General features: G+C 46.8%; 5 protein-coding genes across 7 annotated transcripts in view; 3 read left to right on the top strand and 2 right to left on the bottom strand.

The window, feature by feature from the left end:
- Window positions 1–17,658, top strand: part of LOC135264700 (phosphatidylinositol 4,5-bisphosphate 5-phosphatase A-like) — a 24,988-nt gene extending 7,330 nt beyond the window's left edge. The window contains exons 1-13 of one of the 2 annotated variants that reach the window (XM_064353481.1): window positions 1–326; window positions 7,248–8,162; window positions 9,252–9,359; window positions 9,870–9,978; window positions 13,034–13,150; window positions 13,877–14,052; window positions 14,405–14,516; window positions 14,711–14,820; window positions 15,126–15,336; window positions 16,187–16,324; window positions 16,442–16,525; window positions 16,777–16,881; window positions 17,220–17,658. The exon at window positions 1–326 is cut by the window's left edge and continues 3,174 nt beyond it. In XM_064353481.1, coding sequence (XP_064209551.1) covers window positions 7,252–8,162; window positions 9,252–9,359; window positions 9,870–9,978; window positions 13,034–13,150; window positions 13,877–14,052; window positions 14,405–14,516; window positions 14,711–14,820; window positions 15,126–15,336; window positions 16,187–16,324; window positions 16,442–16,525; window positions 16,777–16,881; window positions 17,220–17,621 — 2,583 coding nt within the window. In that variant the 5' untranslated portion in view covers window positions 1–326; window positions 7,248–7,251 and the 3' untranslated portion in view covers window positions 17,622–17,658. The remainder of the gene's footprint in view (window positions 327–7,247; window positions 8,163–9,251; window positions 9,360–9,869; window positions 9,979–13,033; window positions 13,151–13,876; window positions 14,053–14,404; window positions 14,517–14,710; window positions 14,821–15,125; window positions 15,337–16,186; window positions 16,325–16,441; window positions 16,526–16,776; window positions 16,882–17,219) is intronic. The other variant, XM_064353482.1, reaches the window with a different exon arrangement.
- A 15,054-nt stretch (window positions 17,659–32,712) lies between these two features.
- On the top strand, window positions 32,713–41,638 carry LOC135264684 (S-adenosylmethionine synthase). The gene is made up of 9 exons (XM_064353458.1): window positions 32,713–32,996; window positions 34,693–34,770; window positions 35,236–35,358; window positions 35,537–35,649; window positions 36,228–36,371; window positions 36,726–36,944; window positions 37,157–37,339; window positions 37,985–38,118; window positions 39,139–41,638. The coding sequence occupies exons 1-9, from the start codon at window positions 32,906–32,908 to the stop codon at window positions 39,239–39,241; spliced, it is 1,188 nt and encodes a 395-aa protein (XP_064209528.1). The 5' UTR covers window positions 32,713–32,905; the 3' UTR covers window positions 39,242–41,638.
- A 7,762-nt stretch (window positions 41,639–49,400) lies between these two features.
- On the bottom strand, window positions 49,401–52,904 carry LOC135264691 (UPF0561 protein C2orf68 homolog). Its single transcript, XM_064353466.1, is given in 5 exon segments — window positions 49,401–51,113; window positions 51,269–51,383; window positions 51,385–51,412; window positions 51,960–52,075; window positions 52,507–52,904. Coding segments are annotated over 5 exon segments (492 nt in total). The 5' UTR covers window positions 52,617–52,904; the 3' UTR covers window positions 49,401–50,990.
- A 278-nt stretch (window positions 52,905–53,182) lies between these two features.
- LOC135264686 (ubiquitin carboxyl-terminal hydrolase 39-like) lies at window positions 53,183–57,625 on the top strand. Of its 2 annotated transcripts, XR_010332777.1 has the most exons (9): window positions 53,196–53,526; window positions 53,957–54,035; window positions 54,153–54,247; window positions 54,651–54,787; window positions 55,317–55,469; window positions 56,310–56,535; window positions 56,840–56,914; window positions 57,317–57,369; window positions 57,415–57,624. XR_010332777.1 is itself a non-coding variant. In XM_064353461.1 (8 exons), the coding sequence occupies exons 1-8, from the start codon at window positions 53,475–53,477 to the stop codon at window positions 57,498–57,500; spliced, it is 903 nt and encodes a 300-aa protein (XP_064209531.1). In that variant the 5' UTR covers window positions 53,183–53,474; the 3' UTR covers window positions 57,501–57,625. The 2 variants fall into 2 exon arrangements, 1 of the variants encoding a protein (XP_064209531.1); XM_064353461.1 differs by lacking the exon at window positions 57,317–57,369 and having other exon boundaries at window positions 53,183–53,526; window positions 57,415–57,625.
- A 1,031-nt stretch (window positions 57,626–58,656) lies between these two features.
- On the bottom strand, window positions 58,657–65,632 carry LOC135264690 (prosaposin-like). The gene is made up of 9 exons (XM_064353465.1): window positions 65,395–65,632; window positions 64,222–64,283; window positions 62,832–62,966; window positions 61,886–61,966; window positions 61,251–61,434; window positions 60,556–60,698; window positions 60,103–60,183; window positions 59,611–59,721; window positions 58,657–59,468 (listed from the first exon to the last, which is right to left on the bottom strand). Exons 1-9 carry the CDS (start codon window positions 65,444–65,446, stop codon window positions 59,433–59,435), a joined length of 885 nt encoding a protein of 294 aa, XP_064209535.1. The 5' UTR covers window positions 65,447–65,632; the 3' UTR covers window positions 58,657–59,432.
- Between the last annotated feature and the right edge of the window lie 3,920 nt (window positions 65,633–69,552).

Genomic DNA, 69,552 nt, shown 5'->3' with positions numbered 1-69,552 from the left:
GCAGAAGATCCGCATCCACACTGCCGGGTTGAAGCACGCCGGAATGCCGATAGTTGTCTGTCAGTAGCAATATAATTTTAAGTCAGGTGCTACACAGATATTATTTATCAGGGACGACGCTTAAAAAAAAAAATAACAACAACGACGACGACAACAATTTCCTCTAAAGACTCTGGATTACACGTTGCGACGAAATCTTCAGGAGATTTTTTTCCCCCTTGTCATTTGGTTTACAGACTGTATTTAAAACCAGGGGCGCAAACCATTTAAGGTTTGCGTTGGGTCGTGTCGCTGCCGAATCACCAAATCAACTTGTGGGGAAACGGGTAAGCAATTTGGCTCCTTCCTTAGCATCGTGTCAACCCTCGAGTGCCAGCTCAAAGCCAATATTTGTTTTTTTTAAAAAAAGACTTCGCTATTTATTCGCGTGTGTGCATTCGGCAGATTGTATTCTAAGATCTAATTCTACTCCATTCAAAGATGTGTTATGCCATGCACGAATTACATGTAGGCTACTGTAGCGATTATATCTGTGCTCTGTCGCTGTTCGAACACCATCGTTTTGCGAACCCTTTGGGCAGCCGCGAGAAGACGCGTGTTCATTACATTATCTGCTCTCAATCGGAATATTTAGGTTCGACAGTTCTGGTTTTTGCCCATCTGCTGTCCATTATCGTCCATTAAGCACGTGCCAGAAGACACTTAATTGAACAGAGATCGAATTACTGAATACATTCCGTTATAACGTCAAATTGTGTCAGTTAACCGCGTCAAGTGTGTAAGAATGTCTTGCTTACCGCTTAGAATAATAATGCATGTTTTTGTAGCCTGTTAGTGTGTAGACTATAGAAGCTGTATTTGCCATAATGTATGACATAATGGCTAACCTACTGTAATCTTATCGTCCTAAAAAGGATGCTTTAGTATTAAACTAAGCGGTGGTCGGCTATATGCACTTGTTTTACTGGAAACGTCGTGTACTGTTTCGCTATTCAATTAATCATCAATAAAGTGAAACAAACCCATTGAAGCTCCAGAACCAAAAACGCCATAAAACAACCATCTTGCTAGCTCCAACTGCATTATCAAATCTATTGCTGGCGGTTTTAATCCAAATTGTTCTGACTCGTAACTCGTAACACCCCCCATTGTTCATATGTAAAATATTATTACATGGTCAATTGTTATAAGAGCTACCAATCTGGTTTTGGCATTGGGTTTAGTCTATGGAGTGTAGTGAATGAAGCCTGTCATTCAAGAAGTGGTTGTGAGTTTCAAGTATTGTGATAGGTGGCTGACCTGTGTAAGGAACTGGGCTTGTAACCTGAAGGTCATAGGTTAAATTCCCAGGTAGGACACTGCCACTGTGCCCTTGAGCAAGGTACTTAACCTGCATTGCTTCAGTATACATCCAGCAGTATAAATGGATGCAATGTAAATGCTATGTAAAAAGTTGTGTAAGTCACTCTGGATAAGAGCGTCTGCTAAATGCCTGTAATGTAATGTACTACATTAGGAAAGAAAATGAATTCATTGAGTAATGCACAAGGCATGCAGCAATGTTTTTTAAAAAAATACTTTAAGCTGTTGGACGGTTCAGGGTGACATGAAGCTTCATATTGTTCCTGTGGCGTCTAACAGATCCAAGGGTCTGGTCTTAACCCCCTCTCACTTGAAGAAGAATATTGATCTTGAAACGAAAATTGTAAACTGTGCCCGACGCCACCAGCTTATCCCCGTTGTGGATATAAGACCAGTGGCTGCAGCACAGCCGGGGTGTGCTGACCATAAATGGGAAGGTCCGATGTTTTCCCATCGTCTTTCCAAAACAACAACGCGGCCAGGCTTCAGTTTGTTGCCACCGCTTCCAGTTCCCTGCAAGTGTTGGTTTAAGAAACCACCAAATTTAATTATCAAGCTTGCTGATTTACTACGAGACAGGTGATTCTTACAAAAAAGGAACAAACAAAAAAACAGCAATGGCAGCTCTAGTTTTGGCAGGTGTGTGTGTTGTTGTCAATGTTAACAAATGTTTTTTTTTTTTTATGTCATTGAAAAGACCAATGCCTGAGAGCTCATAGAGCTCTACTTTCCTGTCTCTTGGTAGGAAACATGGCAGCCCAACGCCCCACGCAAGGCCCAAATAAACAGTTAAATGTTCGAATAAATAGGCCTGTGTACAACTTATGCGCACTGTGTGCAAACTGTATCTTATCACAGTGGTTTCTGGTGTGTATGTTGTCCTAAATGGGTCAAAATTGTGGTTGTGCATCCCTCTGGCTTTTTTCTGTTGTTGATTGAGTCAGCGTACTGGATCCAGACTGAAGTGTTCAGTGGGGCGTCTCGAAGGTTTTGATGTCGTCTGATGCCAGGAGCGTCCTGTCAGTCAGTGTCGAGGCAGCGAAGCGTCTGTCGGGCGGGGGGGGGGTGTTACGGACGGAGAGGAAGAGGAGGAGGAGGAGGAAGCCAGACTCACAGACAGCGACACACGGCCATGCCTGGATCTCACGCCAAGGAATGCGTATAAAAAGAAGACCTTTCAGTTTCCCTTTCTTTCTTTCTTTCTTTCCCTTTTTTTTTCTTCACATTGTCGTCGATAGCAGAAGTAGGTCACAGTCTGAGTAAGGGCTGCAGGTTTGAAGCCAGTGAACATGTGAGCGCTGGTGTAACAGTAGGGATCAGTCCATCTCATTATTGTTTTGGTGTGAATCACTCGGACTGGGGGTGGGGGGGGCGCCATGCTGTTGTGTAGCCCTGCTCCTGCCTGTGGGAGGGGTGCTCCCTGCTCGAGGGAGATGTGCTTTCTGCCCCCAGCTTTGTCCATGGGCCAGCTGGGGGGGCAGACCCTCTCTCAGGGGGCCAGTGTAGCACAGAATCGAAGGTCGTTAGAGGTCGCGCTACGCTCTTCACAAAGAGCGGGGCTGGGTCCAAATCGGCGCGCTTGCTGTTTAGCAACGCGTGGAGGACGCCGGATGAGAACGTTGTTAAGTAGGTGAAATTTTCTCTAAACGTAGTGTGCTACAAATCCCACGATTATGTACTGTACTTATTTCCTGAGTAATATTCGGGAGCGTACCTTTCGGTAAGTATACGATTATTTTAGTCCCAAATGTATGACATGGGCAGCTTAGCTTTAAAAAACGAGGTGCAGCTTCACATGATGTGAACAACAACAACATGTGAGCTTGGCCGTGCAAGGGCGATACACCTTTTGACACTTCCACCATACGGTTGGAAAATAGCCTAGTATTTATGATATTTTTTGCATACTACTTTGAATGTGCATAATGCAACTACTTGTCTTCGGCACGCAGAGTAAGTTTGACCTGCAGGTTATTTGCATTTATAATAGAACACTGTCGTATTCATTATGGAAGACTCAGCGTCTCACAGACGCTGTCGTTGACTCAGATCGGTGGTTAATGGGTAAACTGCGCCTGTTTCCTGCTGAACAGTTCCCTGTGTGAATTTGGGGCCTGGCTGGCGGCCCACCCCGGGGGTTGTTTCCAAGTTTAAATATCGCACTGGAAAGAGTAGAAACAGCAGCTCTAATTAACGAGCGGCGATGGAGCGATCTTATCACAGGGCCTACGGAACAGCTGTTCTCCTTTTTAATTCCTCTTAAAAATTCAGTGACCGTGCAGAAGAGACCTCAGTCCAAAAAAAAGGACAATGATTTATGCATGCATTTAGCCTCACCCAACACCCACCCTCACCCTCACCTATGTAATCAGTTGGAGCCTCTGAGAGCCATGATAACTTCCCCATCGTCCATGATTTCTCACTTTCTTCACTTTTTGTGTAAAACATCCTCTTCCTGGGGAAGTGGTAGGAAAACCACAAGAGAGAAGTGGCGTCTGCCAGCCTGGGGGAGAAAAACCCTGTCATTGCCCCTCTGGAGCTGGGCCATGCCACCCTGCAGCATGTGCCAGCCTGGGGGAGAAGCCCTGTTATTGCCCCTCTGGAGCTGGGCCATGCCACCCTGCAGCGTGTGCCAGCCTGGGGGAGAAGCCCTGTTATTGCCCCACTGGAGCAGGGCCATGCCACCCTGCTGTGTCTGGGAGCTGGCATGACGCGCTGACAGGGCAATAAGGAACTCCTCGCTGGTCCAAGCGTCCCTGTTAGGAGCATGTGACAGTGAGCTCGGAGAAACAGTGCTAGCTGTCTGTGTTTGCCTGTGTGCAGTGCAAGAGCTTACCTGGAATTCATGTGTGCGTTATGATGTCCCAATGGTTAGTAGGCGTGTCGTGAGAGCTTGTAAGTGTTGTGTGGGGCATGCAGTGTAGTCGTGCTGTGTGGATGCATTGCAGTGTGTGTGGTGTCGTGGGTGTGCATGTGCGGCATGTGAGCTTTCTGTGTGGGCTGCGTATGTGTTGTGGTGCATGCGTGTGCGTGTGTGTTGTGCATGCGTGTGTGTGTGCATGCTTTGCGTGTGTGTGATGTGTGCTGCTGTGCGTGTGTGTGTGCAATTGAATGATCATTTCGTGTGAGCCACCGTGGATCGAAAGCAAAGCCGTGACATTTCCCCCTAATCTTGCTTTACATTATTTATGAATGGGAACTGCAACACGCTGAATTTAATCCAACACTAATTTGTCTCAGAGCATAGAGCGTTTTATTTGCAGAACGATTCCCTTTCCAGAATATGAACATAAAGCATTCATAAATCACCCGGCTTATTTCTCGGTGCTGTGCAGCAGTGTGTGTCGTTAAGCGATGTGCATAGATTAGCATATTCACAGGAAATCAGCATCGCACGCCTGTCATTAGCGAATAAGCAGTGCTTCCTTTACGCTTCCTCCAGTGGAGCGAGCTTCTACAGAAGGCCCGGTTCGCGTAGGGTTAGGCCAATTCACCACTGCCTCTGCCGTTGGGCATTGATCCAGGGTCCTTAGCTGGTCTTGAGTTCATAAGCAGCTATGCCAGTTTATTTCTTTTTTTTCATTTACGTTTTTTCATTTAGGTTCTCTCATTCTCTGGCCATTGCTTTCCCACCACCCCCTCTTTCTCCACGACCCCCCCCCCCCCACCCCTCGAGGCGCACCCCAGTGAGAGGTCGACCCCTCTCAGAGATATTTCCGGCTGTTTCTGACGGCAAGTCATCGGTCACGTGACACATTGACGTCACTGGTAGCGGTGCGGGGAGGTTGGGGAGGGGGGCATGGCGGGAGGATGGGGGGGGGGGGTGCATTACAGCCAGCATCACATTATCACATCAGCTCATGGTGGGAGAGGCAGAGCAGAAATGGAGAAAGAGGGAGAGAGATAGAGGGAGAGGCAAAGCCAGAATGGAGAAAGAGAAAGGAGGGAGAGGGGAAGAAAAGGAGAAAGAAAGAGGAAGAGAGACAGAGAGACAGAGGGGAAGAGAGAGAGCTGAAGGCGACAGCAGCTTTGCTTCGCTGATTTTTATCTCGGACCTATTTCTGTATACCCCCCCCCCCGCCCCAGCCCGTTTACATACGATTAGATTTGCTGTGCAACCCCCCTCCCCCTACCACCAGTTCCTCCACATAACCACAGCTCCTTGCTTCGGCAGTGCTGTTTAGAGTGCTCTGCATAACAGTAATTATGGATGCATTCGCCCACATCCACCCCAGTCCCTCCCACCCCCTGCCTCACCTGTCCCTCCCACCCCAATGCATACCACCCCAGTCCCTGCCACACCTGTCCCTACCACCCCAGTACCTGCCATCCCCATGCATACCACCCCTGTCTCTGCTACCCGTATTGAGCTATTGAGTCATGAAACAAATATATTGGATAACTAACACGTTAGTGAGCCATATTACGTGGCGAGTCGTTTCTGCGTATATTATTGGCTTACTGTATTGATAGTGCATTACTAGTGCAGCATTTATACAGTATGTATCCTGTGCTGTCAGAGGTCATGCTAATTGCAACTGTGCGCTGAAAGATTGTGGCTCACTGGCTGTGCGTAGTTCAAAATAATGCAGTGAAAAAACGGAAAGGAAAACCTTATTTGAATTGTAGTATTTTTGTGGACTGCTGCACTTTCAGGTCAATATTAATGACATACTGTAACTGAGATTGATCATCTGTCTAGTGGAGAGGTACATAATTAGCAGTAATGTGCATTTCCTGCGCAGCTTCGGGTAGACTAGCATGAGACAGTGACCGTTGCTTTGTATTTTATAACCGCGATTACTCTGAGAATACTCACCTTTCAGCACTTATTGGCTGACAGGGGAGTGACTCCCACAGTAGGTCCAGATCACCCTGGTGGTTCCGGTAGTGTTACATGCTAATGCAGGCAATGCACAGAAGCACGTGACAGAAATAAGGCTAAATGTAGTCATATGTATAAAGGTGACCTTTACTGGGGAGAAGATTATTTGCACATTTATACGTGTAACTACAAAACGCATTATTTTTGTCATGTTCTTCTGTGCATGGCGAGCCAACGCTAATGCTACCCATCGCATTGCATTAAATTTTTCAGTGGATTTTAACGATTGTAGAGACAGCCGGTGATCCTGGCTACTGCGCACACAGAGCGTAGCCTCAGATGAATAACGCGCCGCGTAAAAAAAAAATCGTTGTGACCGTGTCCGGAGCATTAAAGGTGCCCTTTGTCTCCGGGCCGTGTCCGTAACTGACGGCGGTATCTGTCAGCGGTGCGTGTCTCTCGTCGTTCGTCACTTGCTATGGGTAGTGTCACGGGACTCGGACTTGGTGAGTCATCTCCTAGGAAACGCTCGCTGCCGGAGGTTTTCACGTGCCAGCTGAAGTGCTTCCTACGACTCTCTCACTCTGTCTCTCACTCTCTCCCTTCCGCCCTCTAGCTCCCTCTTGCGCTCTTTTCCACCTGTTGTAATCAGATCCTGATGAGTTTATTCCCCTGGGTAGCTGATGTCTTCATTCATGTGGATTGGCTGTGTCTTTCCGTTAGCTTGTGCATCAGAAGCAGAACTGTGACGATGAAAGCCGTTAGCTGCGTCCCGCGCGCATTCCGTTGGCCGGAGCCGGAGCGCGAGCAGAAGCAGTTTGCGATAAGCGAGACAGTTCTCTCTTCTCACCTCTTATCTTGCAGCCATTGTCAGCCTGTCTGTTTCCCGTCACCAGTCGGGAGCGTACAGCCAAGGCCCGCCGCTCGTGACGCGCTGAATGATTTGCTGCTGTTTCGTTTTTTTTTTTTGTTTTTTTTTGTGCTGATTTGTTGTGTTCAGTGTGGCGGTGATTTAGCGGGACCATGGACCTGACGGTGCTGTTCTCTGTCGTTGCCTCAGGGAGATGGATCCCGAGCAGCGGAGCCAGAAAGACCCGGACCCAGCGGGGGCAATCAGAGCAGTTTCAGCGCCAGGCCCTTCTTCTGCACCCTCAAAATCAGCCAATCCAGCTGCCCCAGCATCTGCCCCGCAATCCACTCCGGCATCTGCCCAGCCAACTGGCTCAGCAACCACAGCAGCAACCGCTCCAGTAACTGCCACGGCAAACATTCCAGCAACCGCCCCAACAACCGGCCCAACAACTGCCCGTGCAGCTACCCCAGCAACAGCCCCAGCAACCACTCCAGCTACTGCCCCAGTAACTGCCCCAGCAACCACTCCAGCAACTGCCCCAGTAACCGCCCCAGCACCCACTCCAGCAACTGCCCGTGCAACTACCCCTGCAACCGCTCCAGCTACTGCCCCAGTAACTGCCCCAGTAACTGCCCCAGTAACCACCCCAGTAACTGCCCCAGTAACTGCCCCAGTAACTGCCCCAGTAACTGCCCCAGTAACCACCCCAGTAACTGCCCCAGTAACTGCCCCAGTAACCGCCAACAGGGCGCGGAAGCTCGAGAGGGCCCCCAGAGCACAGTCATCGACTGCGGGCTCTGAGCCCAAACCCACAGAGGCGACCCAGCCCCCTGCAGCCCCTTCCAACACCCCCCACCCCAGGCCACCGAGGTACGGGCCCACCCCCTCTGCAGCGAAGCCCCCAGAGCCCACCCCAGCAAAGGGACCACCGGGGCTATCGCCCAGTCCGAATGTCCGACCCCACCCGCTAGGGTCCCGGAGCCCCATCTCAACGAGGGCTGCCTCTGTGCCCCATCCTCCCCCCACCAGCCCCGTCCCGCCCCACCTCAGCCCCCAACCACAGAGGGCCTTCTCAGTGGCAGGTACAGCAGACACCCAGCCCCAGCCTGTGGAGGACTTCAGGTACGCTTAACCTCAAACTTACTCTCAATCTCACGTTGAATCCCAGTCACACTTATAGTGGCATACATGGTGATTTAGGGTTAATAAGTAGTGAGATACGGGAAAGATTTGAACTCCGATCTCAAATGGTGGCATGGAAATAGTTGGAAATTTCCCCCTTGGTTAAAGCATCTGCTTTATTTTCTTGAGCTAATACAGTTTGGCTAGTTGGACATTTTCTAAAAACAAAATAGAGTTTTCTAAAAACTGTGCAGTATTAGCTGGTGCATCTGAAGCAGAGGGAAGTAGGTAGAGGAGAAACAGGAAGTCGGGCTTCATCAGTGGCAAGTTTTTCTGAGTAACTGCTAGACTTCATCTTTTCTGTTCCTTCTTACAGCAGGGGATTCTTCTCTGTCACAGGATCCAAAACTAAAAACCTTGATCAAAAAGAATGTAATATATGAATTGTTTCGTTTTTTTTTTCTTTGTTTTCCGGGAATCCCCTGAAATAGTAACACGTCAGGAATACGATACACTGTACATTCCACTGTGGTCGTGTTTCGAATTCTCAAAGCTTAGCTGCCTGCTGTTTTAAAACCTCAGACGTTTTGTGTGTGGCGTGTGTGTGTGTGTGTGTGGCGTGTGTGTGTGTGTGTGTGGTGTGTGTGTGTGGCGTGTGTGGCGTGTGTGTGTGTGTGTGTGTGGTGTGTGTGTGTGGTGGTGTGTGTGTGTGTGTGTGTGTGTGTTGTGTGTGTGTGTGTGTGTGTGTGTGTGTGTGTGTGTGTGTGTGTGGTGTGTGTGTATGTGTGTGTGTATCTGTGTGTGTGTGTGGCGTGTGTGTGTGTGTGTGTGTGTGTGTGTGTGTGTGTGTGTGTGTGTGTGTGTGGCGTGTGTGTGTGTGTGTGTGTGTGAGTGTGGCGTGTGTGTGTGTGTGTGTGTGTGTGTGTGTGTGTGTGTGTGTGTTGGCGTGTGTGTGTGTGTGTGTGTTTGGGTGTGTGTGTGTGTGTGTGTGTGTGTGTGTGTGTGTGTGGCGTGTGTGTGTGTGTGTGTGTGTGTGTGTGTGTGTGGTCCCCTGCGAATCACGCTCTGTCTCCTCTTTCTCCCTGATAGGGTGCACATAATCACATGGAACGTTGGGTCGGCTGTGCCTCCCGATGACATCATTTCCCTTTTGGGGCTGAACGTGAGCGATGGGAACACGGACATGTACATCATCGGGTGAGCGGGCGAAAAACTGCCACCGTGTGGCGCTATTTTCCGTCGTCTGCACCGCAGATTTCCCTCACCTGCCATTTTTTAAAACTTTTCTCCCTCTTTCCTGCTCTCTTGCTCCCTCTCTTTTGCCCCTCCCTTCCCTTCATCTCGTCTCTTCCCTTCCCCCTCTCCCTTCATCCTGTCACTCCAGGTTTGTAATGGTTGAGCTTATTGATGAACCCCCCCCACCACACCTCTTGTTTTTTCTTTCCTCTGCCCCCTCCCACACCCCTATTATCCTATTTCTCTCTCTTCTCTCCTTTCTTCCGTCCCCTTCCCTATTAAATTTCTCTCCCTACCTGTGGATCTCTGTGTAGTGAATGACCACCCTTTGAAGAGTAGGTTATTATTTGGAATGTTGTTTCTAAGCCGGTGTGTTCTAGAACTCCACCGCTGTCAGTCGCCAGCGGTGACTGTGACATCAGCGTCAGAATGTTCAGTTAAGAACCGCTAACCCGTGGCTCCCTGTCTCAGGCTGCAGGAAGTGAACTCCATGATCAACAAGCGTCTGAAGGACGTGCTGTTCACGGACCAGTGGAGCGAGCTGTGCATGGACACCCTCAGTCCCTTTGGATACGTGCTGGTCAGTAAAGGGTTAACCCCCACCCCCTCACCCCCCCTTGCAGGCTCTTTGTGGATGACGACAGGCTGTTTTGACGAGGGTCTCTAATGATAGGCACGGTCCTGTCAGCTTCGGCCTTGAGCCCGCTCTCCATTCTGGAGGTCTGAACATTCCGTCCCCATTCAGAGCCTTCACTCATTCATTCATTCAGTCATTCAGTCATTCAGTCATTCAGTCATTCAGTCATTCACTCATTCACTCATTCACTTATTCACTCATTCATTCATTCATTCATTCACTCATTCACTCATTCACTCATTCATCCGCCGTTCTGCTCTGGTGCTGGTCCACATTTCTGAAGGGGTTCAGCCTCTCGGTTATAAATTTGTTGCACACACAGACACGCATAAAAACATTTACACACACAAACACACACTCGTCTTGCAGTTACACACAAATACACACACACACACACGCATACTGAAAGCTCTATAAGCCAACTACATGACTCTTTCCTCTGTGTTCTCTTTCCCCTTAGCGTAAAATTTAAAGCATTATTACATACGAGTTTTGCTCAAACGTTTGATTTCTGAATTTGGTTACCATGGTGATGGATTACTTTAGAATGTGATGTCCTGTAAAGAACAAAGTCGCTTTCTTGTCATATACCTGAGGGAATTTTTTTGCATGTATTCACGGTATATTTGACAAGAAAGGGCACCGTCACACTGGAATTTGCACTGCTGCGTTACTTGAACAGGGAAATTAGCCTCTTTTTTAGAGATGCAAAATAAATCTCCTTATGAGGATGAAACGATAAAACACTGCGTTGTTAAGTAACCGTGCATGGGTGGCTTGCATGGGTGGGTTGCGGATGAGAGATGGGGGGGTCAGCAGTGACCCCCTCCCCCCTTAGGGACCCAGAGTGATCTCACTCACTCCACACTGTGGGGTCAGTGGTGGCCCTGCTGGAGCCCCCACAGCCAGCGGAGGGCTCTCCAGGACACCCTGCCTCGCTGTGGGTCCCCAGAGGCCCCTGGGACGGGCGTGCAGCCAGAGAGGGGCCCGCCAAAAAATCATCAGTCGCCTTGGTAACAGTCGATCTCCACCTTTCCCATGCCCCCCCCTGAACCCGCGTCTCACTGGAGGTTGCGTTGAGAAGGGGAGGGGCGGGGGATTTAATTTCCCTGGCCCCTGTTTTAATTAGTTTTATACACTGAATCACATTGATGTTCCCCATAGCGTTGTAACCCACATTTAAAATTTTAAAATCCACTCTGACCTCGCTGGCCAGCAAGTACCAGTGAAATGTTTTTTTTTTTTTTTCCGCTTTTCAGATGTATGAGATTCAGTCACGCTCCCTTATAGGACTGCTGCTTGTGCTTTTCTTTTGTAAAAATTTAATGTGTCAGCTGTAGCACACCCATATCAGCCCAAAAATCCACCCCCGAAGCGCTCCCTCCTCCCCTGTCCCGTGTCGCTGCAGATATATGTATATAGCCCCAGGGCGTCTGACGGGCCCGCTCCCCTCCCGAATCGATCTCGGCGCCTTTAGACTCCGCCCCACCGCACTCTGTTACCGCGGGGATCGCGGCTAACGCTGCTTCCTCCGCGCGGCGGTTTTTTTTACGGCCCAGCGGAATCGGTTACGCAACCAAGGCGTCCGATTGGCCGAGGCAGGGCGGGGAACGCGGGAGTGAGGGAGTTGGGTTAATGTGGCGCGGAGTCCGGCCTGCGCCTGGGGGCATGGGGGGGGTGGGTTGGGGGGGGCGGCAGGGTGGCTTGTGAAGGCTTGGTCAGGGTCTTTGGTGGTGGGTAAGGGGGAGGGACAAACGTGGGGGGGGCTGTTGGACCCTTTGGTCTTGCGTAAGATGTGGCCAAGTGCCTCGGGCATGTTTACATCAGTGGAGGTCATGTGACGTTGCACGTTGTTCCATGTTTACCCCCCCCCCACGCCTAACACCCCCCCTCCAGCACAATGTCACACATGATCTTTTCTTAGCTACAGTTTCTCATGTTTAGAGACAAAGAGAGAGAGAGATTCAGAGATAGGGAGAGAGAGGAAAGAAGAGAAGGAAATAGGGGCGACTAATACTGGAGAGCTGTAATGTGAGATGGTGTGAGTGAGAGAGAGAGAGTGAGAGAGAGAGAGAAAGAGAGAGATTAGGGAGAGAGAGGAAAGAAGAGAAGGAAATAGGGGCGACTAATACTGGAGAGCGGTAATGTGAGATGGTGTGAGTGAGAGAGAGAGAGAGAGTGAGAGAGAGATCCGTTGTCATTATCCCTGGGTCACAGTGTTTCCAGGTATCAGCTTCCATTCGAAAAAAAGGTGTTTGTGGAACCACACGGGATCACACGGACGCAGCCTGATGATGAGGGGTAGGGTCGCTGAAGGGCCGGTTGACTTTTCAAACGTCCCGCCGGCGTTCTCTTCAGAAGGCAGGCGGCCGCCGGGGCAGGCCGCGGATCTTAAACGCGCGACTTCACTGTCCGCCATTCTGTGGGCCCTGTGCTCTTTGCCTCTGTAGCCTGTGCACATGGCACCATGAAAATCCCAGGTGGGAGACGTGCACCTGCGTAACCGACAGAACCTGAGAAGATGTAAATTGGTGCACGGATGGCAGAGTGTGTACCCGTTTAAAAGCCATTTGGCTTCCCCATAAAAAAAGCGTAATTTGTTTATCTTATAGTTGTTATTCAATGTGTATGTCCCATAGGAACTGGATGAAAATATTGCAAATAATTTTTTTAAAGTGCGTCGGTGTTTGCTTATGATCCAAGATTATAATACTCAGTAGAGCACATATTGAAGGCTGACTCATAAATGCCAGCACGTTTGAGCAAATATGTTTTAATATTTTAATATTCTCATGCAAGCGACCAAGGTGCCTTGTAGTCATGATATTATGCAGTGCTTTTATCTAGCACTCCTGACCTTTGTGTATTCGTTTTAATTAATCTCTCTCGCTCTCTTACTCTCTCTCTCTCTCACTCTCTCTCCCTCTCTCGCTCGCTCCCCCCCGTCTACCCCTCTTTCTTCCTCTTTTCTTTTCTTTCCTCCTTCAATCTCCTCCAGGTTACGTCCCAGCGGATGCAGGGGGTGCTCCTGCTGGTGTTCGCCAAATACTACCACCTGCCTTTCCTGAGAGGGGTGCAGACGGAGAGCACCCGCACAGGCCTGGGGGGCTACTGGGTGAGGGACACCCCCCCCCCGTCACCACAGCGAAGTCCCCAATGACCACACAGATTTAGCACTGTATCAGAACATTAATCGCGCTGCCTGGTTTAGTATGGAGAACGTGGGGAGTGATGATGTCACAATGCAGGCGACAGCAGGCAGCACGCTGAGGCTGTGCCTTAGAATGGTCCACTGGTATCCCTGCGACTGTTTAGGGTGTCAGCCATTTTGTAGCGAATGGCGAACGCCCTAGTTAGTCCACCATTTGAGGCACTGCCTATCCCAGCATGCTCTGAGCCAGGCCCTAGAGGCCTTCCCATGTATTCTGTTGTTTTATACCATCTGAGCTCTGAGTTAAATATGTTTTAGATATTTTAATATTGGTATTTATTGAATAGTGACCTTAATATCGTATCTGCTATTAATACTTCATGGATGGTGATGGTATGTGTAATTAATTGCTTAGACGAGCTGAATTACTTGTTTAATTTACTGGGTCGCATCGAAAAATGATTTACTCTTTGTCCTTTCTTCCCACTTTGTGCCTTTTCTCTACCTCCACCCCCTCTCCGTCTGTCCCTTCATCCCTCCCTCTCTCTCTCTCTGTCTCTCTCTCCCTGTCCTTACTGTCCCTGTTTATCGCTCTTTCTCCCCTTCCCTCGCTCCGTGCCTGTTATATCTGTCCGTCTCTCCCCTTGCCGTTTCTCTTCGCCGCGTCGCCGTCTCCGCTCCGTCTCCCAGGGCAACAAGGGCGGGGTCAGCGCCCGCATGACGGTGTTCGGCCACTCGGTGTGCTTCCTGAACTGCCACCTGCCCGCCCACATGGAGAACTCGGAGCAGCGCATGGACGACTTCGACAGCATCCTGCAGCAGCAGCAGTTCGAGGGCCAGGCGGCTTCGGGGGTGCTGGACCACGAGTGAGTCGCCACGGGAACAATTCCCATCCCATAATTCCCTTCCTTGGCCTCCACAAAGAGTTCCCAACGCTGTTCAACCCCTGTTTCTACTCACCCCAGCATCGTTATCTGCAGTGATGCGTGGCGGTTATGAGAGTAATTGGTATAAGTGCTGCAACAGGACTGCGTGAAATTCTTTGGACGTTTGCTGTATTTTGATGCTGGGTGTTTTCAATATAGAAAAAGAGTAAAACAGTTAAGCAGACCATCAGTTAATACAGTAATATTAACTATAATATGACTGCTAGTATAATTGTCATAGTTGTAATCGCAGTTATTGTTGTTAAGTTCAGCCCTGTCCTTCTGTCCATAGTGTGGTTTTCTGGTTTGGGGACTTGAATTTTCGTATCGAGGACTATGAGATGCACGTTGTGAAGGGAGCCATTGACAATAACAGACTCTCTCTGCTTTGGGAGAAAGACCAGGTGAGAGACGCACAACCCTCAGATTTCATTTCTAGTGCATCTGGCAGTGAAATTTCCCAGTGCACCAGTAGATGTCACTCTAATACCACGAAAACAGCTGTGAATTCATACCGTTCAATGCTGCTTTAATAACGTTATAATTATGGTGTTGTTATCAATCTGAATGTAAATATCGCTCTCTTTGTGTTGTGTAGCTCAACATGGCGAAGGACAGCGAGCATGTTTTGGAAGGGTTTCATGAGGGTCCCCTCAAATTTCCTCCTACTTACAAATTTGATGTTGGGACGCACACGTACGACACTAGGTATGGACCTTAGCTCTTTTTCCCTTATAAACACAGGTTGGGAGAGCTCTCCAATCACTAAAGTGAAATTGGGAAAAAATGAAGAAGAAAAGTATTCATATTTTCAAGCTTAGAACAAATGGTGTCTGAAGTCCTGATCCAGGCCACTGTTTCTGACTGCTCTGGAACAGAACAATTAGCTGCATTTGGTGCTCCGACCGTCACCCAGCACCACTGCGCTTTGTCTCCCCCTAGTGGTCAGAAACGTAAGCTCGCCAGGACAGACTGACCCTCACCCAGCACCAATGTGCTTTGTCTCCCCCTAGTGGCAAGAAACGGAAGCCCGCCTGGACGGACCGCATCCTGTGGCGGCTGAGGGCGGCGGCCCCGCCGGGGCCCCCGAACAGCGGCGGGCCGAGGCGCAGCCCCACGGCGGGGCTCACCAGCGGCACCAGGGTGACGCAGCACTTCTACCGCAGCCACATGGAGTACACCGTCAGCGACCACAAGCCCGTCTCCTCCCTCTTCACCTTGCAGGTGAGCTCCGCCTCCAGCCTCCGTCTCCGCCTCCGTCTCCGCTTACCCTGCTCCCTTTGTCACTCGGGATGTCCCCTTCCTTAGTGGGGGGAGCGGGGGGGGGGCTGTAAAACTTTACCTGTGATCCCAGAGGACCGTAGCCTGTTCGGTTTCGGTTTCTGACTTTTAAAAATCGGCCACTACTTCAGACCCAAGAAACCAGGTGAGGTGAGGTGAGGTGAGCACCTGCCAAATTGATTGAAATGGTAAATGGACTGCATTTATATAGCGCTTTTATCCAAAGTGCTTTACAATTGATGCCTCTCATTCGCCAGAGCAGTTAGGGGTTAGGTGTCTTGCTCAAGGACACTTCGACACACCCAGGGTGGGGTTTGAACCGGCAACCCTCCGACTGCCAGACAATCGGTCTTACCTCCTGAGCTATGTCGCCCCACATGATTGATCATGTGCTGAGTGACGTAACCATGGATACTGCCACACCCAGGAGGTTTCCCGAGGGCAAGGGTGAATATTGCCCTCGGGAAACTGAAGATATCGTCCGCTTTTCTACCGGTTATATTAGGCGTGATTACTTTAGATGTTTCCTTGGATTCAAAATAAAACATTTTGAACTGATATTGATGCCGATATATTGTGATAATTGCCCAATATATTTTTATTTTTAATTTTTTTATTTATATAGCACTTGTCATACAGGTCTGTAGCACAAAGTGCTTTACAGAAATAAGAAGACAAAATATAACCATAACTAAAAATAAAACATAATTTATGGTAGATTATACGGTAAATATTGTGTTGGGTTTTTTCGCTGCGTATAGTAGCTGCACTGAATCCTCTTTCTGTGTGGTAGTTCCCATATAAGGTGGATATTCCCTTGGTGACTCTTACTGTGGAAGATGAGTGGAACCAAGTGTCAGACGCCAAGGCCAAGTTCAAGATGGCTGCCAACTACTCCCGCAGCTCCTGGGACTGGATTGGACTGTACAAGGTATCAGCTGTTCCCCTATCTGCGCAGAAACTAATTATAGTTATAGAATTTGCATTCATAAATAGAAATACTGTAAAATAAAAATGGTTCTGTCCATTTCTGTCTGTCTCCTTCCAGGTCGGATTCAAGCACCACAAGGATTATGCAGCCTATGTGTGGGCCAAGCAGGAAGAGTCAGATTACTTAACACAGGAATATCAGGTAGGAGTAGTGCATATATGTGCACTCACACTGCTTACACACACACACAGACACACTATACGCACACGCACACACACACACACACACACACACACACAGACTATACGCACTCGCACACACACACACACACGCACACACTCACACACACACACACAGACTACACACACACACACACTCGCGCACACACACACACACATGCACACACACACACACAAGCTGACGGGGCTTCCCTGCCTGTGCTCTTTCTGCAGGTGACATTTGACGAGGAGGATTTGCCCAAGGGCTCTGGAGACTACATCTTGGGTTACTATAGCAACAACATGAGCTCCATCGTGGGAGTGACGGAACCCTTCCAGGTCGCGACCTTTTCCGAGGCCTCCTACCTTAAATCACCTCAGGACACCTCACTGGAGTCAGTGGGGCTGTCCGGTGTCTGTCTTGTCTTTCAGTTAAACCTCCTCCCCTCTCTCTCTCCCCCCTCCCCCTCTTCCCCCCCCCTTCCCCCCCTCCCTTCCCTCTCTTACACCCCTCACCTCTCTCCCCCCCCTCTTCCCTCTCCTCTTCTCCCTCTCCTCCCCCCCCCTCCCCCACTCCCCTCTCTCCCCCCTCCCTCCTCCCCCTCCTCCCCCTCTCTCTCCCCCCTCCCCCTCCCTCCCCCTCCTCCCCCTCCTCCCCCTCTCTCTCCTTCCCGCAGATCCAGCTGCCCACGTCCAGCCCGGAGGCCAGCCCGTCGGACAGCTCCTATTCCAGCGCGGAGGAGGACGGCGCCGGGGGGGCCCTCCTGCGCCCCACGTCCCGCAGCCCGAGCCCCGGCGGGTCCCAAACCCGCCGCCGCAGCCGCAGCCGGAGCCCCGCCCTGGCCAAGCTGCAGGGCCTGCGCCTCACGTCCCGCAGCCCCTCCCCCCGCCCCCCCGCCAGGAAGAAGAAGGAGCGGCGGGGCGACACGCCCGACGGCCTCCTGTCGCCCGCCGCCTCCAGCCCCCCCGCCTCCTCGTCCGCCATGGGCGCCCTCGTCACCGCCATCTCCGGCGAGCAGCTGTCCGCCCTGGCCGCCGATCCCGCCGCGGAGAGCGGGGGGACGGGGTCGTCGTCGTAGCGCACGACCCGCCACCCCCACTCCCCCCCCGTAACCCCCCCCAAAAGACCTCTCTCTTGGCAGTCCCCCTGTAGAGAGGTTTGTGTGCCATTTCAAACCCGCCCGTAAGAGAGAAAACAAAAAAAACACTGACGGTTCTGTGTGTGTTTCGTTGATTTTGTGTACCGTGTAAGCCCTCAGGTGATGACGTCATCATCAGGACTGGAACGAGGCCTCTTGTGTGATCCTGTCCTTCTCACGACACGAAAAAAAAGGGACCAGATCTTGTTTTCCCACACCTCCTCTCACAAAGTGTTTTCTCTCACTCGTTCCCCTCTTTTCTACCACACTTTTATCTTCTTCTTCCTCCTCTTTTAGTCTCCGTCGGTGTGACCCCGTTCAGCCTTTAAACTCTGCCTCCTGAGGAGTTCACACAAAATGGCGGCGGGCACACGGAGGCTGGGAGCCACAGAGCTTCCAGGCCCCGCCTACCCTCCCTTCACATTTCTGTTTATTTATCCAATCAGATCGTTCCTATTATGGTCCATATTATCACTCTTTATATCATGTGACTTCGGTATTTTTGAAACCCTGCTGTGTGCTGTGAAAACCTCTCGACATAAAAGCAAAACAGAGACGCCTTTGGCAGGGATATGAGAGACCGGTGGCTCTATAAATCAGCTTAAATATACAGTCAGCCGGCATCTATTAAATTAAATGACGACGGGTCCTTACCTTTTAAGGAAAGGGGATTTTTTGGGAGCAGGTTGTACTTGACACTGTTTAAGATTTTATTCTCTTTTGTTGTACTGTAATTTTTCTTTTTCTTTTTCTTTTTTTTTTTTAATACCAGCCAACAGCGAGGTTAAGCCTTTCAGTGTAAGAGGCTCACGACTCATGTGGCTGAACAATCCCTTTGTTTAATGAGCCGGACATGAAGGCACTTCGCACGTATGGCCATTCGAGAGAACGATTTCTGGGGTTTTGCCACAGCGTTGCTACTGTAACTTACTGTAAACTAGGGTCGTGCTATTCCTGGACAGAGATGGCGGCCATTTTATTTTTTTTAAGTAAATGACTCCTGACGGTGCCGAGAGTTTTTTCGCCGGCGGTTTTTTTCACGCTACCACAGGGGCTGGGCCCCCGGCCCTCTTCCTGCAAATCTGCCGTCCTCTCAGTGTCCCCCTCCAGGCCTAACAAAGCACGCATCACGCAAAGAGCTCGATGAACAGATCTCGCTGAACCTGCTAATTAGCGGAGTGGGGCGTGCCGAATTCGCTCGGGCCGGTGAGCGAGGTGAGGTGTGCTTCGTTAGGGTTTGTGGAGTGAAGACCCTGCGGGACGATCGATTCTTTGGGAACAGGGTGGGGCAGCACTTTCGACCACAGGCAACATGTGGTGATGACGGGGAACAGCATACCTGTTCAGTGGGCCAGGGTCACGCAACAGTGCATCCTGTGGTTCTGTAGGCAATGTACCGATGGAGGTGTTCATCTCTCCCCTTCTCCTCTTCCCTCTTTGGGAACTTTAGCTCAACCGAAACGGCCAGTTTTAGTAGTAGGACTGTGTTGGATTGTTAGTTCGTGAGTCCAGTGCTCTGTCTTTAGACTCTGTGTACCTTTACCTTTGCGTCAGTCTGTCAGTCTGAGCAGGCTGGTATTGTAGGACAGTGTACACCTTTGTGATGTAACTTCGCAGTGTGGTTTAACACAATCTTCTCAATGCTGTGCGTGCACGGGTGTGTGTGTGTTTTTATGGTCGTGTGTGAGCATGTAAGTGAGTGTGTGCGTGTATGTGGGTATGTGTGTGTGTGTGTGTGTGTGTGTGTGTGTGCGCACGCACGCACTTTAGCCCGCATCTCAGTCCCGTTGTCTTGTGCCCTAAATGCTGTCGCTGAATCTTTGCTTAGTGCGATGCTACTGTACACACTGTGGATTAGCGTCTTACTGTGTTCAGGTTAATGAGATGAAAATGGCCTTTAAAGGCTGGAGGCGACCTGGAAGGAATCAGCGCTGCAGAGAAGAGCTTTTACAAGCGCTCGCTTTTTCTTTCTCTCGTATATCGGTTTTAAATATATTTAGCTTTTTTTTTTTTTTTTTTTTTACTGCAGTTGAAATTTTAAAAATGAAGTCCATCTTACCTCATTTATAAGCCAGTGTAATAATCTGTTTAAATGAGGCCAGTAAGATCAGCTTTTGCAAATCCTCTGTCTGGACAGACTTAGTGAAAGATCAAACGAATGGCTACTTTGATGTTCACTCGCCGTGTCCTTTTAGGGACGTATCGTATGTGCATAATTTATCCTTTTATTAAGATTAAGGCTCATTTTGTTAGATCTTCTCAATTTGGGGAACGCATCAAACATCACTGGCATTAATTACAGAATAAAAGATGGGAATATAAACTGTGTGTGTGTGTGTGTGTGTGTGTGTGTGTGTGTGTGTGTGAGTGTGTGTGAGTGCGTGCGAGTGCGTGTGTGAGAGTGTGTGTGAGTGTGTGTGAGTGCGTGTGTGCGTGTGTGTGAGTGCGTGTGTGTGAGTGCGTGTGTGTGAGTGTGTGTATGCGACACACCATCCCTTTATGCCCGAAATTAGTGTAGGTGATATCTTATGTTTTCCTAATAATATACACTGCAGTGCTGATATAGTACAGAGCAAGAGAGACAGCGGCAGAGCAGCTGACTCAGGCCTGTTACGGGGAGAGACGGGCTATCGCCAGCATTAATCATTCGTGTCTGCTGATGGCCTGCTTCCGCGGTTCGAGCTACGGGGCTGTGTTTCGCTGCGCTAACATAATGGGAGAGAGCCACGGTCACCCCCGGGCCTGAGCGCAGATCCCTCTACTCGCCATCCGGTGATCTCTGTACCGTTTTTCTTCCGCAGTTCTGAAGAAGTTTTTTTTAAAGAGAACAGTGTGAAAAGCTTTTGAGCCAAAAAGAAGGAACATTTGTGTTTTAACTGTTTTGTTTTTGGCGTTAATGAAGGCACGTTCTGTGGTTTGGTGTGGAGACGAAGATAACCCCGGGGAAAGTGTTTTTGTTGGACGTACTGTACCTAGCTTTGATACGTTGGTCCTTTAACGACAATTCACCTTGTGCGTTCGTGAGTCACACGATGTCTAACCCTGGGGGGGGTCAATTTAGCGACATTTTCTAAAATAAAAATGCTGTTGATTTCAGGTTTCTGGTTAGAAATACGTGTTAAAAGATTCTCGTTAGGTACTCCTGCGCGTCTGCTGCTTATTTATGTGTAATGACGAAACTCAAACCAAATTGTGCTGTATTTTAAGTAACTTAGAAATGTTGTTGTTGAATGCGTACCTGTTGCACTGACTGTAGATGAGAATATGTATACGTTGGATCTGTTTGTCAGAGCTCTGTAGAATAGATGACAATCAATTCCAAGAGGATCACTGTATATTTAGGTACTGTATCTGTTCTCATATTATTATAAGGTAATAAATGAGGATTGAAATTCTGCTGGCCAGTATGGTGTGAAATCATCCTCGGAGCAAAAAGGTATATGGTAGAGTTATATTTCGATTGCTAATTTTCCGTTGCCTTTTTTATTTTAAGATTATTTAAATTGTGTAAATATACATATGCATATGTATATGTGTGAGGCAAAAAAAATCACATCTTGCCAATTACAATTTCTGTGAAAAAAAACAAATTATTTTCTTTAAAAAGATTACTAGTGACAGTATGATTATTTTTTTAAGTGTAACGTATAGACATGACAGGCTCGCTGTCTTAATTAAGGGTCAAGGGTCAAGGCAGAATTTCCGTCCCAGCAAGCAATGCTGCTACAACATCAGAGCACCTTAATGCCCCTGTCACTTCCTGTTCCTGTACGAAAAACCCAATAAAATTCCTCTTCAATCTCTGAAACTCAGCTGTTCATTATATATCATTATTTCTGTTATTTGGCTATTGTTTTTTTTGTACATGGCTCAATCACGGTTGCAGTTGCAAATATGTGCATGAAAAGTAGCTATTCTTTTGACTGAGGCGTGTGGTTCCACTGCCAGCTGCAGGATCAGAAGTGGTGGCATTGTGGAATGTTTTGTCGAAATTTCTAAGTCAGAGTTCTAGAACTAGCACTGATTGTGACGTCAGCATTGTTCAGTTACTGTTCAGTTACTGTAAGAACATTCTAATCACATATTTTTGATTGTACTCCTTAAAAGGCTAACGTGTGCACTATCATTAATGTATAAGAATAATATCGAATGGGACCTGTCAGTATGTAGCATTTGTGCGGTATCTCATAGACTTCTCACTGAACTGTGTAGCTGTTTACAGGGACAAAGGTTAGCTGTTGTTCCCATTACATTACAGGCATTTAGCAGACGCTCTTATCCAGAGCGACGTACAACAAGTACCTCAAATCAAACACAAAGATATGAGTAGTTCACTGACTTGCACGCTTAGTCATATATCCCCCGTGCACTAATCTTATGATGTTCTTGGAATTCCAGTATGTCACTAGTGCATGCACTTGGTTAGCATGATGTCACTTGACGTGTCTGTGCTGGTGAGAGATGGAACTGTTGTAAAATGTTAATGATTGATTGGACTCTTAAGAAGAAAAAAAATTGTGTGACATGTTTTATTTCAGCGCTGAAACTTGCTTAAAGTTTCGTTCATATATCTGTGTGGCAGCATGCACATACCTTTCCCACACTGATGTGCCCCTTTTTCGCTCATTTTATACAGTGCAGGCCAAAAGTATTAAGACACCTTTTTTTTTTAACTTCAGGTAGAGAAGAATTCAGTTAATTTATGAGTATTTATTGAATGACAAACCAAAGTACAAAGATACAAACTTTTTTTGCGTGCGTGTGTGTGTGTGTGTGTGTGTAAGCATATGTATGTGTGTGTGTGTGTGAGCATGTATGTGTGTGTGAGCACAGGCATTCTCCAGCACCCAGTGGCCCCAGTGACACCCACCCCCCCCCCCCACACTGCAGTACTGCGGCGGGTGCCAGAGGGGGCTCCCATCATGGATCAGGTGACACTGAGGCTAACTTTGGCAGCCTAACAAGCACAGCGACCCTTCCCCCCTCGCCACCCCCCCCGCATCCACCTGCCCCTCCATGGCGACCTGACCCGACCCTCACGCCACAGCTGAAAGGAGGTGGCGCTGAAAGACAGCAGTGGATCCCGGCAATCAGAACATCATGTTCTCCGAGTGACCATTTCTCAGATGTTTTCCTGTTTTCCTCTCTCTCTCCCTCTCTCTCTCTTTCTCTCTCTCTCTCTCTCTCTCTCTCTCTCTCTCGTAGGTGTAAAGCAGATACTGGGCGTTGGTGTTGGTGGGAGCGCGGAGCTCTGGGAGAAAAAGGCGTCTGGTTGATATCAGGCCCGACACTTTGACGCGGTTATGAACTTCATAAAGCCGCTCCTGTTGCTCTTATCTTAGGTGCGGTCTGTCCGCCCTGCGGTGATTTCCTGTGACCGCGTGACTAATACTGCTTTAATACCGCTCTGTAATATGGACCACGGAGTCAGGGACAGGGCTAGAGCGGTCCGTGACCATGGAGCAAGGGACAGGGCTAGAGCGGTCCGTGACCATGGAATGCAGGACAGGGCTAGAGCGTTTCAGGGACCACAGAGCGAGGGACAGGGCTAGAGCGGTCAGGGACCACGGAGTGAGGGACAGGGCTAGAGCGGTCTGGGACCACAGAGCGAGGGACAGGGCTAGAGCGGTCCGTGACCATGGAACGCAGGACAGGGCTAGAGCAGTCAAGGACCACAGAGCGAGGGACAGGGCTAGAGAGTTTCAGGGACCACGGAGCGAGGGACAGGGCTGGAGCGGTTTGTGACCACGGAGCGAGGGACAGGGCTAGAGCGGTCCGGGACCATGGAGCAAGGGAAAGGGATAGAGCGGTCAGGGACCACTGAGCGACGGACAGGGCTAGAGTGGTCCGGGACCACGGAGCGAGGGACAGGGATAGAGCGGTCAGGGACAACAGAGCGAGGGACAGGGCTAGAGCGGTTTGTGACCACAGAGTGAGGGACAGGGCTAGAGCGGTTTGTGACCACGGCCTTCAAGCGTTTGAGGGGGACGATGCACGGCATGCAACGCAGCCTCATTAATCATTCACCGCAGCCAAAATCAGTGCCGCAAAGCATGCTGGGAACACGCAGAGGCTGGGATTCCGAGAAAGATTTGATGTCGTGTCACATGACAAAGATTTCAGTAGAGTTTGCCAAAGCCGTCACAAGAAAGTATAATCACTCTGCTGTTACTGCATTCCTGCTGGAGGACCAACAATGGGGACGTACAAAATCTTAAAAATCCGCTCTGTGTTACGCTGGTGGCACAGGATTTCCTGAAGTTACTCTTTTCTCTGCATTACAGGGTTCAGCTGTCTTTTTTTCTGGTTTTTTTTCTGTGTGGGGTCTGTGTGATGTTCTCCCTGTTTTAGTTCCATCCATCAATCCATCCAGTCTATACTATACTATATGCTTATTCCTGGTCAGGGTCGTGGGAGGTGCTGGAGCCTATCCCAGCATGCATTGGGCAAGAATTCACCCCGCACAGTTTGCTAGTCACAATCACACACGCACTTGTGCACTCAGGGGCAATTTAGACACACCTATTTACCTAACCTGCTTGTTTTTGGTCTGTGGGAGGAATCCTGGAGTACCCGGAGGAAACCCACACAGACACGGGGAGAACAAGAAAGGCCCTAGGCGGGACTCAAACCAATGACCTTCTTGCTGTGAGGCACCAGTGCTACCCACTATGCCCCAATATACCCTTGTTCAAGGTAATTAACCTAAATTGCTTCAAAAAACGCATCCAGCTAATATCAATGGATTGTGTGTAAAAAAAAACTAAGCTGCACAGCAACTGTATTATTTCAATAAGTGGGTTATTTATCAGAAAGACTGCGTAGGTTCGGGTGAAAAAAGTGATGTTACAAAATGTACAAATAAATAATAATAATTAAAAAAAATTTTTATCATAGAATCTGAAGAATTTGGTTGAGAAGTGAATGTCAGCCTTCCAGTGCTCGACGTGGAACACACGGCGAGGTTTATGTAACCATCGGGGGGGTAGTTACATAAACCGGCGCACAGCGGATCCTAAATTACATACAGGATCAGCTGCGCAATGTTCACACAGGTACGTCTTCGCACGGGTCTTGTGTCCTTGCTCTCGGCACTGACCCGTTGCCTACAGCTGTGTGCTCTCTGGGGGCTGTTGTACAAGCCCCGCCCCCACCCCACCCCCCACCCCCACCAGGGGCTGGACACATATGGGGCAATAATGGAAGGCAGATTTTTGTCGCGTTCATTGGAGAGACTGCGGACTCACTGGCTGTAGTGTCATGGGCTGAGGTGTCAGGAGCCTGGGCCCCTGAGCGTAACTTAAAATGGCTGACGTCACACCGCCGTCTCTCTCTCAGCGGCCGGTGGCCGTACAAAGTGTAAAGTACGAGTGAGGCAGGCGGACGGCTGTCAGGCCCCACGCCTCACGCTGGGTGAGGTGATATCGGCGGCGGCTTGCTTGTGTCCCTGGGTCAGCTGTGTGTTCCTGGAACCAGTAAAGTCATGAGCCCTGTTTGTGTGTGCGTGTTTTTGTGTTTGTGTGTGCGTGTGTGTGTGTGTGCATGCATGTGTGCTTGTGTGACCAAGCTTGTGCATGTGTGCACGCGCGTGTGTGTATGTGTGTATGTTCTCATTTGTGGGTGTGTGCACACGTGCCATTGTGTGAATGCGTGTGCATGCACTTACGTATATATGCATATGCGTATGCGTGTGTGTGGACAGTGTGTGCTTGTGCGCAGGTAATAATCACAAAGCAAATGTGTGTGTGTGTATGTTCCCATTTGTGGGTGTGTGCACACGTGCCATTGTGTGAATGCGTGTGCATGCACTTACGTATATATGCATATGCGTATGCGTGTGTGTGGACAGTGTGTGCTTGTGCGCAGGTAATAATCACAAAGCAAACGCACAGTTCTCGCTTTCAGGCACAGGGAGGCGAACACACACACACACACACACACACACAACCGTAAGCCGCAGTTGTGCAAGAGACACGCGCGCGCGCGTACCCTAATCCCGCACCCTGCTTTCGGGCTGGAAGTCCCTCTCTGTCGATTAGTAACTGACCTTCCGCCCCCGACAAAAAAAATGCTGTGTCTCCGCTCACCTGCTCGTCTCGCGCAAACTTGCCGTGGCGGCCTCTCCTATCACACAGGCAGCCGGCCCGCAGTTCAGACACATCGCGCTACGTCGCTCAGCTACCGTCTGCGCACAAAAAAACACGCGATACACAACCCGGGGTGAAACAGGCGGACCTCGCGAACACCCCAAAGGTCCTAATCCCAGACTGTGCTTTACACACACGCACACACACACACACACACACAAAAAAGCGTGCAACTTTACATAACAAACATTGCGTCATGTGAGCGTGGAGCTGGGTGTTGACAGTAGAATGAATAGAGCAGGGTGTCCACCAGCACCTGCCCCCCCCCCCCCCCCCCCCGGCCCCATTGTTTGAGAAAGTGTCCTGTTTGCGCTTTGAGGGCCCGGAACGAGAGTTGTGCGGGGACGCTGCTGCCAGCTCAGTCCCGTCTGATGCAATCTGGGGCAGGTATTGGGATTATGGAGAGAGTTGAGCGTTGCCACGACACCCACAGTACCCACAGCTGAATGCCAGAGTTCCATAAAACAGACCTGTCATTTCCCCTTAGAGGGACACCAGCAACAGCATCTTCAGGAATGTGTAGGGATTGTTATGGTTGAAGGTTTTTTAAAAAAAAATAATAATAATTTTTTTTTTTACCATTCGTATTTCAGAGAAACAATGAACAAAAACAAGGAAATGCTATTTGAACTCCCAGCTGCATCCCACACCCAAAAAACATTCTTAAAAATACCAAATATACTAAATACTAAAAATACTAAACACCTAAATCCTATTCTTATTCTAGGCCATTATAATTTAAATGTAGAGAAGGAAGAGGATGGGGGGGGGGGTTTCTGGGAGTTTTATTTATTTATTTTTTTTTCTAAAAGTTACAGATTCCCTGAAGGAAGCCCAGCTTGTTCCGTCCTTTAAGACACTACTGGGTGAGCTCCACGCTATGCTAATCTGTCAGCAGAGACAGTGTTTGTATTTGTCAGATATTCCAAATTCTGAGTTTGTTTTGGGGGGGGGGGGATATTGGGTTCGAGAGAACACAGAGGGGAGCAGGCTGTCTGCGGAGCAAGCCTGCACGGGACCTTTTAATCGCTGACTGAGCCGCTTAGCGGGCGAAAGGGCCGCGAAGAAAACGCTGAGGTGGCACCTCACAGCTCACACCTGTCACCTACCGCTGGGACAGACCCCCGGCCCGCGCCCCCCCCCGAGATTAACACCAGGCTTACCTGTCCCCAGTTAAGCAGTGTCCTGGGGCTGTCTGTGGAGTGGGTTTCAGGTTTAAAATAGGCAGGAGGGGTTGGGGTATTGGACTTGGATATGAATAAACCAATGTAAGTGCAGTCAGCTTTATTCTTACAGTATGATAGCATTCTTTCTCTGTAGACTGAGGAATTTTGGCATAGCACCCCCCCCCCCCCGCCCCCCACCCCTCCCACAAACACCTTTCACCCCAACCCACATCCTCACTAACTTCTACAGATACACCATTGGGAGTGTCCTGTCTGGCTGGATCACAGCCTGGTATGGGAGCTGCACCTCCCTCGCTCGATCGCTGCACCTCCTGCACGACTACATCACAGCCTGGTATGAGAGCTGCACCTCCCTCGCTCGATCGCTGCACCTCCTGCACGACTACATCAGGGCCTGGTATGAGAGCTGCACCTCCCTCGCTCGAGCGCTGCACCTCCTGCACGACTACATCAGGGCCTGGTATGAGAGCTGCACCTCCTTCGCTCGATCGCTGCACCTCCTGCACCTCCTGCACGACTACATCAGGGCCTGGTATGGGAGCTGCACCTCCTTCTGTTGATCATTGCACCTCCCTCGCTCGAGCGCTGCACCTCCCTGGGCGGATCTCACGCCGGGAGGTGAGAGCAGCCCAGCTCGTCGCGGGCAGGGCGGTACCAGCTGTGTCCCGGGCCTCTGAGCGGGTCCAGGAGCGGTCTGAGGAAGGCCCAGAAGGCCACCACAGAACCCAGCCCTGCCAGCCACGGCCCGCTTTTCTCCGCAGCCTTCCGGAAAGTGTTATCAGAGTATCCGGTCACGGGCCGACAAGGTTCCGAGACAGCTCCTATCTGCAGGCCATGAGCGTGTCAAACCACCCTTACCCACCCCCCACCCCCCCACACCCACACCTTTGAGATAAGGTTTTGTCTGCCACTTCAGACACACACATTGCCTTCCCTGCACTGATTCTACATGACTTCTCCTGTCTGTAAAAAAAAAAAATGCTCACTCATGTTGATATCAAAATCATCCTTTGATTTGATTTTGATTTGGTGGTGACGTTGTGGCAAAAGCCCCCAGTCCCGTCCCCCCCACCCCCCCACTCCTCCCCCCACCCCACCTTGTAATCACAGGTTTGACTGCCTGGCCCAGCCGAAGAATGTGAAATGGAGCAAGGCGGGGCGGGGTGGGGTGGGGGTGAGGGTGGGGGGGGTAACATATTTCATGGTAGTCTGTAGCTCATGTGCCTGCTGTGTTTCTCTCCTCTCCTCCACACTTGATATCTCTTTCCTGGTGTCTCTTTCCCCACTCACCCCCCCCCCCCCCCCGCAGATCCAAAGAACTCGAAGCTTAATTTACTGTCAGGTTGCAGCTCCATATAGGAAAGGAGCATACCAACAGAAACCTCAGGGTGATGCTGCCGGCTGCGGTCGATTCGCAAGCGGGGGGGGGTCTGCATGTGAGGCGCTATCTAGGTCAAACACCAGACACACACAGGGGTGCACTCGCTGACCCCCCCGGTCAGCCCTGTTTTTGCGAAGCAGGTTCACGGGGTCAGCTGGATGACTGCGCAGAGCAAAACCCGGAACGGTGCTTCTTAACTTCAGTCCGTGTTCCAGATTTGGGAGGGCTCCGGGTTTTACTCAGCGCAGTTATCCAGGTAACCCCGGTAATCCTGCTCTGTGAAAAACCCCTCTGGTGTGCTGCAGCATACAGCATTACCACCCTGCCGTGCTGTTCTCTGTCTTGCTGAATTGCATCGCGGCTGTATGCAATTGTGTCTTGCCTCTCTCTCCCTGTTCTCCCTCATCTCTGACAGGTTTTTCATAATGTGGATTAATGGTGGCTAGACCATGTGGCCAAAGGCAACCCTTCAAAGGGTTTCATGTTGCCAACCAAATAGTTATACATTAACCTAAGAACCTAAGAATTAAAGATAGTAATCAAGAATAACAATACTACTACTACCACAATTACTACTACCACTACTAATAATAATGGCAATAGAAGAATTACACCTTTGCATCGTTTTCACAGTGAGTTGCTGTGGGTTATGAAGCTGAGTGAGGGATCAAAGATAACGCAGGGGTTTTCCGATATGCAACAACGCATTTATATTGCATCATGAATCATCTCTTTTAGGGTTACTACTACCACAATTACTACTACCACTAATAATAGTAATGGCAATAGAAGAATTACATCTTTGCATCGTTTTATGATAGTTATTATATGCACAGTTATTTAGCTTGTGTGGTTTTTGATTGTTGCTTCTGCTGAACACACCTTACATTTCCTACACTTCCCATAATGCCTCTCTCCTGTCCTTTTCCCACAATTCTCTTCTGCGGCTTCTCAGAAGGACAATTAAAGTGACCTACTTCCCATCACCAGTTAATCACATAGTTCTAAAACAAAGTTCTTCATACAGTATTAATCAACGGACGTTTCTGGACTATTTGCTCTCAGTTGACAAATCTGCTGTTTCTATTGTAGTCTTCTTATCAGCACACGCCTTCCTCGTGTTTATATTGTATTCTTTCAGTTAAACACGGACTCGATGCTGGTGCGTTGTTACATTTCAGCGCTGTATTAACAGTGTAGTTCTTCTTTTTTTTCTGCCATTATTTGTTATTATTCGCTGAGAGCGATAGCGGCGTCAGGATCATCCTGTCCTGTCCCCCCCAGTCAAGGTTGAACCCATCGGCCTCATTGTGCGTTGGAAGGTCAGAGAGCAGAAAACTTGCTTGGTCACTCCACACTGGCGATTTTTGTTTTGTGCGGCGCGTTGATAAGGAGTCTTATCTGCAGCCCGGGCCTCCCTCTGTAACGGGCGAGGAGCGGGTGGCGATTCAGTTCTTTATTGATCGCGGGCCCCTTGTTTGAGTAGCCGGCCTGAGACACATTGGTTTTTTTGTGCTTTGAAGCAGAGGGTTATTCGGTTACTTGGTCGTCCTCTGATAAGGCGAAGTGAGCTGATTTCTTGGTGTGTGCGAGTACCGAGTTCTGGACATATTAAGGGTTTTTTGGGGTGTTTTGCAGAAAAGGGCATTGTTATAATTGAGATGGGGGGGCGGGAGGGGTATGAATCCATGGATTCAGTGTCTTTGAAGATGGGATGATGGACAGAGTCATGCAATGTCACAGAGATGGAAAAATGAATTCACAGTTATGAGGCTGAGTGAGGGATCAAAGATAACGCAGGGGTTTTCCGATATGCAACAACGCATTTATATTGCATCATGAATCATCTCTTTTACGGAAATATCCCTGAGCAATGCTAATAACAGAACAATTAAACAGTAACCTGGACCGTTTATATTTTATCTCTCATGTAACTGAATTTCAGTTTAGACAAAAAGCTAGTCTTTTCCCCTTTACCTGGAGGCTAGATCAATTTGCTTCGGACCATCCATTTTGGTAACTCAATAAAAATGCAGCCTTTGAACATCAGGTACCTTTTTCAGAAGGTAATGGTAACGATGGCGACGAAGATAAGTTCATCTGTGTGCTGCACACGCGGCCTGTTTTGAAGCCAACTGCAATTTAAGCAAGACACCATCTGGTTTCCATGAGAACGGCCTAGTTCCGCGGGCCGGTGGCTTTTAAAGAAAAAAAGAGACTGGCTGGCTGGCAGCTTAACCCCTTGTTTGTGTTTAAACGTGTACAGGAGAAAAAAAAATCTCCATCTACTGAAATATGCACATGTCGCACAACAGTTAATTGGACATATTAAGCCATTTGGACGGGTTGGTTAATCAACTCGGATAACAGGTTTAAAGGACATGCGCAAGCATACTGACTGCGCATTATGAGCACGTCCAGGCCTTTCCGGTCTGGAGCTGCTTTGCCCTCACATCAGAAATATTGCAGGGGAGTCAATAGGCTAACTGCGTCTCCTTCTCCTCCAGCTTGAATAAAAGAGCAACATATGGAACGAGTAGATCATCCACAGTGTTTGCAGTTTACATACAAGACGCTTAGGTGTACTTGGCTTTTTTATTTACTTACTGCCACACAAAACCGTACAAAATAATGTGCTGCCGACCTTGACATTCTCAATAAGTGATACACCCTTACCTGTAGAAGCCCCATAACCTGATTGGCGGGCTATTCTCTATTCAACAAAAATATTCAACATTGGTTTTCAATGATGCTTCCTTTGATCAGCTTTATGTACTTGTTGTACAAGTGAAAAAATAACAATAATAAAAGAAACCACAGCATACTGTACTGGTTAGTGTTAGTAAGTAAGTATGATGCAACTGATGACAGAGAAACATCCAATTGGCTTTACTGGTTGCTGACCCTGTACCAAATTCTATACAGCGGCAATGTATTAAAGGTACTATTTATGTAAAAGAATTGTAAAAAAAATTGGAGAAACCCTTGTTTTCCCCTCCTTTAGTCCTGATTTAAAGCTTTATTATTGTTCTGTATATATGCGTAATACAACTAAAGCAATTTATAGTGGAATTGTGAGCCAGATTATAGGCTACTCGGGCAGACTGCATTGCGTGCTCTTCAGAACACCTGCTGTTGTCGGATCATGTTTGGAAACGCAAACACATACACCCAGGTGACAAGTAAAGCAACGTCACGGTACATGGCCATTCCCAGTAAATATTTCATTCAGTTCCTGTGGACTCAACTTCGCTCCATTGAACAAACCAAAATTGTGAACATCTGTTTACAGTGCTAGGCTATGTAAGAACAACTCTAAAATAAATGCGCTTTGGCTTAATTTCAGTACCATGCATGTTAGACAAATTTATCAACGTGTCCTTTTTCTGGATGATTAACGCGATTTAGCTAATTTATCGATATCACGCTCTACACTATTTAACATAATGAATACTGATATACATAATTAAGGCCAGACACGGCTCTAGTCTTTCTGGTGTTATTGCGGTGTTTGAGATTGATAGCTGTGGACGAAAAATCATGGATTTTTCTCCGAATGCATAGCGGTGTAGGACACCGCGACCGGCGCTTTAGCAAATGACAATGTCACCGTTTAACGTTAAATTTATAACGCTGCAACATCGTGTTGAACGGTGCGTGACTTGTGCTGCAGCGGATGTGCATTTATGAATGATGAAGAAATGTTTTGTCGCATGTATTTATTTACAGGTATTTGTCGGCAACTCCCTTTCTTGCAAGACATGTTAAATAATCCATTGCTCCAGTAGCCAGGATACGGGAAGTGAAGATCAATTGGGGTATTTCAGTCGAGATCTCTGTTAAACACTCGTTTTAGTGCACATATAGTGTTGTGCACGTCATTCATCATAATTCCTACATGTTGTGTGTTGCTGTAACAGACACATTGTCTAAAATAAGCACATCTGTGTAAACAGAAAGCGCTACGTTTATGCAGACCACAGTAAGTACATCCTAGTCGTTACTTGCTAGTCAGATACCAAATCTAACTGACCAATCAAGTAACTGAATTTGCGCCGGAATCGTTCACCTACAGATGGACAGAATTTGCGTCTGGAGAAGATTCTAGTTTATAATGTAGGAGGGAAACACTGAACGTTGCTTGAATTGAGGTTCATGAGGATGTTTTGTAATGAATTCTGGACAAAAAATGATTCCATGAAGGTGGAGCGGAACGCAAAATAACACTTTAATATTTAGCCAATCCTCCACTTCATTGTAACGTGGTACCACCCGCTGCCGGAATCGGGGGCGCGCCGAGTTACGTCAGATGTCTCGCGAAGTTACATAAATACTGGTGCTGCTGCAATATTGCCGGTGTATTTCGCGGAGGCAGAAAAGTAGTCAGCGTGACAACGTAATCCACGTTTTCTTCGAGGCAAGCATAACTTGTTAGCTTCGTACTGCCGAAAAGCAGGTAAAGACTTCTAAACCTCGATTACATTGTGAAAACAAAAAATAGGTGAAAAAATGAACGGACAAATCAACGGGTTTCATAACTCGCTCATCGAGGAAGACTGCTTTCTGTTCACGTCCGAGTCTGTTGGAGAAGGACATCCAGGTAAGCTCACCCAATAAAAAGACGTAACGAACGTTAATGGCTAGCAAGCTGTCTGGTGACTAGCTAGGCTACTTGCATGCCTGGTCGGTTAGATAACCAGCGTTTGCTGCATTATGCGGTCGGGTTAACGTAGATACGAACGAAGGTCACGTTTAAGGGTATTCTTACTGATGATCCCTTGTTAGATTTCACATGTAGACAGCTATTTTTTGAAAGTGAGCTAGTTAGTGCCGTTACGTAGTGGGCTTTTGCACGTTGGGTAGGTGGCTCACTTGATACTCCGGTGGAACCACGCGAGACATCATGCCGCTAACATTAGCCAGGTAGCTAACTAGGCCACATTAGCCTTCGCATGATAGCACATGCTTCATGGAACTTTTTAAACCAAACCTTGTTTGGCAAGTGGAAAGGGTTTAAAGATGTGTATATATAATATAGCTATAACCAATATGCTTATGTTTCATGATGTTGACATTTTATTTGTCGCTTTTATTTGGAAATTCCGTTTTTTTCTTAGGCGCGTATGCGCAGATGACCAGCACGAGCATCTTCCCTGAAGATTCGGTCAGTGCGCGTGCATCTCAGGCTAGACAAGCGGGCCACGCCGCGCGGGCACGACATTAATAATATCAACTTCTTAATTATGCTTCAATATTTGTTTTAACTTGGTTGCGTGATTATACCCTACGGGGATGTCGTATCCGTGTGCCGCTTATGAACGCTTCCCATTGTTTCAGGAAGAACGTAATTTTCACTATTGGATGACTAGCCGAATTTAATGCTGAAATGTGAAGCGTATTAAGCCTTAGTTTGTAGGCTACGCAGTGGCTTGTTTAGTTAACCTTGCTTTCGGATCAACCGTATGGCTTAAAACGCTAAGTAAGTAGCTTGATAGCCGTGGAGTGACAATAGCAAGCAGTCATGGCGGACCTCCCGCTTGATCCACTGTTGCCCGTGAAAGCGAGCAGTGAAAACCCCTCCCACAACTGCCATTTTTGTTGATACTGTACATCAAATTTGCTTGTCACGCCGGCAGTGTTTGTAAGCGTATGTGTGGCCGTCGTTAAGGTGCGTTTTCAAATTGGAACAAACTATTGGCGATTTATTCGGTAGTTAATGTTTGACGTCCCATGTGCAGTCACGCTGCGGCGAAGTCGCACCCTTTTTCAGGCTTAACCTAATCCCGAGAGGAGCCGGATGTGGGGTATTTGTGGCAATTATACTAATGTGCTACAAACTGTATCCCTTGGATCGGGCGCCAGTTTACGTTCAGCTGCCTTGTAAAGCTGTCGCGTTTCTGGAAATGTAGAAACCTACGCATTGTTCCCGTAGCATTTCGTTTATGTTCCGCTAGTGTATGGCTATTGGTTCTGAACCCACTGCGGCCACCACGTGGTAGCGCTGCAGTTGTTCTGGCCTGGCCCTGTGATTGGCCTTCGGTATGGCTTCACACGTTCAGCACCACGCAACCTTTTATGGTACCTACGGAAGGTACCCCTTCAATAGGCCGCGTGGATTCTATTGGATAAAAAGGAACGACAAATGCTAAAATTAGAACTGCCTAGTTTTTTTGCGCAAAAGGGTAGTAAGTGCAGTTTTAACTCGGGTTAACAATTCATCTGAGCTTTTCTATGATTGCGAAGCGATTGCTGTCTTGACCAAATTGGGTGTTAAGTGCCGCTCTCCCATTCAACAGATAAGATTTGTGACCAAATCAGCGACGCTGTACTGGATGCCCATCTCAAGCAGGACCCCGATGCCAAAGTAGCATGTGGTAAGGACTTTCTTGTGATCTGCAATTCCTGCTCTCTTGCAAAAAAATTCCTGGTGTTAACATGGGTCTAACTGGGGTATGTCGATGTGCCTGTCTGAATTCCAGACGAGCCTTGTCCAAATTAAAATTTGCATTATTGATGGGGCATTGAATTGCAGTAATGGGCCCCATAGTTTCCTTTGCCATAGAGCTGTGTAGTGTTCTTGGCTGTGTAGTGTCCCTTGCCATAGCGCTGTGTAGTGTCCCTTGCCTTAAGTAGGCTGTGTAGTGTCCCTTTCCACAGAGCGGTGTAGTGTCCTTTGCCTTAAGTAGGCTGTGTAGTGTCCTTTGCCTTAAGTAGGCTGTGTAGTGTCCTTTGCCTTAAGTAGCCTGTGTAGTGTCCTTTGCCCTAAGTAGGCTGTTCAGTTTTACAGGGCTTATAAAGGCAGCAGTATTAAGTTTCCCTCCTGTGGCGCTGTCCTGCAGAGACCGTGGCCAAGACGGGGATGATCCTGTTGGCAGGGGAGGTGACATCACACGCTTCTGTGGACTACCAGAAGGTGGTGCGCGAGACCATAAAGCACATCGGCTACGACGACTCCTCTAAAGGTGAGCGAGCAGACTTTCTCAAACGGTCAGTTAAAAAAACCAAAAAAACTCCAATTGCTCAAATTTGTTCTAAATGGTTGCATTATTTTTTTCACATGCTGTCATGCTCTAGTTAATCCTAGTTGATTGGCAGTCTGTGTTACCGGGACACTAATTGTGTGTGTACGAATGTTCTCAGGCTTTGACTACAAGACCTGCAACGTGCTGGTGGCTCTCGAGCAGCAGTCTCCAGACATCGCCCAGGGAGTGCACCTGGACCGCAGTGAGGAGGACGTGGGGGCCGGTGACCAGGTGTGTGTGTGTGTGCGTGCGTGCGTGCGCGTGTGTGTGCATGCTCGAGACCCATCTTCTGACTGACACAGCTGGGTGAAGTGGCATCCCACTGTGATCATGTGTGCATGTAAAACTAAAGTCTTGCTGCAGTACTGTCATTCTTTTATGGGTAGGAAATAAAAATACTGCTTTTTGATTGATTTGGAACAACCAGAGCGTCAGCAGGTCTGTAGGGCTCATCTTGTTTTCTGGAGCAGCTTGTGAAATCTCAGTTAATCAATCCTTAACGCTTATTGTGTGTAAGTTATTACAGCAATAATAAACGGCTTATTACAGCAATATAATGCAGTTTAGATTGGGGGGCGAAAGTCCATAAAAACAATGTGACCAATGACATGCATTAAATGAGTAAATGGATAGATAATGAATGAAGTGAAAAGGAATGGATGTGTGTGTGTGGCTCTCGGTGTTCCTGCGTGAAGTTGTGCGCGTGTCTGCGTGTGCGAGAACAGGAGACTGCTGGGATGGATCGGGAGCGGTGGAGTCGCGCGGTCTTTCCCGTTCTGAGTAAAACGTTTTGCCGCTCTTCCCTCCAGGGCCTCATGTTCGGCTACGCGACCAACGAGACGGAGGAGTGCATGCCGCTCACCATCGTCCTCGCCCACAAGCTCAACGCCAAGATGGCCGAACTGCGTCGCAACGGCGCCCTGCCCTGGCTGCGGCCTGACTCAAAGACCCAGGTAACCCCGCGCGCCCCGCGCTAATTACACACACACACACACTCACACTCACACCGCGCTAATTACACACACACACACGCGCGCGCGCACGCACGCACGCGCACACTCACACTCACACTCACACTCACACACTCACACCGCGCTAATCACACACACACACACACGCGCGCCACACACACACACACACACACACACACACACACACACACACACCCACGGCCTGTAAATCTGCCCCAGCACTGAATAAAAACCCAAAGAAAACACCTCCGTGTGTGTGGGCCGACGCCCTCCTTCCCCTCCGATCCCGCGCGATGGCGTTGCGACGCGCTCACGTGTCCCCCTGCCCCCCCCCAGGTGACGGTGCAGTACCGGCAGGACCGCGGCGCCATGCTGCCCGTGCGCGTGCACACCATCGTGGTGTCGGTGCAGCACGACGAGGACGTGTGCCTGGACGAGATGCGCGACGCGCTCAAGGAGAAGGTCGTCAAGGCCGTGGTGCCCGGCGTCTACCTGGACGACGACACCATCTACCACCTGCAGCCCAGCGGCCGCTTCGTCATCGGGGGTCCCCAGGTGAGCCCCCCCCCCCCCCGCACGCGCTTCGTGGCCGGATATCCTGTCTGGCGTTCCGGGATGGGGTGACATTCGGTGTCTGGTGTAGTGTTCCCTTCCAAACGCAGCTGTGCTGTGCTTGCTGGTCCCCGTCCAGGAGGTGATGCAGTATTTATTTATGTCTCTTTGTGACTCCACCCCCCCCCCCCCCCCCCCCCCCCCCTCGTTTCCAGGGCGATGCCGGCTTGACCGGGCGCAAGATCATCGTGGACACGTACGGGGGCTGGGGGGCGCACGGGGGCGGGGCCTTCTCCGGGAAGGACTACACCAAGGTGGACCGGTCGGCCGCGTACGCCGCCCGCTGGGTGGCCAAGTCGCTGGTGAAGGCAGAGCTTTGCAAGCGGGTGCTGGTGCAGGTGAGGGGGCGGGGCCCCGGGGCTGGGGTTACTATGGTAAGGTTGCTATGGTTCCAAGTGATGTCGTACTCAAGTTTCCCCACCTGGGAGGTCCACGTAACATCCTTATGTTGGACGGTCCTAGTCTGGTGAGGGGGTGGATTTGGGATTCTAGATGCGACACGAATTGGCCAAGTTGTGACGTAAATGCACTTGCCGGTACAGCTAAACAAAAAGGAGTGCTGTGAACTGTTAAGAAGTTTAACTGTTATAGCAGGTAACCCAGGGCCACAAATTGTACTTAAGCATTCAGTTCCTTGTGGCATTTGCGTTCTTATCCCCCTAAAATAGCCGAAGATTGCTTGACCATAACGGCAGCTACACACGCGCACACACACACGCTTCCATCTTTCTTTCAGTTTATCTGACTAATGTGAACGAGTTGGTTGGCTGAGTTGTGATGTGTTCCCGACTCTGAGTAAGCTACTGCCCAACATCACTTGAAAGCAGCAGCTTTAGGAACACGTCTGCCTCTGTTCGGCCTCTAGTATGGCCGTGTGTTTGCATATCTGCAGTCCTGTGAGCAGGACGTAGCCCCTTCCTGTTTATTTTTTTTATTTTTATACAATCGTCTCTCTCTACCTTTTCTGAAATCTGCCGTATCAGGTGGCGTACGCCATCGGAGTGTCCCACCCCCTGTCCATCTCCATATTCCACTATGGGACGTCCCAGAAGAGCGAGAGGGAGCTGCTGGAGATCGTGAAGAAGAACTTTGACCTTCGACCCGGGGTCATCGTCAGGTAAAGGAAATGCCCCTAAGCCAGGGGGGGAGACAGCGGTTTGCGGGTACTGCTTCCTTTCGTTCCACACTGAAAGGAAAACGGATTTTATTTTTTTTTATTTTTTAAACTCCGCTGCTCCTCTTCGCCCTCTTCTCGCTGGCCTCTTGGGTTCCTGTGTCCAGGCACAGGGCCCCAGGCCTCTCCTGTGATCCCACTGCACATTGAGAGTAAGGCCCTGGCAGAAGCGCTAAAGCACTTAGCTTTCCTGGGTTACACCCCCCCCCCTTTGTTTTGTATGCATCGGTTACTGCTGACACCCTCACATGCTTCTTAGCCTCTGTGCAGATGAGGCTGAACTATGCTGCAGTAATAATAATTATAATGCAAAATGCATCATTTATAGCCTTTTTTTCCAGGGAGCTCGACCCTTTTCAGACATTTTCCAAAAATGGAAAGGTACTGTAAAATTTACATGCATAGGAACATGCATGCAGAAAATGACGATTTGACATTTAAATGTGAAGTAATGAAATCGATAAGCGGGAAGAGGGACTGAGGAGCCCGTCTCAGATGGGCGGGGAGCTGATCTGGTGGATCCAGTAGAGGCTGGTGCTCAGAGGACTAGGCGTCGGGCCCCAGACTGTAGCTGGTGTTGGGTGTGACGGGCTAGGCTGTTCTAGTAGCTTTAGAGCGGAATACTTTCCATCTCACTGGAGTTTTTCCCCTCCTTGTTTTTCCGGGGTTCTGGAAAGGTGTCGGTAAGTCCTTTTTTTCGGAGGTTCCTCTGTTCCCATCTCTCAGCCTATTGTAATTTCGTAAAAGCTTTACAATTTACTTTAAAAAAATTTTATTTATTTTTTTCTTCGAATAAGTGGTGGTTAACCTGGGTGTTTTGCCAGTCTAGGGATGGTAGTTTGTGTGTGCGTGCGTGGTACTGTGCGTGTGTGCGTGCGTGTGTGCGTGCGTGGTTTAGCCGCGTGCGTGTTTGTGGTTTAGCCGCGTGCGACGGCCGCTAAATGAGTAAATTGTGTATTCCAGGGATTTGGACCTGAAGAAGCCCATTTATCAGAGGACCGCGGCCTACGGCCATTTTGGCCGTGACTCCTTCCCATGGGAGGTGCCCAAAAAGCTCAAATACTAAACGTGTCAAGCTTTTTTTCCCCAGGCCTGTTGGTGTATACTACAGAGAAGCCTGCACGGTCTTAGGGGGGAAAAGGTCTCCAAAAAAAAAAAAAAAAAAAAAAAAAAAGATCCTGCTTCCTAGTTGCTAAGTGATAGCCCCTCCCCTCTCTTTTTGGAAAACCCCCCTGTCTTTACTATCCCCCCCCCTCCTGGCTTCCCCTCTGCCACTCCCTCCCTCCTCCAGAGCAGTCTGTGGTGTGTCTGTGTCCATTTGCTTGGCCCGTGTCTGGGACCATTAAGGAGTTTCCGCCTGGGAATGTGCATCCGATTTGGGGTCTTTGCTAGTTTTTAGACACCGAGCCAACTTTACAAGCTATTTGTCATGGTACAAGGGCGTGTGACCCCCCCCCTTATGTTTAAGTGTACTATCTGTTTGCTTCTTGTTGATGCTCCCCTGCCACCACCCCCTGCAATCACCTCAAAGTAGATTCCCCCCCCCCCCCTTTTTAATTTCTTTTATTTCTCAACGTGTTGCTGTGAACATCCACGACCAAGCCCCCCCCCCCCCCCCTCACTTCTACTAGGGGTGTCCTGGTCCTGGGGAGCCACAGGCTCCTTATTACATCATTATTAAAACCAGCTCTGCTGATTTTCGTTAACTCTGTACTTCGCTAATGAGCTGGAGCAGTTGATTGGTTGACTTGACTTCACCTGGTTACTTGGGTCAGAATTCGGTGCTGATTTGATTTTTGAGCTGGAAAAACAGAAACCCTGTGTAACTTGTAACTCCAGGACCAGGGTTGCAGCCCTGTTGACCTGCGCTAAGATGGAACTCAGTGATTGAGGGCTTGAGGGCCTAGTGGTTTGTGGTAGTTGGCATCGCTGTAAAGTGCTACTTGGTGCATTACTGTAGCGCATTCAGTATACAGTCTGCGACTGACCCAGTTGTTAAATTTAACCTGAGTTGAGACTAATGCAACACCTCCTTAGTGGTGACGACCTAGAAACTACAGGGCTCCATATTGAATTCCTGGGTAGCTGATTCTTGTACTAAGCTGCCCCCCCCCCACCCCCCCTTTTTTTTTTTTTGCAATTCCTCCACCCACTCCTACACCCCCTCCCCCACCACAATATTCCCTCTATCTGTTGCTGGAGGATGTATTGTCGATGGCACAAGGATAAAAGTTGTTGTTTTTTTGAAAAAGCCGCTATGCATTACAGGCTGACGCGCTTGCCAAAACGAAAGGTTGCTTAACTTAAAATTTTAAAAGAAAACAAAAAGAAAAAGTATCTTTCCTCCCTGTGCAGACCATTGCTGTTTTCTGACGTACTACAGAAAAGTCAGAAGCTGCTATCTCCTCTTCCCAACCCCTATATGGTCTGTAGGGCTGTCGGTAATACTTGATTTTTTTATTTTTTATTATTACACTTTTACAGTTATGCTGTGTTCCTCCGGTAAGAAATGGAAATTCCACTTGCTACAAAACCTGTTTTAAAGGTAGTTTGTTTCCTGTTTTTTATGTTTGTCTTTCTTTTCCATCCCTCCCCCCCCCTTAAGGTTTTAAAAGGTTTAAGACAAAGGCACTCCCCCTCTTTACGGTGTGATGGCAGGTGTGAGTACAGAGAAGCCTGCCTCTATCGTTACCCTAAAGGTGGGCTGTCTTAGACACAAAATAAAACTCTCTTTTGATACTTGAAGACGAGTGGAATCAAATCTTTAAAGTATTCCTATTTATTGTGCTCTGAAGCTCCGTGTGGATACAGAGAAGCTGGAGCTTCAGAAGGCAGCTTTTTTTAAAAATTAAAAAAATAAATTAAAATTTAAAAAAACTAGCTTATTTAAGTTACGGCCGGAACGCCAGTGTTAGCCTGGGGTCCAAAGTGTCCTACAGAAAAGCTTTGGGTTCCAGCCTCAGCGCTGCCGTTGATGGTGTTCTAGAGCGGTTACAGATTGGGTGAGATTGTATTGACCGAGCACATCAGTCGCCCGTCTTTTTTTTTTCTTTCTTTTTCTTGTCGCTTGCCTGCAATCAAGCGGAGCAAAGTTTGGCTGGTGTTGTACAGAGAAGCCGGCCTTGTTTACAACGCTCCCTTGTTTTGTGGTGTACGCTTTTTTCGATTTGGGATTTTTTTTTTTTTTTCCTTTGTACAATTCAGAGGTTGGTCAGTCAGTCTTCTGGTTACTGTAAAAAGTGCCTTTGCAAACTCCTCCTACACCCCCCCCCCCTTCCTTTGCCTAATCACCCCTCCTTCCCTTCCCAAATTGCTGTTCTTTTTGCTCCTCCTCCTCCCTCCCCTTACCATTCTTCCAGTCATGAAGAACAGGTAACTTGCATATGTCTCCTGCGGTCTTAAAACTTCCAGAATTGAACACGCATCCTCATGTCAAAGATATGAATAAAAATGCTGAATCATACTTGGTGTGTCTTGTCTGACTGGTGAATTTCAAGTACGCCCATTACCTTACAGGAATTTAAGACGATCTTGGATCCAGAGCGACTTGCACAACTTTTTACATAGCATTTGCATTGCATCCAGTTATACAATGGAAGTGCCCTATGGGGGGAATTAAGTGGACTACTTCACCTCCCTAGTTGCACATTTGTAAGTACATAGACTGCAGCTGCGTACGATTTTCTGGCAGTGACCCTGTTTCAAGGTGGTCTGGACACCGTGGTTGAACCTGGGAAAGCATTCGATTAATTTACATTGGTTCACAGGGCACGTGAATTTAATGTTTACGTCTTTCAAAGCACACAGGATTCCTGGCAAGCGTTTGCCCCGCCCTAGCTCACTGACAATGCTCTTGACGTCTGTGGTGTCTGGTTCTTTGTTGCTCGTTGCTACCGACAAGTTATCGCCCCTTTCAATTGAGTCTTATATGGGTTAGTTTTAAAAATATATATCTATACACTGTTTCACATATCAGGGCTTGATTCGTATGTGTAATGCAGATATTTGTACAAAACGGGTCATGTCTACCGTCTTCCCAATTTAACTATTTTCCAGAACTCCATTTCGAAGAGAAGAAACCTGGTCCTCTCACCACGTATTGTGCTAGCAATGCACCGAGTTTTAATCCTTTGCGAAATGCCGAATTCATAATTGCTCAAACTCTCCAGCAAAGACGAATACATCCACTACTAGCAAAGACTGATAAAAAATTTCCCCGGTTTGGATTTGTTTGCATGCGACGGCTAAAGGCCTGCGAAGCAGTCTTCGATACAGCTTTATCGCTTATAGTTTATGTACATACTATTCGTGGAATAGTAGCTATTCTGCGTGTTTTTGCTCTATGGGTCTGCTTCACGGGTACATCTTTGAATAATTTTTCAGTCATTGGAAAACTTGAATAATAGCAGCTATTCAGATGTACTGTACTGAGTTGTAAGGGTAAAAAAACGCCAGCTAGCTACAGCTTCAAGTAGAAAAAAGTTTTTTTAAAAACAAATACGTTAAGACACCAGACTTCCGCAGGGTTTCATCAAACAAAAATAATCCACAAGAAAATAACCATGTCAAAACCAGTGGTCGATGGCAACGTAGGCTACACATGCATTTAAAATGGACCATTCAGGGTGCAGGTTATAAATCAGGTGATCAGTAGCAATCAAATGGCTGTCGGTCAAAGTGCTTTTCAAAGTCGGATTTTTTTTTTAGCTACACAACCAGTGGCCGGTGAGATTTGTCTTGGTGCATGCTGCTCACATCGGCCAGAGTCAAACAGATAACAAAACAAACGAAAAGCCATCCGTTAAGAGTTACACAATCAATACTGCTCTAAATGCTAGTAATGTCCATCAATTATTTAGGATCTTTATAGCCGCGGGAAAGAAACTGGTGCGGTGACGACGATTGGAGTTGGAGACGTTATTCCTGAACCAGCCTACCAGAGGAAAAGGCGGGGTGTGTATTAATAACGTTATAGGCGCGCTTGCTAACCGCCCAAAATGTATAGGTGTGGCAGTGGAGGGGAGATCAGGCGTAGTTATTTTCTTATTTTCGTTTTGACGACTCTGCCCACTCCGGTCTTTTCCGAGAGTGCTTAGTTGTGTCCCCATACCATACCATGATATAGAGGGCTATAGGCTAGAACGGAACAATAAGTAAAAAAGGTCGTTGACTGGCGCTTTTAAAAGACGGAGTCTGGATTTATGTCACAATTGAATCTATTTGTGAATATGGGGACATGGTTAGTCTAATTAGACTATAAATAAATTAGACTAACCATAATAAATAGGGTGGCATTACTCCGGAAGTCGACGATTTTTTGTTAAGGTTTGAGAAGTAGGCCTCAAAAGGCACCGCCCTGGTCCTGCCAGTTTCGTTGCTGGAGTCACCCTAATTGATAGTGGTAACGAGATCAAGTGTTATGTCATCTGCGTATTTTATAAATTTGACAGTCTGATGGGAATTTGACAGTCTGATGGGGATGTGACATCGTTAGTGAAAATGCTTAAGACTTTTAGCCTTAAAAGTTGCTCTGCAAGCCGAGGAACAACCAAAACGGAACTGAACGCCTTGACTTCCGTTCTTCACGTTGAACATTGCGTTGTGGGATTTTTAAAAATGAAGAAATCGTCTTGTAAAATGCAACGTTTGATTTAATTTCAACGACAAGCGTCCTTTGTATAAGGTAACGTAAGTGGAAACCCACGAGGTCTTCTAATTTTTATGCTGTATTAAATTTTTCTTTTACGGTCACCCAGCTATTAACGTAACCTCTTAAGAAAAGGACACTAAGACTCATTATCATAGATCCACGTCACCAAGTCGTACCTTGCATAAACAATAATAACAGATTTGCATCTCAGGAGTACAAACATGATGTCACCAGGAAGGCACAGAATGTAAAGATTACACAGGAGTTTTCTATCTTTATTTTTGTGTTTGTTGAGAAAATCAACCTTTAAATGTCACTCAAAATACAAAATATGAGAGAAAATGTTACAACGGTGGTGTGTGGAGAAAAGGCCATTCTGTCCATGTAATCTTATAACCCCCCCCTCCATCTAAAGGGTAGGCAAACAAGTTTTTAACATCTTCAGGCATGTTAAAAATAATTCACTCCAAGTAACTTTTCTCAAGCTATCATGAGACTTCAACCCCTCTACTCAAGGACCAAACTATGAGTCCTCATGTGAGAGTTAACTTGGTTTTCTATGCATCCGGTGACTTTGCGTGCTCATTTGATTTCTTCTGTCGTATGTGACAGTTTAACACTTAGAAGCTGTGACAGTTTAACACTTAGAAGCCATGCCCGTGGCTTTTATCCGTGATAGAGTCATATAAACGTAACTGATGTGCTACCCTGCTTATGGGTAATGTTATATTCATGACTGTTGCTTAACATTTAAACCCGTGTTGTTCCATGCCATGGCCTTCACTGTCCATTGAACCAAATTAAAATGTTGCGACGTGCTGTGATTGTGGTAAAGGTATAATGTTGGTTGAAACTATACTCATACACACGTAGGCTCGCGGGACTGTTATTCTCTAGTGAAGATTTTCCCTCCAGTATTTTTTCCCCCGCATAATATATTTTGTTGAGACCCTCGTTCTCATGATAGATAACACTCAACCTCTGGATCTTCTTTTGTCCGTATGGATAGGGTTTTGGTAATCTGTATTTTCCAGACGTTGTCTGTGTTATCAAGACGGACATTGTGTGCTGGCTGTGACGTGGTGTCTTGGGCAATGTAGAATCTGTGTTTAACTTTTGTGGCAGGCTGTGTTCCTCTGGAATGCCGTCTTTCCAGAAGGTTTTTTTTTTTTTTTGTTTTTTGCACTGCAGCTTTCCTCTTATCTGACATTGTGGTGTGAGCAGACCTGGGTCAAATACAAATTTGTTTTGGATTGAAATAGTTTTCTGTGCTCTATTGATCTTACCTGGTGTAATTGAGCCTGCCAATATGACCAGAAAGCAGGGATTGCACTTTTTGAGAGTATTTCATTGGTTCCAATACACCAGACAAGAATAGTAAAGTGTAGAAAAGTGTTTGAATCCAAAACAAATATGTATCTGACCCAGGTCAGGATGTGAGCAGGTCAGCTCTGTCATGTTCCAGAATACACATACAGATTGTGAAGTATTACCCAGATCAGGGCTGCCCAAACACTGTTTCTCTAAATCTGCCATCCTGTAGGTTTTCACTCCAGCCCTGACAAAGCACTCCAGATCCAATAGCCAGAGGGCTCGTTACATCGTTGAGATGCTAATTAGTAAAATCAGGTGTGCCAACTTACGGTTGAAATTTGGCACACCTGATTTAGACACATTGGCTTAGTTAGTCAGGGAGTTTCAAACTATTCGTCTGCGGCCAGAGAGAACTCCCAAGCATTCGTTGACCTTTAACTAGGATGGGAATAACCATGGTGGTGATGTGTGAATCCGCTTCCTTGCCCCCTAAGAAGATGGAAGACATTTTCCTGGTAAGTATTGACAGAATCCCTTTTCGGAGCGAAGCAGCCATTACCTGGCTGAGGAAAGCACTATCTTCATTCATTCACCCATTTTCGGAGGCAAGCCTCGTTGGTAATCCCAAGTACACTGTTTGGTTTCCACGTTTTATTGACTGTCCAGTTGATAGTAATCCTCAGAATTCAGATAATCATTCTCCAAACCAGTTGAGAAATTCTGAAGACTATCCGCTTGATAGTGATCTGCTTGCCCATGTTTTGATTGACTCTGGAATTCTCCCCAAACTTTGTAGCTGCACAGGGATGGTGCCTTATTTGCTGGCCAAAAAAAATTCCTCCAATTCTTGATGACAAGTCAAAAAACACTGTTGACCCAAGAAAGCTGATTACAGTTGCAATACTCTTAAGATGGCTGGAAATATTCTCATGTGCTTATCATTGCTATAATAACTTCCTTGATGTAGTAATATTGTTAGCTGATGACATCTAAAAATGACATTTGCCCAATGAGATTTGATTATCATAAGCGTTAATGTTTATGCGAACAGCGCTTATTTTGGCTTGTATTAGTTGGTTCCAAACTAAATTTTCCACATTAGCACAAGACCTGGCCTGAATACATATTTGAGGTACTTATCTGTTTGGGTGCAGATACATTTTAAAAACTCCTGCTGATGCCTGAGAATGGCCAGTGAAACATGTCACTCAGTAAAATGCGCTTTAATGTGAAAGAAGAGCAACACAAGCAGGAAACTCAGGGACGTGGGACTGGGCTTTACCAGGGCCTGGACTAGGAGCTGTGTAGAGGAGGTGGTAAAACCAATAGTGTTTATGAGACACATGTATGACCTCATATTGCCTGTACATTGGGGATAATTAACAAGATTAATGATTAAAATCAGGAGGCAAGGCCCGGGTCACTGGTGGAGTTCTTTGGGCAGAGATGGGCAGATGACAGACCGATGGTATAAGCCTGATAGTGGAGACGAGACGAACCCCCTGAGTTTGATGAGAGGGCATGCGAGTTCTCACACTGATGACGGATGATTGACATGCTGATGACAGATGATTGACATGGGCTCGGTAAGATCGGAAATGCTGCACTGATGACGGATGATTGACAGGCTGATGAGGGATGATTGACAGGGGCCTGGTAGGATCAGAAATGCCACGCTGTGCCCAGACCAAGCAGGGCCTGGTAACGCGAGTGCCCGCTGCTGAGGAGAGTGGGAGGAAGGTCGCGGAGGGCAGGGACAGGTCGTTTCGGGTTGGCAGGCCCGATTTGGAGCACTGTGGGCCTGTGCGTACAGCCCGGCAGGGTTAGAGTTACTGTAGCACGCAACCGTGGAGACGGGTCCCGGCACTTTTGTCAGAGATAGAAATAGATGTACTGCAAGTCCAAATTAAGGCATCCCTAGAGAAAATTAATGAAGATGTGTAAGACTGCAGTTTTCCCCACCATTGCTCTTGCCCACTAGACACTGTAAAAAAATAAAAATAAAAATAAAAACTATAAAATGCACAGAGAGCATCAATATATTTCCTAGGTGTAATCAGAAGGAAAATGAAACGATTTTTAAATTAACGTTTTTAATTAACTTCTTGTTTGTGTTTCTGCATTAGTTATGAAATAGCCCGGGTCTCAAGTATGTATTTTTTTATTTATGTTAGGCAGATTCTGTACTATATATACACAACGAGAGTGGAGCTTTTATCTCTGTCACTTTGCCAAGGTTTTCATGTTTGTTTTCCCACTAACACTTACAAAGGCATAAGCATGCCAGAGGCCGTTCGGACTACGGAGGTGTTGGCCGATTAAGTCACCAATCAGGATCCAAAGAATGCAACCAGCCCCCAAAGGCTACACCTCTCCCCTTGTCTGTGTTCAGGAATTAACATGCAACTCCTATTGGATAATAGACCAGGAAAGGTAAGGGATTTGCGTAGTTTGTTTAACTTTAGACAACGCAGCAGTTTTTTTATAAGTAAAGGCCTTGAATGTGGAGGAAGCTTCAGCCATCTCTGGGTCTGGTCACAAATAGCTTCGAGAGACCTGATACTGATGACCAGATGCTCAACTCGGTTCTATTCTGACCTGCCAATACAGCAGGAGGGGGGGGCGTGGACACGTACACCAGTGGAAAGACATGTGGTTAATGTTTCATATTTCCAGAATGATCTACAATAACACTCCCCAGCATACGTGCCTCGGCGACTGGTTAATGTATATCTTGCCGCTGTGGGGTGCCGGGGAGAGCTCTATTGCAGGAACAGAATTTACAGACGTCTGCGGGCAGGAATGTCCCAACACATGGCTCGTGTTTCCGAATTGATTTACAAACATTTCAGTTCGGTAGCGGTTTAGTTTCGGTCTCAAATGTAGGCTAAGCCCTGTGCGACTCTTATAATTAAGTCTATGAAACTCAAGTTCGTTAATGTTTCGCGTGCATTCGGTCACGTGGTTGAATACGGCTTCCACGCCGCCGTTCCATTTGATTAAAATCCTCCGATGCCTTCGGAAAAAGAATACGTCCAGGTCCAGCACTTACGTCTTGCTGATAAACTTCAAGGCTACTGTTTTGATGCCAAATGACATTGTGGAGCCGAGCTGTTGCATAAGAAAATGTTGCTATTTAGCGGAAGATAGTGCACGCGGCAAATCAGCAGGTACAAAATGGAATCGGAGATGTGCGGAAGCGTTATTCCGTTAGGGGTTGGGTTTGAGGAAAGATTAATGGTTGATGACAGTTTTCTCTCGCTGTAAACTATACCAGCACCTACACGTGATGCACGAGGGAAAGACACCGAGAGGAGATGGTGTGTTTTTGTTTTTGTTTTTGTTTTTTTGAATTTCGTTTTTTTTTTTTGCTTAACTGGTGGCGTGACAATCGTTATCACATTGGGTTATGTAACATTGTGAGGATTGGAATAGCCGTCGGTTGTTGGATGGCATTTTTTCGTGCGTTTAATAGAAACGATGAATTAATCTCCAGGCTTCCTCTCTCATTGTTGTGTATCAGCAGTTCTTCGTTCAGCGAACGGCACAGTTTGTCCCCCGCCCACGATTATCTTTACTTAATGGGAACATTGGCTCGACATCAGAAACACGTGGCGGTCGTTCGACAGTGGGTCGCCTGACCTAGAGGGAGTGTGGGTCGCTTTGGCTTCCGGCTACATTGACTACGTCTGTCACATCTGTATCCACACGTTCCAACTCCGGCCTCTTATAGTAGAGAGCGTTTACACATTACAGTCGCAGTTCCAGTAGCCTACTTTAAATCAACATTTCAGGACGTACACAGCCAGCAGATTATCCCCTCCACGTGGTAGGAATTTGCGCCATTTTGAAGGACAGGAATTTGACATGAGGGTTGCTTAAGTCCAACATAACGTTCTTCCAAAAAAATTTCTCCCATTACATTTTGGGATGCTTTCATTTTTAAGATTTTTTCAAGTTTTATTTTCAGCGTGACGAGAACAGTGATCCTGAAAATTCTAACTTGAAAAATGCTTTAAAAATGAAGGCATCCCAAAATGTAATGGAGTAAATTATGGGAAGTGGTATTTTTCTTAATAGAAACCATTCCAAATGAGTAAATATTTTATGGCAGGCAAAATACATCCAGCTTTCTTGCTAACACACTCAGTGTCATGGCAGGTCAATTGCAACTAATTTTTAAAAAAGACTTTTGGACCACAGACCTGCAGTACAACTGGATAACCTACTTATTACGCAAATTAGGAGCCTCTTGTTCCAGTTCTGGTGCAGTTCTGGGGTTTAAAGTCCAACTGTGTTGGCTGCAACTGATGTCATGTCTTGAGACGTCAATGTGCTGATACTGTTAGCATTGCATTAACGGGCTACAAAAAGCCGTTGGTCACCGATATTTGCTGGCCATTCACAGACGTGCTGAAATAAATGGGTCTCGAAAAGTATGTTGCTTCAACGTATGCTTGTTTCAGTGTAATTTAACGTTTTCAACTGGTCAGAGAATTAACCTGCCTGCATACTGGTAAGTAGTCATACACTACCGGGTTGACCTTTGGCTATTCGTCTTGTGTGGACGAATACTGCCACCTCCTGGGCGATAGCTAAATAATTCACTACTGCAGAGAAATGATTATGCCCTTTTGTACGCAAGCCGACCATCTTGCGTCATCATCGCCTCCTTGTGTCACAACTGAAACCCAGAAGATAATGGTATATAACCAAGATATTTTAATTATGTAAATGTCTATATTCAGAAGGTTTGTTAGACCAAGAGCAACACCATAGCAACATGTCAGTAAATATACTAATCAAAGTTAAATGTATGAAAAGAAAAGAATAAACTGTTCACATTTCCTAGGAGACTGGATCTAGGTTGTATTTACCACTTTGCTTCATCTTCTGACACCCCAGGCTGAAATTAATTGGTCACCTGACCAACTCTGTCCTTGTCTATCCACGAACAGAAGTTCTACCATTCCTTTCGTCCCTTAACAGGAGATCTGCAATGTCCCCTTTTGAGAGAAAATCTGTATATTTCAGTAACATTATTCCCTTTTATGCAAAGTTATCCAAACTACAATTAATCAGTTCTTTAGTAATATACATGTGATAAAGCTAAATACAACAAGAAAACAGTACATAATCAAAAACCAATGTTTCATAAAAAAATAATTAATAAAAAAAAAACCGAAATGCCAAATACACCCAACGGCTGTTGATGAGGGTGCACCGACCCCAAGCGATGACACAACCGTTGGGTCTTGTGTGGTTTGGAAAGGGTCTGGCTCAGAGAGGATCCTGGGAAGTTTTCAGTGCAGGGTGTTGGAGGGTCTGGTCTGGTGGGGGGACGGCAGGACAGAATCTTTGCACCCAGGAGACGTCCAAAGACTTTCGGACGGACCTCGGTGCCTGCTGCCAGCGATGAGGCCACCTCAGGGCACAGAGCAGCCACCGCTCCACCACCAGGGGAGTTCTGGAGCGAGGCCGATCCCCCCCTTCACACCAACACCTCCATGCGACACGAGCCCTCCAAGGACGGATGTGCCAGGGATGGAGGGAGAAAAAGAAAAAACAATGAAAGAAAAAGAGAAAGTATCGTGGGGCTTGTGTTCCCTGAGAGGGATGCCTGCCCTGCGGTTTCCATCCATGCAAGAGCCCTCGTTCCCTATTGGCTGTTGCACAGCAGCGGTCACATCGCCGCGTACAGTAGCGTGATGCTGCAGAACCACAAACGGGGCATCTCTCACTTCACCCTCTCACTCCCCTCCCCCCAACTCTTCACCGCTCCTGATCGCGCTCCCACCCCCCAATCCCAGCCCGCCCCAGGTCTTCTCTCCTCCAATCAGGGGATCTCGGCTCAGCGTTTGTCCCGCCTCTTGTCCATCTCCTCTTTAACGCGGGCCTGCAGCACCATCCTCATGCCGGAGTCCAGAACGTTCTCCTCCGCCACCCTGTCCACTATCCTCTCCGGCTTGTCCTCCTGGTGGAGGGACAAAGCACAAAGACAGGGTCGTGAAATGGAGTAGACCGGCAACCCCCCACCAATAGGTACACCAATTCAGGTGCCTCCAGTACCCAAAATGCACCACCGTGAAGGGTTTAGTCTGAAAATACTTCCCAGCATGCCTCTCTCACCTTGTGAACGATGAAGGAGGTGAGGCGGCCGCTGTCGGCCTGGTAGTCCAGCCAGAACAGTTCTGTGGCCGGGGGCTCCGGTTCCGTGCTCGACCCGCTTTCGTTCCACTCCCGCTTCCGCGCCTGCGCCCGGTTCTGATCCGTCTGGAAAACGCACACCACCGACTGAACACCTCACACAGACACTGGACAGCAGTTTTTAGTGGACCTACGAACCCACTTCACATCACTGTTGTTCATTTAGAACCAACTGCATGTACGGGAAAGAGGAATTTGTATAGGCTGCAGCGACTAGTAAACTCCAACAACAGGTAATGCAAAGTAGTAAATCTGAAACCCAACTGCATTTTGTGAGCAGACAACCAAAATAATTAATTTCCCCCAACTTTAGTTGAGGTAGAATCGTTTGCTTTTGCCAAAGAGGGGGATCTGTATGTCAACTGAATAGCATAGCCAGCTTAACTGATTTAGGGACCAGGGGACATGCAGGGGACCCCATTTCATCCGACTTTTGAGTTTTAACGGTTTTCTTTTGCAAGATCTGTATTGACTCAAACTTTCTAACCTAAGTATGGCAGTATGATAAAGGGGTTCTATTTGACTGGATACAATCATTAAGCTTGTTAACGTGTTGATGAATATCAGTTTCTGTTATTTTGGGGAACTGGGGAGGGGGGCAAATTGCTCTTACTCCGGCGCCGAGGGTGGTACACTTGAATGTCAGGCCGGCGCGGTCGTCTCGGGGTGGTAGTGGGTCTCCGCCGCTGACGTTCCTTGGCCTGTTTCACCTCCTTGTCGTAGTCATCTCTAAAAGACTATGCATTACTGTAGTTTGATACCACTAACTTTAGATGCATGACGAGAGCGAGCCTTCCACCCTTGATAATATTAGAAAATTTCGTTGAAGGCGGTCCCCTGTGGTTTTGGTCCCGGCTGCAACCACGTACGGCACGAGCGCACGTAGTGTTGGAGTAACACGAAAGTGAACGTTTCCATGCATTTTCCATTGGCCCCACGGTACATAAACTACCAACCCCAAACAGTTCTCCAACATGATCAAACGCGCATGCTCTGTACGAGTCGAGAGGAGCAGGCTTACCATTTTACAGATTTCACAGCCGCTCAAATTTAGCTGGTAATGACTGCTTTTGTGTGGAGTTAATCTGTTTTAATGTATAGATAAACACCAATCAAAAGCAAATGCCCACAACCGTAGTCTATACGCATCCCGGACAAACCTGGCAATTTGGTTACGACGAATATGGTGTAGAAAACCGTGGCTCATGTCCAAACGACCTCCGCGTTTGTACTTCATTTGTTGTTCCTCGTTGTCTTGCAGAATCTCCATCGTTTAATGCTAGCTACCAAACATCAATACGGAAAAATAAACGCCCTTCTTTAAACGGACGCCTTCCTACCAGGCAGCATCGTTAGCTACGTTAATGAAGCTAGCTACATAAATAGGTTACTGGCCAACCTAGGTCAAACACGGAGTTATGGAATCATTACATTGCCCATGGAAGTCAATGGGAGCAGCGAAGATGCATTCGGCCCACTGAGCTGTGATTCATTTCGGCACCATTACCCCAGCAAACTGCTTCTTTGCTATTCTTAGATCGTTCACGATCCTCTTAAATAACACACAATCTACTCATTCTTATTACATTCATTCGAAAAATATCTTGCTGACTGGTTGTATCAGCTTTGAACAGTCTGAGTTCAGGATTGTTTTATTATTAAAGACCTACAGTGGCCATAAGCATGGTAAATTACACCACATTTATATTGCTTGATCAAATATTAATGTATATACAGTTTCGGTAATGAATTCTGTTCTGTGCACTTTACAACTTCTGATTGCGAAAAGCATTTATGAGCTGAAAATATTTTTATACAGTCTAGGGCTGATAGCTTTTAGTAGTCACGATCCAACCTCCAACACAGTAGAGGGCAGCAGAGAACTAATCGAACGCGTGGCGTAGAAACTACAGTCTATGCAATATTCGAAGGTTTCTGCTAGTGTGTTGTCGGCCACCAGCAAGACTATCGTAGTTGTTTGACTGACCGGGAGATTCGGAGTTTAAAACAATCTGAAATAGTTAACTACAACTATATATTTTGTTATTTCTGAGCACAGTCCCTCGTCTAATTTTGGACGATAGTGCACAGCTAACGAGCTATCTTAACAAACCGAGTTGCGACCAATATGGTGTCTTTGAAAAGAGAGAGAGAAATCGAGTTGGACGACGACGATGAGGGTGAGTGATATAGAAGTTAGCTCAGCTAACATGACCTAACGTATATAGCTTGCAAGTTGCAACCTAACCATAACACAGCTACAATAATGATCTCGCTTATTTTATTTCAGGTAACGTGCTTTCGCTCGACGATTGCCCGTTTGTTCAGTTAGCCATGCAGCTATCATTAGTTAGCAATTCACTGTTGATTAGCTCGCACGATTGCTGAATGTTTTGCAGGGTATTATTTGTAAACTATACGTGAAAAGTGCTAGCTAGCTGGCGTAGCTATTACTAATTTCGTTTAAAATGGTAATGTTTGCGTGCTGACACCATGACATGTCAGTAATGTAAACTGAACATTAATGTGGCGATTGTCTAACTCATTAATTTTTGCTATCACTAACTGGCTATCTAGCTGAATGTATTTGCCGGGTTTGTTTATCCTCAGTGCCAGTGAAAACTGGTCGCTCGCACGATACAGAAGATCGCAGAAGCCGCCACTGTCCTTATCTGGACACAATTAACAGGTGGGACTCGCACAGTCTGTCCATATACAGTACATGCAATATCAATTAAAATGTTGCAGACTTTTCCATAACCTGCGATTGTGTCTACTTGCATGATAAATATGATTTTTTTTACAGGAGTGTGCTGGATTTTGATTTTGAGAAGCTGTGTTCCATCTCCCTCTCGCACATCAATGTCTACGCTTGCCTCATCTGTGGGAAATACTTCCAAGGTATTTTGTGTTTGCTTTTAAAGCGTTTTGTTTTGCTGCCGTCTTGTCTCTTGGCATCGTAGGGAGGAACTGTATTAAGGGGAGGGGAATACAAAAATAAATGCAAAAGAATCGAAATTATTTGAAATATTTGATTTGAAATAAAGTTACAGTCTGCTTATTTTTTTGAGTCCTAATTGATTTAGTATTGTGGTGCAAAGTCTCTTGGCCATTAAAACGTGAAGCTGAGGCCCTGAGAACAAAGTATGTTTTCTGTTTTATGCAGTAATCCTAATCATGCATGCATGCTCCTCTGTGCGATAGGAGGAAAGGACCCCTTGTTTAACTTGTGTATGTGTGTGTGTGTGTGTGCATATGTGTCTGTGTGCGTGCGTGCGTGTGTGTGTGTGTGTTTCCCTCCCAGGTAGAGGACTCAAATCCCACGCGTATACCCACAGCGTGCAGTTCACCCATCACGTGTTCCTCAACCTGCACACACTGAAGTTCTACTGCTTGCCCGACAACTATGAGATCATAGACTCTTCCCTGGAGGACATAACGGTGAGAGCACAGGCCTGCACGTGCTCAGTGTGCACGGTGCAGAAGCACGGCAGTGGGGTGCAGCTCCTGCATGCTTCACTTAACGTGTAACGAAACGATAATGGACTGTACGGAAGCATCGTGCCAGTGGAACGTATACAAACCATGTGACCTGATAATTCAGCTCATTTTGAGTTGTCGTTTGTGTTTATCTGATGCGTGAAGAAATATTGACATAATTTGGGCATGAGGACAACAAAATAATTAACATCAGAACGGTATTGGCAATGACAGCGTAGACCTCTTGACCGTTCCAGTTAAGCCTCAGCTAATTTACGTTGGATCTTTTCACTCTTAACCTCAATTTGCCTGATTTCTGTTTGACGTGAGTGTGATTGCCCGCGGTGTGCTGATCCATTAACCAGCCCCACCATTCGCCCATTGCTACAGCGTGTCGTACTGCGCAGTAATCCAAACGAGCGCCTCGTGGAACGGACCTTGCGCTGCTCTTACCCTCTGACCCGCTTTGTGTGTTTTTTCTGCATCGCAGTACGTCCTGAAGCCCACCTTCGCCCGGCAGCACATCGCTAACCTGGACAAGCAGGGCAAGCTCTACCGCGCCTACGACGGCACCACCTACCTGCCCGGCATCGTGGGCCTCAACAACATCAAGGCCAACGACTACGCCAACGTCGTGCTGCAGGTGCGGTGGCTCTGTGGCCCGTGGAAAATCCATCCTCTAGAGCAGTGGTGTCAAACTCGTTGCCATGGAGGGCCGTGTGTATGCAGGTTTTCATTCCAGCCTCAGATCTTGATTATATAATTAGTTAAATTATTTGCTGAATTAGGGATGCAGGTTTGTGCACAATGGTGACCCGACGTCTATGGTGACCCGCATTGTCTAAATAAAAATTTTCTTATATTCTGTGCTTCAATGCAGTTAAACGCATATGGCTGAATGAGTAATTGGACTCAATTAAGGCAGCATTAATTGGTTGGAATGAAAACCTGCATACACACGGCCCTCCATGGCAACGAGTTTGACACCACTGCTCTAGAGAGCGAGGAAGCTTCTGAGTATCAGTCAGGATTAGGATATAATTTTGTTAGAACCATACTATCTTGGGCATGTCATTTGCACTGGTTTAAACTCTTAGGCCTGATTTACTAAGACCCTTAGCATGTGCTGGATGTGTTAGCACATGCAGAACTAACTACCAATGATTGGCGAAAAACGGATAACATGACTAATCAATGGTCAGTTTATTGGTTTTGCATGTGCTAAAGGTCTTAGTAAACTGGGCCTCGTAGTTTTTAATCGGGCCTGTTTTTTTTTTTTGTAGTTTTTTTTGGTGTGCACAGTGCGGTCTGTGCTCATGCTGTGACATCACAGGAAACTAAGCGTCTCATTGGAGCATTGTATGCCAGGGTGCACGGAATGACATGCCCCCAAAAAAAAGCTTCCACGTCATTGTTCCCTTTCTGTTCTTGTCCCACCTCCTCCTCTGTTTCCCAATGCCCCCCCCCTCCCCTCCCCCCCCAGGCCCTGTCCAACGTGCCTCCGCTGCGGAACTACTTCCTGGAGGAGGAGAACTACCGCGGCATCCGGCGCCCGCCGGGCGACATCATGTTCCTGCTGGTGCAGCGTTTCGGGGAGCTGATGCGGAAGCTGTGGAACCCCCGGAACTTCAAGGCCCACGTGTCGCCCCACGAGATGCTGCAGGCCGTGGTGCTGTGCAGCAAGAAGAACTTCCAGATCACCAAGCAGGGTGAGCGCCGCTCGCAACAGCGCCGCCTGCCTGTCGGGAGGTTCCAGTGCACAGTGACAGCGAGAGGGTTGGAGGCGTGTAACACTGTCGTGTTTCTCAAAGATGATTATGTTTCCATTCAGATTTTGTTTCTTGCTATTAAAATCACTATTTTACTATCACTATTATTGTACTGCTGAGCTATTAAAATATTTATTTACTTACTTGAATAGTTGCATACACACATCTGAGAAATGTGGAATCTAATGCTGGATTGTCTGTGCTGTCTGGAGTAAAGCGGTGCTATACACTCTGTGTCCTTTAGGGGATGCTGTTGACTTTCTTTCCTGGTTTCTCAACGCTCTGCACGGTGCTCTGGGCGGCACCAAGAAGAAGCCATGTGAGTGGGTGGGCGGGGCCTAACTGGGGCACAGCTGTGTGGTTGGTGTGTTAGTGGGGTTTTGAGGGTCTGTGTAGGAGTTTTGCCGCTTCCCAAGTTTTATCTACGCACCACTTGTCTGTCTGTCTTTCTGTCACTCAGTTAAACTATCTACCTATCAAAAGACAGGCATGTCAGGTTAGGTATAATCCTGCCATTGACCACTGGCCCCAGAACTGGAGTTGGTCCCCGGGCGCTGCACTGTGGCTGCCCACTGCTCCTAAGTAGGATGGGTCAAATGCAGGGGACAAATTACCCCACGTGGGTTTGATTGATGAAGTGCATCTTATCCGTCTTGTCTTATCTATCTGTCCATCTACTGCCCCCTGGAAACGGATCCTCTACCCCGTGTTGCCATGGCAGAGTGCATCACCAAGGTGTTCCAGGGTTCCAAGAAGCTGCCCCACCCAGATTTGGTGTCTGTTCTCTCTCTCCCTCCCTCCCTCCCTCCCTCCCTCCAGCCGCCGGAGGAGAAGGAGGCGCTGCTCCTGAAGGAGGAGTACCAGGAGGAGATGTCCGAGTCCACCTTCCTGTACCTGACCCTTGACCTCCCCACCGCCCCGCTGTACAAGGACGAGAAGGAGCAGCTGATCATCCCCCAGGTTCCGCTCTTCAACATCCTGGGAAAGTTCAACGGCATCACGGAGAAGGTGACGCCCGCTTCTCGTCACATTAATACCGCTAATTAAATCAACCGCCAGTAAACTGCATCGGAGAAATTAGCTGTTTCAACCGGGTCGCTACACAAAACGCTACGTTAATGTTTCAAAAAAAAAATGCCGTAATCGTTCGCTTCAACTTTTCAGCTTTCGATAACGCTAATAAACTGAACATAAACTTTTGTCTTCAGGTAACATTAGTAAACGCATTAGCTCTCTGTGTCGCGTGACAGTGGAGTGCTGCAAAAGGGAGTGATTGAAGGCTAATATTAACCTATTTAAAATCAGCATTAAAGGTAAGAATGTCAAGCTCACGATTGATTAGAAGGGTCGCCGTCAGCTCACAAGGCACATACTGAGTGTACTAACTAGCGAATGTACAGAGAAAGAGACGTTCGACTGAAAAAAGAAAAAAAAAGGTTGCCCCAGAACAATTATTTGCACTCGCACAAATGCTCCCAATTATATTTCGAAGTCGCACAGATTAAATTTTGGGAGCATATGCGACCAAAATGGTCGCAATTTCGAGCCCTGTTTGAGACATTGACGAAAATGTTAAACTATTCGAATTAAAATATGAAAGAATGTATCTAAGTGTGTCTGTCTGGTGTTTATTTGTTTTAGAGAGGCACCATATGTTTCAGATGCAGACCTAATTTTACTTAGTGTTACAATAAATAATTTTAAATCGTCCCGCTGAGAAAGTCATTTGTTTTGGTCATGGAAATTCAGTTAAAGGTTGTGGAGAAGTCATGGAAAAGTCATTGAAAATCATTGGTGAAAAAGTGTATGAACCCTGTTTAAAACAAAATACCTTTTTTTCCCTCGTTGGCGTTCGTTTTGTTTGTCAAATGAACTTCTGGAAAGATCTGCGTTTCAGGTTTTAATGTTTGGCATGTAAATGGAAATGTTTTGAGTGGATTGGCTATTCAAGTAAACCCTTGATGAACTGGAACTCAACTTTACTGGTGCATTACCACATCAACCTGTATGTGCTGTTCAGAAAATTGGCTTGTATACAGGATTCATCAAAAAAACTCCAGGCATTGCTAACAAACTTTTAATCAAATATAAAAAGCCAGAAATGATACAGTGAAGAAATTCAAATCATGATTTCATTTTCAATTTTCATAAATTGCTCATCATACATTTTAAGACAGCATAAATGGCACAACTGTAAAGTAGTATAAAAACTGCAAAAAAAGCGTTATTAAAACTGAGATATATGCGCAGTATATAAGTTAAAGAGCACAGTGCAACACAGTCAAACGTCAAATTGCTGAGAATTATCGTTCAGTGTAACTGAGCACAGTTGAGGTGTAATTCCCACTGTTAATAGAGGAAGGTAGAGCACGTCAGTTAAACTGTTGATTTAATAATGAGTTGAGCACCATTTTTTATTCATTAAAGGATATTCTGTACTGCAGATCAGTTGAAGTCTTCAAGTCTTTAATTTCAATCTCAATATAATTTGTACCTGTTTCAAAAAATTTGGGGTCTTTAGGACACAAATCATGTGATACTTTGTTCCGGTTTAGGGAAATTGTATTCGGTTAACATTATCATGCATTACAAGGACCAATCGTCTGTAAAAAATTTTTTTTTAAAAGTATCACTTTGGTCTTTGGTATTTTCATTGCCCGGTATCACTCATTATTTAATCAACGTTTCAGCATGTTTGACTTTGATAAATTGCAGTCTGAGTTGCTAAAGCTAAATAATTCTTATCCGTTGCTACAAGTGGATCTGGCATCATCAGAAGTAGCCTACAGCCAAAACGGGGCAGCCGGGTGGTAGAGCTTGCCTGGGTCCTGGGTTTGCTAGTTCCACATAAATTTCTCGCAGAACAGTACACTCTGTGGAGTTAAGAGGAATAAACATGGCATTTCAAACAAGGAACATTTAATGCGGCAGATTAGAGATATCGAACTGAAATCAAAATGGAAATTCGCCACTTTTTTTTTTTTTTTTGGCGGAAAAGGGGATTAAAATCCTTACGTCGCACTCCAGAGCCGTCTTCATGTTTGCGCACACGTAGTCGCGCCCCCAGGTGCAGTGGTTTCCGCCCGGCATCATCGCCTCGCTTCCCGCCGCGCACAGGTCCTCCCGCTGCGGACGAGAGCGCTCGGCTGTGACTCGCCGGACGAGAACGAGCGTCTGACCCGCGCGAGCCACAGTGGCGCCAGTGTTCTCCGTCCGGAGAACAACGGCGCGAGTGTTTACGGTACGCGGTAGCGACTGCAACACGGACGCCGCCCCAGTGCACCCGCCATTTAATTAAGTTTAACGGCTTACAGAGTGACACTGTACAACGTGACATCCATATATAAGCCTTCCCTTGCCCAAGTGGTTTTGTCAAGCGCTTTCCAAACACCTAAATGGTCTAATATGTCCGTTGGCTATGGTCCTCGTACCCCTGGAAGAGGGGCACTGTGGGGCATAACGGTGAACGATGGCGATGATTAAAAACAGGGACAGGGTTCGCTTTACCTCACACATGTCCAGGGCATGCTCCTGTTTTCCCAGAATCCTCTGCAGCCTGGACCCGTAGCGCTGGGTGAAGATCTGGCACTGAAAGCGGAACACAGCAGTGAAGCCCGTTTACTTTCGCCTTCTCCTCTTCACGATCCTTTTAGTTCATTTTCTCTTTCGTTTTCTTTTTGGTGTCGCTACTTGCGAGAGACAGTTCGTCCTCTAACGTTAATGCGGCAGATTAGAGAAAAAAACATTTATGTAGATATCGAACTGAAACCAAAATGTAAATTCGCCCCCCTTTTATTTATTTATTTATTTTTTTGTTTCTATGTTAATGGATTGGAATGGCTGGACAGGAAGTTGTTTGGGTCTGGACAGAGTTGGAGAGCTGAGGCCTGTCACGTCTATAAAACCATCACGTGTGAGGGGGTGCGGGGGTGCGGAGTGCGGAGGAGGGGGTGAGCGGACCTTTGGGACGGCGTGGGGGTGCAGCTCGCAGACGGACTCCAGGAAAGAGGACGCCCCGTGTTCGGTGAGGTTGGAGCCCAGGTGAATCTGGGACAGCGCCGTCAGGGTCTGGCAGGAGTCGCACGGCGAGAGGGGGGGCATCTCTGCACCACAGCGGGAAGATTTTAGGATAAAATGAGGGATGTGGGAGAAATTAGAGGAATGGTAAAGAAAAGGAAGAAGAAAAAGTGGTCACGGAGGTGGGTCAATCTGCACCCATGCGCACACACACCGTGAAAACCCGCTAGATAAGACGCACCAACGGCAGTCAGGACAATAACAGATCGTGGGAAGGGTAACACACTAAAGAAACGGGCTTTGGCTCAGACAGCCACACAGAGAGGGTGTGACTGTGTACATTACATTACAATACAGGCATTTAGCCAATACAGGCTTCTTATCCAGAGCGACTTATTATACACAATATTATACATAGCATTTACATTTCATCCATTTATACAGCTGGATATACTCTGAAGCAATGCAGGCTAAGTACCTCGCTCAAGGGTACAACGGCAGTGTCCTAGCTGGGAATCGAACCTGTGACCTTTGGGGTTACAAGCCCGGTTCCTTTACCTGTTACACTACACTGCCGCCCCCCCTCCCCCCCATCAGCTACGCTGACTGCACAGGCCCAGCCTGGCTGGCCCACTCACCCACGAGGGGCAGCTCCTGCACCAGGCAGAGGTGGAGCAGCATGCAGATGGTGTTGGGGTTGGCAGAGGACAGCAGGAATTCGATCAGCTGCTTGGCGTACTTGGCGATGAAGCCCTCGCACTGGTCCCGGCAGCGGTGGGGCAGGATGGTGCACACCACGTTCAGCAGCTGCACTACGGCGTCCTGCGAGGGTCAAAAAAAAAGGAAACGGGGTCGAGACGGAAACGTGGCGGGGGGGGAAGGCAAAGGTGAGGAGGAATGTTGGGAAACGGGGTGGGGGAGGAGATGCTGGTGTCTTTGCAAAAGGGAAAATTAAGCTGGCCAATTATGGAGAAACAAAAATGTGTTTAAATCTGGTCTTTGAGAATTAAAAAAATAAATATATATATATATATATATATATATAATCTGTAGTACCACCAAAATAATTTGAATATTGTGTCAGTTTTGCTATTGTATGTAGGCTTCAGTTTAGAGTAAGACTAATAGTCGTAGTGTTTGGTATCACTTCACATTAAGATACGATAATGTTTAACTGAAAATGGTAAAAGCCACAGATCTATACCCTTCATGAGGAACTGAAACAGTGGTGTGCATGTGCGTGTGAGTGTGAGGAGGGGGGCGCAACTTCTACCTCTGTCTTCTCCGTCCCCAACATGCTCTCCAGCTTCTTGACGAGAAAAAGGCAGAACGTGCACTGAGGGGACAGCTGTACCTGAGGGCACAGACAGACAGGAAGACGCGTGTTGCTGGGGTTCAATTCCACCAAGCGCTTAACATGTCCAGCTGTGCAGCTACGCTCCTGATTTGATTGGCTTCTCCACCTTAGCTAGTGTGTGGTGTAAAATGGCTGCCGTGCATCACCCAGGTGGGTGCTGCACATTTGGTGGTGTGTGAGGTGAGTTTCCTCCGTCATCAGTGTAAAGCACTTTCAGCTTTTGGAAGAGTGCTATATAAATGCAATCATCCATTCATTCATTCATTCATTCATTCATTCATTCATTCTGCTGTGGGGAATTCTTGTAGTTCTGGAAAATGCGGAACAGCTATAAAATTTTTTTTTTTTTTTTAAACGGTTGTAGATTTCATTTATATTTCATATTTATATTATATTATATTTCATGATCTCACCTCACCAGTGTGTAGCACCCAACTGTGTGATGCATGGCAGCCATTTTGTGTCAAAATGTACACCACACATTACCTCGGTGTGAAGGGGGAGGACATTTCTGAGCCAGTTAGGCTGGTCTAAATTTGCATCAAGGCTACTTGGAAATTTCAGCATTTGCACACAGCTTACCCCCCACACCTTGGCTACATTTTATTTTTAAAAAGGACCATTCCCTTTGTATAAACGACTTTGCCCATCAACCAATAGCAAGAAGTTCCATTTACCGAAATCATGATTCCAGTTTCTCTAACAAAGAAAACTGCAGACACCAGTGTGGGTGGGTGGGTGTTTTAAAATAAAATAAAACAATTATACAGCTAAATGGTAAAAATTCACACCTCAGAAGAGGTGTAATTCACATAAACATGCACACACATGCATACACACGCACACACACACACACACTCACCTCCGGATGTGTGCCCCTAAAAGGGGCCACACTAGTCATGTCACCATCAGCGATGTGATTGGTCAGGAGCTCTACCTCCTTGCCCTCCGATTGGCTGCCGCACAGTCCCAAGAACGTACACACTTGACCAGGCTTCTGCCGGCAACCGAGAGGAACAACAGACAAAAGAATGAGAGTGAGGTTTGGAGTATTTTCCGTTTTCGCATTCATAGCGGTGACGAGAAGCTGAAGTCGCAGCTGCAACACAATTTATCACGCAACTTACACAGACACGGAGGACATCCGTGTCTTTGTCAGTCGTGCGAAAAAAAATTGTGTTACAGACGTAATGCAGAGCCTGCTGGTGCAAGCGAGATAACTGCCTGGAACTGCTTCAGTGCACATCCACGTGTATGAATGTATACAGGCTGCTAATAAATAATGCAGTCTTCAGCGTCGCATAACGGCAGAACGCACAGGCCACGTTAGTAAGGTGGAGTGTGACAACGACCTGCAGAGTGCACGATTCTCTCAAGGTACGCTCGGCTGCTTCTCTTCTGTGGGTTAAATCAAATACGCCCTCTTCCTTTTTTTGGGTGTACCGTAGGCCAAGCCACGAAGGTTTCATTTCACAGGCTTTTTTTTTCTTTCTTCAAGCAGGCTGAAGAAGCAGAAGTGAAATCTCTTCAGCGTTTTTAGAAAGCCTTTGAAATGTTTTTTTTTTTAAATGTTTATTTCCCCCCCCCCCTAGCCGCTTTTAAATTACATGCTTTATGGAACCATGAGACTTCTCAATTCTCAGACTGGGCCTTTTGAAAGCCTGCCTTTATGATGCTATCTCTTGAAAAACACTTTTAAATGCTTTTTATACACTGTATATAATGTGTTTGAGATGGTGTTTATTTTATTACAGGCCTCCGGATCTTCTCTCAGACCGCCTGACTGAAGAAACGCGGAGGCACGAGAAGACGTCTTGCGCACATCTTGAAATTCGTTTACCCGTGTCTTTTTTGGTTTGTTTTTACGTCTGCGCTAAAACCGAGACTTGCAGTCACGCGACCTACACATCTAAACAGAGGGTGGTAGGCTGGAGAACGCAGGCACAGGGGCCACTTACTCCTTTACAATGGTACGTTCTAGAAAAAAGATCCCGCGCACCGCGAGCGAGACAAAGCTCTACGATGGAGTGTTGCTGCAGCCTCGATAACGTTCTGATGTTTGGGTTCTTAGGTCCTTGCGAAGTATTTTGCAAACGTTTTCAGTGTATCGCCCTCGGCTGCTCCTGTCTCATGGGGTTCAGGACGTTTCCAGTTTAATAAAGCACACTTATTTCTGAGCCGTCATCAGCAGGGTACTGATTAGGTGATGCTGATTGGCAGCGTTTCGCCTAAAATAATACTCAGTAACTCACAGCAGACAACTTGGTGCTGTCCAACCTCGCCTGCGTCGGCTCCAACAGGACCCTGGCCATAACTGCAAAGAGATGCACAAGACAATGCTAGGCATTAAAGCACTGAATCTTCTTCAACACTATGCAGGTGGAGATTACATGAATGTAATAAAATGTGATGCATCCTTTTAATTTAGAAGGTACTTTTAACTCTTAAATGTTTAGCTAGGCTCCAGCACAATGTTCTTATTAATTAGTCAGAAGGGCATAAATAGCCAAAACAACAGCTTTTGATCCACCGAGGAATAGATTTTTCATTTTTATCCTTCATGCTACACCTGATCACTTATTTAATCTTTTTATTTTTTTTTTTAATTCTATGATTGAATATGATAATCCTTATTTCAAGACATTACCCGGGACAATGTTACATTTGAACATGCTGTTGATTTCACATTTTAATAACAGTTGAAAGAGGCCACCTTATACTTTGACATTTTTTGCTTATCAGACTACTTTATATATCCCACAGGATGTATGTACAGCTGTCGATATCACACTTTTGTATTCCAGAGAGTAACACTGACATTCTCCAATTCTGTAAGGCTCTCTGGGTGAGAGGGTCAGCTCAGCAATTGTAATGTAATGTAATGTCAATTATAATAATCTGGGGGAGGGGGGTAATGTGGGGTGGAATTAATAATGTTTTTTTCCCTGTAATTTGTAAAAACTTTTTTTTTTTTTTTTAATTGCATCTCATGCTGAAAAAGATCAGGAAACAGCTTTGGTCAAATAAACTAAAATCTACAGTATGTGTGTCACACATAGCTTGTAACAAATTCATAAATACATTTGAATGTATTTTCAAATATACTTTACATATGTGCCAAAGGTATTTATATATATTTACATGTAATGTTTTGCAATGGCTTTGGAATGCATTCAGTTTAAACGGAAATAAACTGCAATATCCCCCCCCCCCCCCAAAACAGTTCACCCGGTCATGGAGAAGTTTACAGCACATTGGCATTATCATTGTCATCCTTATCAGTCTTTTCTCAGAAATTATCGGCCTTTCGTAGGGTATCATTATACACGCCCTTGATATTTCGTGTCATTCGTCGCATCTTCACGTGGACTGCTTCTGGAACTTCAAGTGCACGGTGAACCAAAGACGTTTAAAATAATCCTTACCTGCACTCTGAGATGCGAGCAAGGCGACCAGCACAAACCCTGAAGCGGTCATCGTGAGCGTGTCAGTTAGTCCTGTCCACCGTTCCCAGTTGAGAAATTAAACGCTTCGCTTTCCGGGCGACATGAACAATAAATATATTTTGTTCAGGAAGCGTAGGCCATATGATGGCCAATAACAAAACAGATTTCTTGCAAGTAGGCGGATAAGACCAATAAGATATGCTACAGCGACTGCATGATTAGCTATTGACAAACGTTCGGGAAAAAAAGGTGAGAAGACAAATGACGTACCCCTCTACATCACTACATAGCGGAGCAAAGCTGGATGAACCGAGCAGGAGTGCGGTGTCAAAAACAAAGATCATTTGGATCAACGTGATATAATTTTACGATACACGAGAATCTGACGGTTCATTTTTGTACTGCCGCATTTTTGTCGTTTCATTTTGCATATTGGGAATTCGACAGACATTTGAATACAAATCATTCGCAGAATGCGAAGGGATCATCATAAGAGTGCACGGTGGAATCACTTCTAATTAATGTCTGCACAAATACTTGTCATCAACGATTCATCCATACCACGATACGCTAGTGCCGTAGCAAGATACACAATTGTATCTATGCAGGCTACACACGCCAGGGAAATGTGCAATCTAATTAGGGGTCCAAGCAGCGAAGCTGGTGGAACCCTATTGTATCTATTAGGATTATTATTATTAGGGGTCCAAGCAGCGAAGCTGGTGGAACCCTATTGTATCTGTTAGGATTATTAGGGGTCCAAGCAGCGAAGCTGGTGGAACCCTATTGTATCTGTTAGGATTATTATTCTTATTTTTTTCCGCTAAAAGTGTCTGAGGCTCAGCAACCATAAGTCCTGGAGCAAACAAATTTGGCAGGTGGGTTCCTATGGCCCCCCCACTACTCAGGCACTAAAAACCACGCACGTCGGCCAGATGGTGGCGCTATAACAAAGGGTTTTGCGTAAAAGGCCATAACTCCCACACCATAAGTCAGATCAACACAAAACTTCATCGACCTATGCATCTGAACGTGCTCTACAACTTTGCCATTGGCCCCACCTATGTCCGCCGTATTGTTTGCCTGCCATTTAGACTTTTTAGTTGGGGTGTGGCAGTTTTCTCCGCTAAAATGTCTGAGGCTCAGCAACCAGGGAAATGTGTCTCCCGCATTACTGATTTAGAGGATGAAAAGTGTAGTTTGTCAGAATCTTCGCTAGATGGCAGTAGCAACTAAGGTTGCCAAGTGAGGTGACCTGCGCTTGTGCATTCACTTCCCTGAAACAGCGCAAGCTTTGACTCAGTTCACATCAGTAGCAATAGGTGTTCCAATTTGGAAATATTTTATTATAGATAGATGCTGTATTGTTATTACAATATGCTGTTTTTAAATCTATTTAAAGGTGAAAGACCTGTTTTAAAGATTATTTACTTTACAACTGTTTAATTTTTGAAATATATTTAACATATTTCTTTATTGTTCAGTGTTGTAACACTATAGGCCTATGCATATTAATATGTTGAAGAGGCTTCAACTTAAAGGTTGTTAATGATCCAGGTTGTTAATAAACCATGAATTTGAAAATGAGGTCAACCCTTGTGGACATTACGTTTCTGATCTATTAATATAATTTCAGTATCGTTAGGTACCGAGTATCTAATTAGCATCGTTTAAGTTTCAAATATCATTTCAGTATTGAGTATCGTAATACTAAACCTGGTATCACTATCAAAGTCAAAATTTTGGTATCGTGACAACACTAGTGTGACACCTTTTTTAGTTGCGGCGCAGAAACGCTGCAGCTGTGCATACACGCCGGACCATCAAAGTGTTACGACATGCCATCTAAGTGTTACGACATAGTAAAGGCCTTGACGGGAAGCGGCCCGGACACATCCATGGCGACGTAACTCTTAGCACACTATTGGCCGCAAGTCATCAATATTTTATACAATCATCATGATATTCAGTAGATATGTTGGGTGAAGGCATATGATCATGAGGACAAAGCCATTTTTACATCGCTCCATAGGGGGCGTGATGGTGCCAATGCTTGGACCCCTCCCAACGCCGCTTGCGGCTTTAATTATTATTATTATTTTTCTCCGGTAAAAGTGTCTGAGGCTCAGCAACCATAAGTCCTGGAGCGACCAAATTTGACAGGTGGGTTCCTATGGGCCCCCACTACTCAGGCACTAAAAATCACCTATGTTGGCCAGATGGTGGTGCTATATCACATGGGTCATACTTTAAAAGGCCATAACTCCCACACCGTAAGTCAGATCAACACAAAACTTCGACTGATGCATCTGAATGTGCTCTACAACTTTCCTATTGGGAGCACCTATGTCCGCCATATGGTTGTTACGACCCCATGGGTCTAGGGGTGCATGGGGTATGTAACTTGATGTTAAATGGCCGGGAGATGTTAATACTGTAGGTATGGTAACAACAAAAAAAACACAGACAAAGCAGCAACTCAGTGCACGGGTGTTTACTGTGATAAACAAAACGGTGCAACAAACTACCAGACATATAACAACCCAGACACACACTACCAGGGTCAACGGACGCTGGATGTTGCCAAAAGAACAAACAAACAAGCTAGCTAAACCAGAGAGTAAACTAATCTAGTGTATCAAGTACACAAACAAAAGGCCTATCTACTCTAACTAGCAGACTGAAACACAATTGGTTGGCAATCACCCCTAAGGACTAGTGAATCTATACATAACATAGCCTACGGGCATATGTACAGGAGCCCCCAGTCTTACCTGTCCCAAGCCTTGGAAGTGTACATAAAACAAGACAAGTTCAAATGAGTGGTTAACATACATAGTCAAAGACATAACACAGAGCAAACAGTCAGACATCCATTGTTACAAACAGGTGGGGTTTTTATAGTAGATGTGGCGAGTTTTGATTGGCTGTCCAGAATTGACACGGAGGGTGGGGCTTGGTGAAGGTGGGACTGGGTGGATGGTGACTGACAGGTGAAGGCAGGGAAGTCCACACAAAAGAAAAACATGGCACGTAACACTTCCCCCCTTAAGAACTAACTTAACACATTTATTTATTTTTAAGTTAGTTAACACACATGGTAATAGTATACACCACTTCATTCTAAAATACCAAAGTACATAATTACAGGCGTACACACATTGTGCCAATTTCCCCTTACCTATACACAATTCAATACCTGACATGATATTTTTATTTTTTAACACATAGTGGTGTTACCGCACTATTACACACACAATTTATTCAAATGTTTTAATTATTCAAAACTACGAGACAATGTATCAGCCAGTACATTGTCAGTCCCTTTAATATGGCGAATATTTAAATTATATGCCTGTAGAATCAGCGACCAACGCATAAGGCGCTGGTTCTGATTGTACATTCGCGATAAAAACACTAAAGGATTATGGTCTGTAAAGACCTCGACAGGGGTAGAACTCGAGCCAATGTACACCTCGAAGAACTGCAAGGCTAATAACAACGCTAGTGCTTCCTTTTCGATGGTGCTGTAGTTTATTTGGTGTTTGTTAAATTTTCGGGAGAAGAAACAGACGGGGTGATCAATTCTATCTTTATCTTCTTGTAGCAGTACCGCACCAGCTCCTAGAGCGCTTGCATCAACCTCTAACTTAAACGGTTGCGCAAGGTCTGGAGCCGCGAGTACAGGCGCACTGCATAGCAAAAGCTTAACAGCCTCAAAAGCTATTTGGCAGTCTGAGGTCCACACAAAAGGTTTCCTAATACTAAGCGCACTCGTTAAGGGTGCCACAACAACCGAGAAGTTCCTACAAAAACTCCGATAATACCCTGCCATCCCGAGGAAACGGCGTAACTCACGCCTACTAGTAGGCGCAGGGAAACCAGCAATGGCAGCAACCTTTGCTTCCAATGGCCGAACTTGGCCATGACCCACTTGCTTTCCCAGGTATGTTACTGTCGCTTTGCCAAACTCACATTTGGCGAGATTCAGAGTTAGCGTTGCTTTGGCCAACCTCTCAAACACACAACGCAGTACGGAAACATGGTCGGCCCAATTATCTGACCTAATAACCAAGTCATCTAAATAGGCATAACAATCTGAAATACCCATAAGTACGGTATTCACTAGACGCTGAA

The sequence above is a fragment of the Anguilla rostrata genome, chromosome 10 (assembly GCF_018555375.3).
Source record: "Anguilla rostrata isolate EN2019 chromosome 10, ASM1855537v3, whole genome shotgun sequence".
Taxonomy (NCBI): Eukaryota; Metazoa; Chordata; class Actinopteri; order Anguilliformes; family Anguillidae; genus Anguilla; species Anguilla rostrata.
Note: the sequence above shows the minus strand (reverse complement) of the source record. Positions and strands in the feature narration are given on the sequence as shown.

Excerpts from the sequence above, each read along its gene's own strand:
- LOC135264686 (XM_064353461.1), top strand. The coding sequence starts at position 53,475 with ATGGTGTCTTTGAAAAGAGAGAGAGAAATCGAGTTGGACGACGACGAT. Across the intron at positions 54,788-55,316 it reads CTTCCCTGGAGGACATAACG|TACGTCCTGAAGCCCACCTT; the intron begins GTGAGAGCACAG and ends TCTGCATCGCAG. Across the intron at positions 56,536-56,839 it reads CTTCCAGATCACCAAGCAGG|GGGATGCTGTTGACTTTCTT; the intron begins GTGAGCGCCGCT and ends TGTGTCCTTTAG.
- LOC135264690 (XM_064353465.1), bottom strand. The coding sequence starts at position 65,446 with ATGACCGCTTCAGGGTTTGTGCTGGTCGCCTTGCTCGCATCTCAGAGT. Across the intron at positions 62,967-64,221 it reads ACAGCACCAAGTTGTCTGCT|AAGCCTGGTCAAGTGTGTAC; the intron begins GTGAGTTACTGA and ends GGTTGCCGGCAG. Across the intron at positions 60,699-61,250 it reads GCAGGAGCTGCCCCTCGTGG|AGATGCCCCCCCTCTCGCCG; the intron begins GTGAGTGGGCCA and ends GCTGTGGTGCAG.
- LOC135264684 (XM_064353458.1), top strand. The coding sequence starts at position 32,906 with ATGAACGGACAAATCAACGGGTTTCATAACTCGCTCATCGAGGAAGAC. Across the intron at positions 37,340-37,984 it reads GCAAGCGGGTGCTGGTGCAG|GTGGCGTACGCCATCGGAGT; the intron begins GTGAGGGGGCGG and ends CTGCCGTATCAG. Across the intron at positions 38,119-39,138 it reads CGACCCGGGGTCATCGTCAG|GGATTTGGACCTGAAGAAGC; the intron begins GTAAAGGAAATG and ends TGTGTATTCCAG.